Here is a 72,089-nt window from a genome sequence, read left to right on the forward strand (position 1 = left end):
AATCCTTAATGGAATTCTGTGGTAAAGAGATCACAGATGCGATGTTGAATGAGAAGACTCTCTCTACCTTCCCCGTCTCTGCATTGATGGTTGCTAAGAACTATCGAATCGATGTAAATGCAAGACGGATCACAAGGTTTCATGAGCTCATTGGAGCTATGAATGTCGTTGAAAAGATGACAATATCCTTGTGAAGAACTATAATTCGAGATCCGTGGAAACAGAGCATATTTCGGAATCCAATTATAGTCGCACCTCTAAGTGAGGGTGCTAAGAGCGAAACCCTAATCTTAGGTATACTTCTGGACATTCTGATCCATATAATTGCTCTACTTGGGAAGGTAACCGCCAAAATAGACGAACACGGAATCGAAGAGCTAAACGTGAAAAGAGAGAGCGAGGCAACGCCTCTGGCCATGTTGATGGCGCCACCAACACTAAGAGCCATCTAAATGACACTTTCAAAGCGCCTCAATCAATGGAGTTCGAGCAAAGAGATGTATGTTCTCGATGTGGAGTGTCTGATCATTGGGCACACATTTGTAGAGCTCGTGAAGAACTTGTCACTGCCTACAAAGCATATTGTGAAGCAAGAGAAGCTCACTATGTGGAACAAGAAGATCAAAAAGATGATCTAGAGTGAAGGGTTGAAGACTACAAATCTGGCTGGGATCAATAGATCGCCAATTCTATTTAAGTATTTATTTTTCCAAGAGATGTAATAGGCAATTGCCATATACTTTGTAGTAAATGCCAATGGTTTAGTCCTTCTTCAAAGTAGGCTCACCCAAAGTAAGTGTGATGTCTAGGAAGGTTCTGAGATTAGTGGTACTTAAGCGAGCCTTGCTCCACCGACATCTCTCTACTCACCTGGTCACATTTATTTTGGAATTACCGAAAGAAGTTAGACGACTACCATTGTTTTGCATTAGCTAGCATTTGGATTAGATTCTCCTAATGGTTAAGAGACAATGATGTACTCTGTTGGCTTATGAATAAAATTTCGAGTTCTTTTCATTATGACTCCATTTTGATTCTGAGCATATGACTTTGTGACTACGATGGCTGGGCCATCAGTATTAATTCAAGGACATGGAATAGCCCAAGTTCCACTTGCCAAATGGCACCTTGATTACAGCTGTCACAGAAACTCTCTACGCTCTTAGGGCAAATCATACCCTATGAATAGCCAACGAATTCCATGCGAAAATGCATGTAGAGAACGGAAATGAGTTCCTTTGCAATACCTTTAATGATTGCGAACAAAGATGCATCTTAGAGAAGTTTATGTGTCTCTCTGGTGGACTCTATGTCACTATTCGAGCTATTATCCAATAAAAGTTATGAGAGAAGATCTCTTAGATTTAGACACATATTGGCTTTGTCACGACAGGATAGATCATCCTAGTCATGATATGATGATCCGTCTACAAAGACTTCACACTGACATCTTTTCTCTCGAGCGAAATGAAGCATGAATCCAAAGTTGATTCCTAGACTAAGTGTGACCGACGCTGTTGCCTAGGGCACCGCCTCCGTCCACCATCAGCCTAGGGCTGGCGTAGTTCCTATCCATGACACCATGGATGGCGTCCATCATGGTGATGGCGCCCCAGGTGATACTGCAATCACCAACTTGCTTCAAATAGCGTTTTAGACGCTCAGGCCCAACCAAAATCCTCATTGGTTGCTTCTAAAGCCTCTCGCTCGTTTTTACAAAGCCCGTTCCTTAGGGAACTTAGGACTGAGACCGTCCTCTGCAAAGGTTATGAAAATACTTATTATGTTCTTACATAGAATCCTTAGGGATTCTGTGGACTAGTTCACCCAACTTGCGGACGTTTAAATATCTCATGATGTTGGTTGACACGCAAACACACTGGTCACGTGTTGTGCCATTATCCACTTGAAATGCTGCTTATGCTACACTCCTAGCACATATCATATGACAACGGGCTCACTCCCCAGATCATCCTATTCAGTCAATTGGATTTGACTGTGCTAGAGTGTTTACATCGAAGACTTTCGATGGTTATTGCATTAGGACTAATGTTGGACATTATATTCCCATGAACACACCCAATTGGTCTCGCGGAAATGACTACGATGGTAGTCCGAACATTGGTAATGCGCACCAATCTTCTTACATCCGCTTGGGGTGATGCAATATCGCATGCAGCTATGCTAATTCGTCTACGACCTACCGCCATTCAATGTACCTTTGCGGTACAGCTAGTGACTGGGTACATGTATTTTGTACTTACGCACATTTGAGTGAGCCATTTATGTGCCCATTGCGCCGCCACATCGCACTATGATAGGTCTTTACAGACGAATGGGCCACTCAGTTGGATTTGAGACTCCAACAATCGTCTGCCACTTAATGCCCTTGCAAGGCGATCTCATTACCGCTAGATTTGCGGGTTGTCACTTTGATGAAACAGTCTTCCTGTCGTTAGGGGGAGATCAGAACACGGATGTTCAGCAGGAACGACAGAAATTGTCGTAGCCTGTCCCCACTATGTCTCATCTCGATCCCTATTAAAGTGACGAGATCACACAAATATGCTGCAAACATACCTGCAAGGAAGGACGTCCCTACGAGAGGACGTAGCGCCACCCTACACGGAGGTAGGCATGGCGCCAACGCCAAAGAGAGTGGCACTCTGGCGTTACAGGTCATGGCCCCAGCCAGGATGTGTGGGAAGCCCGTGGGTTCGAAGGATACCATGGCACAAACCAATCCTTGGATCATCAGCACTCAAAATCCGTCTCATGAGTATCTTTCGGGTTATGGTTATAGTTGGGGGATGCCTCAACGTCAGAACCTATTCCTGAGAATATAGAGCTCTATGGAACTTACACTAGTTGTGAGCCCCGGAAAAATATGTCGAGCCTAGCGGAGATCGTACGAGAAATTATTCAACGATCCCGATAAATGTCAAGATGCTCGAGGAAATTTTCAGAAATTTTCATAAAGTGAAATCCTCAATCTAGGAGTTGGATAATAGAGTACACGACACGACGAGTTCGTAGAAATTTTCGGAGGATTTTTCGGATACCCGAGCTATTTATAACGATTTTCCGAAGTTTAGGAATTATGGAAATTCATTTTAAATAAAAAGAAAAACTCTGGCGTGATCTGGACCATTAAAAGTCCACCGCTTGATCATGGCCATCCATTGATTAATGGACAAATCTATATAGGCCTTAGATCAGCGGAAGACCCAGGAGAATTCGAGAGAGAAAGAGAGCTTGCTCTCTGACCCGGACACAGCGCGAACCAGCCAGCGACCGACCGGAGTGACGCCGTCCGGCCACCGATCGACGACTCAAGACCACCGACCTCTTCCTCCTTTCGTCGCCGTCACGCCTGTGGTCTTCGATTACCCATGCACCGGACGGGGAGGGAGAAACGTCAGTGAGAAGGTCTGAGTCTCTCCGGCGAGTTCTGCAATTTCCGGCCACCGTCGGAGCTGCAAGTGGTATGAAAAACTATCCCCTCGTCATGCTCTACACGTTTGTGTACATAGTTTACGAATTGGATTAAGTTTTGATGTTTTTCGTTCTTGGGTGACTTCGGCTCCGTCGAAATTCTTCGACGCCGGTAGCTTTTCCTGCATTGTTGGGCTTTGTTTCTCGCTCGACTGCACTTAGAGACCAAAGATCATAAAGGTTGCTGGGCTGTGGACATCAAACTCATCAGTTCATCACCATTCCAGTCTCGGCAGTGAGTTCTGGGGACTGAGTTTGGATCGATTGAAGTTGATTTCTGATTTTCCAAGGTATAATCCCGACCTTGAATCAGAGCTTTGTTCTTGTTGTGTTGATCAGAAGCTATTGAAATGAGTTTGGTTTAGCTCAGTTGAAATGGGAGCTCCTCTGGTTATCGATTTGGTCAGTTTGTCCTAATCTGAGTGTTTGGAGTTTATTTTTGAATTAGGAAGTAAGTCTGACTAAGTTGTGGAATCTGTTACTGCTTTTGCAATTGTGGATTGAGTTTTGTTGTGATTAAGGAAATGGCTGTGAAGAGTGATCAAATGTGGTCTTGGGTGTCCTTAGTATTTTGGGCACACCTTAATTGAGAATGGAATAAGGTTGGTTGGGTGTCCATAGTAATTTCGATTACTATGTGACGAAATTGTTAAAGGATACTCGAATTTAATTGTTCATGAAGTTGGGAATTTATTATAACATTGGTTTGCATAAGCATTTTGTATAAATGTTAGTGAGTAAAGAAAAGAAATGTGTATGTATTGGGTGGCCTTAGTAATCGGGTGCCCTTAATAAATATTTTTGGTCGATGTCGTAATTTTAAGTAATTGTTCGGTAATTTGAGTTAATTATCGAACTAGTCTCGATTGGTCAAACGTGGTCAAATTGGTCAACTCCTGGTCAAACCAGGAAAAATTGGTTGGACGATTTGTTAATCGTCGAGATTTCCTATAATTGTTCAATGTGATATTAACGGTTGAAATGTCGGAATCTAGGACTCCAGTTACCCGAGGAACAGAAGGTTCGCAACTCTCGGAGTACGTGAGAGAACGCATTGGAACCCAGGTAGGGATTCAGGACTCTCCTCGGTTTGTGAGTTTCTTTTATATTTTATTAATGTGATGCATGATAAGTGGTATGGGTTGGTTATGTAAAATGCAATGCATACTAACCAATCCGTGAGAAAATATGTGATGGCTTGAGAGCGAAGGGTGGCTCTGACTTCCTTGGGTTCGATCCCCTTAACCTCCGGAGGGTTAGTTACGCCGGTCGTCCGGGTATTCCGATCGTAATAATGGGCCCGGTACGTGTGTGTAGCTAGGTAGTGGACGCTCTCGCTACGCTTACCTGGTGATAAATTAATTTGAGGTAAGGTCGAGTAGTGGGTCTATGGGACCGGCCATCAGGTAATACTAGGTTTTGGCGCCGTGTTTATTTAAACATCATGCATCGGTTTTCAAGTTGAAAAACATTAAAGTTTGTCGTTCTTTTAAATATTTGGTTTAAATATGTTTTCATACTGGGCAGCCCAAATATTTGTTTATTGGTTTTGAGTCTATTTGAGGTAGAGTTCCTGTTGAGCAGCGAGGACGAAAGCTCACCCCCTACAACAGTATGGATGCAGGTACTGTGCACTGGTGACGGGACAATGGCGGACGGAGCTGGGTGTGCAGAACAAGTTTGGTAAACCACCTTCTGGGCTTTATTCTGATTTCCAGTTCTCGAACTCCGTGTTTCGGAACTTGTGGTTAGTTAGCATCGTGTCAAAGTGAGTTGAATTCTATTTCATTGAAATTCATACCTCGTGTGATCCTTATCCAAGTACTGGATGAGTGAAATAGATTTCAGCAACTCAAGTTTTTCACCTCAAAAATATCGATAGCTTCCGCTGTGTGTGTTGCAAAAAGTTTTCTAACAAAATGCCTAGCGGTCCTCTAGAATGTGAATCGAGCGTTCGGTTTATATTTTAGAGCCCCGCGGCACTGTGACGTGCCCAAGCTGGTGAGGTGCGGTTTGGGGGCGTTACACTAGTGTACATGAGACGTGGGATAGAAACTCCATCATAATTGATGATGTAGTCACGCACTTCGTTGCACATGAGTTTGTTGAGTCCGTTGATATCGAACCACACTCCGTTGATGAATGAATGCCAACGTAGAGAGATTTAGCCTAAATGGAAAGATGCGATCCAGGTTAAGATGGATTCTCTAACGAAGAGGAAGGTTTTCGAGCTAGAGATGTCAACACCTCCTAACATAAAACCTGTTGACTAATGAGTCTTCGTTAGAAAGCGTAGTGAGAAAAAGAGATGGTAATCTCGCCTTATGGGGCAAGGCTTCTCATAAAACGCCCTGAAATCGACTACGATGAGACAGATTCTCTCGTATTAGATGTCATTGCACTCCACTACCCTATCAGTTTGGTAGTTTCCGAATAACTGAACATGCAGCTTACACTATGCCAATAACCTTATCAGACGACAGACAATGACTGTCGTCTGATATGCAAAAAATCTGTCGTCTAGTAAGCTGATATCTGATTGACGTTCAGACGACGGTTAAAGCCCGACGTTAGAAATTGACTCAGACGACAGACACCTAAAAAAAATCTGTCGTCTGAATGTGCTTAAATATGTACAAATTGTAAGTATATGTGGTTAGATATGAAATAGAACGACAGTCAAATGTTGTTATTGTCAAACTCTAGCAACAGACTTTACAAATAATCTATTGTCTGTTTTAATGCGAGACGACAATAAAATGTCGTCTGAATGTGTAGAATTTCCATGTTTCTTTACCAAATCTGTTGTGTGAACTTTATTGAAACAACATCCACTATTAGTTATCTATTGTCTCTATTGTTGTAAAAGGACATTTAAATGTCCTTTGAATGTGTAGATGCTTGAAGTATCTTTGATCTTTCTGTTGTGTGTACTTGTTTCAAACCATAGTTGTTGGTAACTTTCTATTGTTTGATATTATTTAAAAAGACATATAACTTCCAATGTATTATCATATATCCCAATGATGAAAGTCATACTCAAACCATGAAATACAGTTTGTTCACAGCAGCATAAACTAATCTACCCTCATTGATAAAAGTTTCAACACGTTGCTCCGACCTCCTCAAAAGGTCCTTCATGAAGAGTGTACTTGTCCCATGAGAAATCAGCAGTGTATCTATTGCGCAATGGTCAAAGACTTCACTACTTGTTTTCTGCTTGCCTTCTGCAGACTACGTATCGTCTCTACTTCCTAACCATTTCTGCCCTGATAGATCTCTGCTTCCTAAGTGAGGACTACTTTTCTGTGACAACATCAACCAACATTAGTTTAGTTACCATTGGGCTAAACACATGAAATATAAGTCAAACTTTTATAGTCAAATTGCTTGATTAACAGTATCAAGCAGAAAACTCATTTGCAAAACTCAATCGAGATGCAAATGTATAGTTGACTATACTTCATGAATAGAGGTAACAAAAAAATGAACAGGGAAAGGTAGTAGTGAGTATATACCTCAGTCCCTACTTTTCTCTTCTCTTCCAACTCGGCCTTGTTTCCAATCAAGAACATTATTAAAGTTGGATTTGCTAATATCAAATGAGAAGTAAAATAAACTTGAGTGACTTAGTAGTCTTTAAGAATATTAGTTACTCAAGTTATATCAATCCAAAAAGTGGTCACTCCAAAACTTTTCAAATGTACCTTGTCTTTGCAATTCAAAAACCCACTTCTTAGCTCGCTAAAAACAAATGACTCCTGCAGCCAAAAACAATATGCATCGAACTGATTACACTTAAAAAGTGCATAACTCATATTACAAATCACCAAAGAGTCTCATATCATTTGACAGATAAAGTCTAAGCAACTCATATTGCAGATCATTAATGACATAGTCTTCGATCATTTGATATATAAAATTTTAAGGCTTACAATGAGCACACAAGTGGCTCATTCTGCTTTCAAAAGTTATATATCAAAGATGCTATAGTCTTTGCTTCAAGAGTATCAAAAACAGAAAAACTTCAAGTCGATTACATATAATCTGCAGATACTTATAATGGAACCATTGCAAAGACTGTATAATGTTGAAACTTGAAAGTCTAATGTTCCGTGAAATTACAAACACGAACTTGCAAAAACCAGCAACACATAAGGACATCTGAACCTAAATTGGAGAGTTGAATGATTACCATGCTTGTGATATCATAGACCAACAGCTGCAGTTGCACCGCGGTAATACATGGGAGCCAGGCGATGGTAACGTTCCTGACCTGCAGTGTCCCATATAATAGAGTGAATCAACCAACATATATTCCTCTTGCTATAAAACAAGTAGACTACTATGGACCACAGGAATTTATTACTACTACATCAATTTATCATTACAACATGTAACTGCTCCTACATGCTTCAAATGAAAATGTTCAAGACCTTTTTTTGTTAGTCATATTTGAATTAATGATCATGTCACTACAACAAATAAACCACATAGCGAGCATGAATCTAGTAAGCACCAGTGCAGCAAAATCTGTACTAAACCAAAATAAACTAATAACATTAATAATTTACCACAACAGAGCATCCGAGGAAGAGTCATCATGGGGGCAATTGTCCACTAAGTACACAGAATCATTTGATTGTACTGCTGAGAAGATAAAAATAAATTGTTTCATATCCAGATAAGCATACATATACACTATGCTCGAAAGTAATCTTGAGAACCAAGACTTACAATTACCAACCCCAGCCTTTGTTGATAATGCCTCTTTGTCCAATAATTTTCAGAGCTTGAAGAATAATATTGGTCATCTTCTCTAGTTCTTGAAGAGGCTGATACAAGGCACAATAAAAGAAAGAAAAATGGCTGGGGTTGAAAGTAGTGTGAGGACTAGATACGTACTAGCTTCAAACAAAAAGCTGATGGAGTTGAAAGTAGATAACATAAAACCATCCTTATCCCAAAGCCACCAAGCCTCATTGCAAAGTTATATTGAATAGATATACAGCAAGCTGAGTTCTACGATACACAATACACAACAGACACCCTTAGTTAAAAATCACAACAAAGACCTGAGCTATTAAGGAATTGAAAGCAAACGGTAATGCACAATTAAAATTCAAACTACATTAAATAATAATGCATCTGAATGTCTGCAGACTATAGGACACCTTTATGGATAAAACAATGTACATAAAGTCATTAAAGGAAAAAACTGACAAGTATAAAATGGAGAAATTAATCAAACCTGGAAGTGGGGAAGAATTCTATGCTCCTTATAGTAGGAACCCATCCTTCCACCTGTAGCAGAAACCAGACTGTATTATGGAGAATATATAACAGTAACGTCAAAAAGTAACTAATAATATGAATAATAAAAAGGAGTATTATCATACATATATTTCATGTAGAAAGGGACAACCTGTCCTTCCAATCCAAGTTAAATATCATCAGTAATCTAGAAGATCTGAGCAACATTGATTTTGAAAGTACAACACAAAAGATTAGTGATAATGTATGTAGAGCCCTAGAAGCTTGAGTAGTAAATTTATAAGGAAGAAATAATAGATATTATGGGGCTTCTGGCCTTGGGAAATACCATATCGTGATTAAACTGACTCTTATTTTTCTCACTTTCACTCATTCAATTACAGCCACAGCAGACCCTAGTAATACTCCAACTTACACTGCCTCTTGAGAAAAGAATTATTAATTCCAAGACTCCACGGGTTACTTTAGATTAAGCCTATAGCCAAAATGCTTTCAAACTAATGAGAAGACCAAGATCTCAGCTTTCAACCAAGCTTTCAACCAAATAAAAATATTAACTACATCAAATAACAACAGAATTATTTCAAAGTTAAAGTGGTTCCACTTGATTATTGGATATTCAGAAGATTAACAACATAAAAAGTGGTTCAAAAGGATCTGCTTTTGAGAATAAGAAAAGGAGGCATCTACCAAGCTAGTAGGGTTGTAGTTGTAGAGTCACAGTGGCAATCAGAATATCAGTATGCTGACCATATGTAACCTTGACAAAAGAATTACAGATCGAAAAGAACAATAACCAATAAAAAGAAATACTAGATGCACTTGAATTGCAAATGCCCAATAAAAAGAGTTTATATCAGCACACAAGACTATCCAAAATAAAGGGAATCATGCCAATCAATACCAAATAGTGATTGCAGCAGGATACAAATATACACATATCAGACCTTGCAAACAACAAGCATGAAACTGAAACTTAACAAAGATAGTTAAGCAAAACAAAGTTTAGATAGGTAATGACCCAAAAAGTGCAAATGCAAATGGAAATAAAATGCTAACTAACCTATCATCTCCTTCTTCGATTCACGAACACCCCGCAATTCGAATCCAGGGGGTTGGTTAAGCTCCTTCACCGATTTCAAAGACGAATCGTACCTTCGAAAAGAAAATTTGAACATAACCCAGACAAAAGATAACCTTGTATCCCCAATTCGAATATAACCCAGCAAACACAAATCAAATTTGAATAGATATTTCAATTAAAACCCTAAAACCCAATCCAAAAGAAACTCTAAATAAATTGATTAACAGTGAATCGAAGGCCTTACCCAACAATAGTGAAACAATACGGATTGAAAGCGTTGAAATCTTCTCAACACCAACAAGAACTCGTGAGAGGGATTGAGATGGTTTGGCTGTATGGTTTGAAAAAGTGATTGAGATGGGTTCTATGTTTGTCGAAGAGAGATGGGGGAGATTGAGTTTTCAGTTTTGATTGGAGGAGAGTTTAATGGGGGAGATCTGCCAAGAAATTTGTGTTGAGCTGGGTTCTTTTGTGCCTAAGGGAGAGCAAGATAGATAGGGTTTCTCAGATGTGGAAGAGAAAATTTTTCAAAGGGTTAAATTTGTCGGGGAGAGAGAAATAGCTTTAAAATTTGGCATATATCCCTTCATGTTGTGCCAAAAAAACAAACAGCTATGACAAAATTTTTTTTTATCTCCTTTGACGAGACGACAGATAAATGTCGTCTGAACAAAAAAAAAAAAAACAGATACAACACGAACCGAAATCAAATTTATCTCCTTTGATTAGACGACATATAACTGTTGTGTGAAGACAAACCTAATTCTCAAAGCTAACTTACCATGGTATGTTGCTATATTCAGACGACAGTTTTTACACTGTCTGTCGTTAAAATATATCAGACGACAGAAACCAACCTGTCTGTAGTCTGATCTCTGTCGTCTGATGAGGTTATTGGCATAGTGTTACAAATGTGGTCACTACGTATCTCTATAGGGATCTAGATACAGAATATACATGAAGGTTCATGGTGAACTTCATTTTCCCAAGTCAAGTGGCTCTAGACCACGGAGCGCGTTTACAAAGAGGTTGAAACGTTCGCTAAAATAACTACTTGATTGGGAAGGGATATGCCCATGCGTTTCCATAACAAGTTTCGGATTCCATCGCAGTTCATGTTGGACATGATCTTCATTAGAAGCCCTTAAAGAGTTAAGGGAAACCGCTGAACACTTCAAATCCGAGTTTGAGATGAAGGATTATGGGAGAACACGATTATGTCTCAGTTTGGAACTTGAGCATCGTGTCGATAGATGCTTAGGCATTTTGACAAGGTCAAACCTTCAAGCACCCCCATGATCGTCCTTAGTCTTGATCCTGAAAAGGATCCTCTTCGTCTGAAGGATGATGATGAAGATGTGCTAGAGGCAGAAGTGCCTTACTTGAGTATAATAGGCGCATTATTGTACTTAGTTCAATGCACAGGACCTGACATCTCGTTTGCAGTGAACTTGTTAGCTAAGGTGTAGCTCTGCGCCAACGCGACGCCATTTTGATTGGTGTAAAAGATATCTTTCAGTACTTGAGGTGTACGATTGATATGAGTTTGTTCTATCCCTACAGAGAGAAGATGGATTCTGACCCATCACACACCAGAAATGCCGCCAACGCTGGCCTGCGTTCTCTATCCCCATCCCAAAACGATATAAGTGTTTTGGAAGGTTTTGCTGATGCTGGGTACCTCTCTGACCCACACAAAGGTCGCTCCCAAATTGGTTAAGTGTTCACCATGGGAAAAGACCGTGATATCTTGGAGGCCTACAGAACAGACTGTAGTCGCTATATCTTCGAACCATGCAGAGATTATTGCTCTTCACGAAGTGGTTCGTGAATGTTTGTGGATTGGATCCATAATCACGCATGTTTGAACAATTGTGGTTTGAAGTCTACCACAAGATGAGCCTACGAGCATTTAGGATAATGTTGTTCGTTTTGAACAAATGAAGCTTGGCTACATCAAAAGCGACAACACCAAGCATAATCAGCAACAACAGACTCTCCTCAAATACCAAAGTGAACTAGGTTCGATACGAGGATAATGCGGCAGACTTGTTTACTAAGTCTTTGCCCAAATCCACGTTCGAGAAACATGTGGCAAGAATTGGCTTGCGGAAATTATCTGAACTCCCATGATCGTAGTCATCAGGGGGAGACGCAGACATGTTCACCTCGAAACGTGAAGGGTGTGTTGTGCTCTTTTTCCCTTTCGACCGAGGTTATTTTTGTCCCACTGGGTTTTTGTTACTCGGCAAGGTTTTTAACGAGGCAACGAGAGAAGCACCGCGTTTGGGCAACACAAGGGGGAGTGTTCAAGTAAAACCCTAGTTTGTGTTTGGCCCAAACTCTAGGTTACTTGCTCTAGTGGTAATAGGGTTAAATTAGAAGGATTTAGATTCCTATTCAATGTACGATTACTTTTCTTGTATGATTGAGATTCTATGCATTGTCATCCTCTATATAAAGAGGCCCCTATAATCAATGAGAATATACAGCAAATTCCTCTCAATTCTCGTTTCCCTAAAACAAACTTTAAATATTATTTTTGCTCCATGAGTTCAAGCCACCTCGACCTAGTTCTATAATTGTTCTTTTCTCTTTAATAAACTCATTAATTACTTAAATACATTATTTTTTTTATTTTAATAATTAAAAAAAATATAACAGCATTACTTACATAAAGTTCTTTTCTTTTTCTTTAGAAACCTACATTATTTCAATAAAACTTTGGTTCCTTTTAAAAAAATAAAAAACAAAACTTTAGTCATATTAGCATTTTAGTTTGATAGAATATAGTTGAGTATGCAGATAGAGACCTAAACGAATACCAATAAGGGTAAATTTTTTAGCATAGCCATTTCATCCAGCAATTATCACATCTAGCAGTCAAAATTAGCAAATTGCTTTTCCCTCCCACATTGTTGGTCTCGTAATATACATGTTTGTATATTATTAAAGAAAACGTTTGACCACACTAGTAGGCATGTAGAGATTTCGTGCTATTTGAAACATTGATCAAGAGAAACAAAAGATTCTTTCTAAAACCGAACTACGTGGAGGAGATATAATTTAATCTATTCAACTGTTAGATATTCTCAGGAAGAGAAGAAAATCATTTACCTATTTTCGTCATTGTTGGGGTCTCGATCCACGTGGTCAAACCTATATTCTAAATAGCAATCAAACTACAATGCTCATAACCACTCCCTCTAACTTCTTTTCTTAATCTGTCAGTGCTCACATCCTCACGGGGATGAGCTATGTCACCACATGTAAAAAATTCAAGGCATTAATCTCCCCTCGATTCGACTCCTCTTAGGGAAGTATAAGCATATATAGGGTTGACTGCTTTGACAGATGTCAAAATGACGGCGGACCGGGTCAATTTTTTATACAGTACCTATTACTACACGATAGATACATAGGTAATGTTAAATTTATAAATTTTCATTTTTATAATGTTTGGATTCCACAAAATTCTTATATGCCTGCTAATGTGGTTTAACTTGTTTATTGGTTATATGAAAAAACGGTAAAACCAACAACGTGGAGCAGATATAATTTGGACAATTCCACCGTTGGATATTATCATGACAAGAATAAAAGACTATGGTAAAATATTTACCCATTTTAGTCATCATTTGAGCCTCGATCCACGTGATCAACCATAATCCCTAAATTCACATCAAACTAAAATGCTCGTAACCACTCTTTCACAACTTCTTTTTTCGAGAAATCAGCACTCATACTCTCATGGGGATGAACTATGTCAACCTATAAAAAGTAAGAGATTTTGGACATGATTTAGCTCTTGTCAGGGTCTTAGGGAAGTATAATCGTTTATAGGGTTGATCGCTTTAGTGATTTTGAAACGACAACAAACCGGGTTAATTTGAAATTTATCAATTTTTAATTTCCTTTTCTTTTTTTTTTTGGATTGCATAAAATATGAAAAAATATGTTGGTTTTTCTTTTTCAGTCACATCTACATCTGAAAAATCAATTCATCGCGATTTTGTTTCTCCTATGAAAATATTATTGCAAAGATGAGTTTCTGTGATCTCTGAAAAGTCCATCTTCACTATTGAAATCAAGGGAATTGAATATGAATACTTTAAAAAAAAATTACAAATTTTGATATAAATGTAAGTAATGTATAATTTTGACAGTTAAACAAAATAAATGGCACTTCTTTTATAAAAAAAGATTAAGCATTTTAATATAATGTAAGCAATGTGTAGTTCTTCTGGAAAAAAAAAAAAAAAAAAAGCAAATGTGTAGTTTATTATAATTTTTTTTTTTTAAATTTGTTAAATTAAAAAAGAAACAGTTAAACAAAATACATGACACTTCTTTTAGCTAAAAAATAAAATAAATTACACTTTGACAAAAAGCAACTACGTGGCTCAAACCTAGAACAACCACCGCAACAACTACGCGGCCTCATGTGGTTGATACTAAATTCACTCACCACATTATAAACGATAGTCCATTGACTGATATCATAACAAGCCGGAAAAAATCATATCCGATAAAATCAGAAAGACAGGGTCCTTCATCCTCCAAACCCTTGTATGTAGCTCTCAAATCTCACCATGGAATCCACAATGTAGCTCCCAAAATGATAGATTCAATCTTGTCCATCTATTTCTCCCGTAGCAATATGCACAACGTGAAAAAAAATTGGCCTCAATCAAGGTAGTCGGTTCCTAATTTTATCTTTACCAAAATACCTTGTCACTAAAACAACTTTAAAAAATTCGATATTTGAGCTATTGTGACCATACACTCATATGAGTAGTGTTGAAATCTAATCATTCTTTTAAAAATTTTCATTATATGTATATTCATCACACTACGAGAAATTTGACACAATTTTAAATTCATAAATGAAAAAATATTTTTGAGAACCAAAATAAATAAATTCTCATTTTACGAGGCATTTTACCAAAAAGTTCAATATGCTTTAGAACAAAAACCAATTAAAACTTCTACACAAAGGCTTTTAGAACAAAAACCACTTCTGCTAACAAGGAAACTTCTTACAACAAAATTCAAACAGATGGAAACACAGCTGATTTTCTCCTAGCTCGATCAATTTACGGTTTCCGTACCAATTTCTTGACTGAGACTTGAGGAATCTATTCTTAAGATAGTCTCATAGCACGATTCTGATGTTCATTTAGCAGCCACAGTGAGAAAGAAGATAATGAGGACCACAACCTTTCCAGCAAGAATAAATGCTAAACAATCATCAATTCAGGCTACAGCAATTCAATTCATCAACCCATCAATGAAACTTTGACAAAGAACAGAGCAAAAAGGATACACTTCCTTCAAAGCCCCTTTGCCTAAAACCTCTATATACTGCAAAGTGAAAATCACCAAAAACACAATATCAGCACAAATCAACTCATATACATCAACCCAAATCAGTACTTGATGAAAAGATTAAGACTTGCAAGAGTAGAACAGCTAAATCAAATAAAAAACCGAAACCATACTGTACAATCGAAATTACGCAATAATTGAATTAAAGCCAGAGATTAAGTTCGAACAACTGACCCGTCCGTAACGACCAGTGAGATCAACCCTAGTGAACTCAGATTCGGCATCGTCCGCTTCCTGATCCGACGGAAAATCTTGAGGCATTGATTCTTGCAAAGCCTTTTGCTTTCGATCACTATCGGATCCGGATCGAATCCAAAACCCTCAAATTCAATTTGGGTGGGAACCAATTGTGATTTGTGAAGAGAACCCGCCAAAAATGGAAACGCAGTAGAGTCGGCGAAGTGCTTTGGAGTTCTGGGTTTTGAGAGAGTGAGGAAGACGGTCGAGATGCCCAGCGCCCAGACCACCTACTGATTGTGGTAAATTTGGCTTTTACTGCACTACGATTTTTTTGGTCTGCGTTTGACTATTGTTCACCTATTGGTAAATTATAATTCCAACATTGTAAAGGTTATGGGTTCGATTCTCATTTACATATGTAAGGTGGGGTGGGCTAAGAGTTTTTTTTTTTTTTTTTTTAAAAAACGACCATCTAACGTTAGTATTCAACTGTTAGCACACGTGACTGTGCAGACCCGACGGTGCATGGAATCCTCTCCGCGCGCATCACTCGGATCTCTCTTTTTCTTCCTTGTTTCTTTTCTGACCCATCTTTCCTCCATCTTCTCTCTTATCAGCTTTATCGTACCGGGAGCTTCTTGACTAATTCCATTTTGTTCAGCACCTTCCTTGTTGGTCCCATCTCAAAAATGGAGATAAAGCTCCTCACATTCTTGTAAACTATTATATATGTAATACACTGTATCTGATGCACTTTCCAGCTGGGAGTCATTATAATTGAAAGGAGTTCTATAGTGTACACTTAACAAGAAAACGATGACGATCGCGTGAGTCTGACAGAAACGACGATGACGATCACGCGAGTCTGACAGAAGACAACTATATGACGAACACTCCGGCCGGTCTCATGACCATCGGCGCCCATCCAAAGGAGACAACAATGTCGTTTAAGCCATGAAAGTGGAGAAGAACGTGGAGGAGGAGTGGAGGAGGAGAGGGAGAGGGAGAGGCTGCCAGTTCTGGTTGTGAGGGTAGGACAAAGAGATAATGGCATATTGTAATTTGATAAATGAGTTGAGCCTAAAATTGATATTTTTCCCTTAAATGGCTCAGATGAGAATTCAAATAAGTTGGTACGGTAAGTGAGAGTGTTTTAGATAGAATTTGGGCATTGGGTTAAGGCTCCAAAAGTTTAATTAAAAATATTAAATAACTAATAATCTATAGAGATTTTGTTAGCCAAAATTGAAAAAAGAAAAATACTAAAATTGTTCAAGGAAAACCTAATTTGTGTTTAGCCCAAATTCTAGGTTACTTGACCTAGTGGTAATAGGATTTAATTAGAAGGATCTAGAATCCTAATCAATGTAGAATTACTTTCCTTGTATGATTGAGATTCTATGCATTGTAATCCTCTATATAAAGAGGCCCCTATTATCAATGAGAATACACAGAAAATTTCTCCCAAATTCAGTTTCTCTACAACACGTTATCAGCACGAGCCCTAACCCTGAAACCCTAAATTCGTAGCCTTCAAATCCCAGAAACCTCAGCCGCCAAACTCGAAGATCTCAACCCCAGGAGTCCGAAACCGGCGGCCCCATCCCCAGAACAGGCCGGAAAACCACCGAACCGGCCACCGGAAGAAGCAAAAAGTTCCCCTGCCCGGTTCAAAGCCTTCCTCAACACCTCCTGCAGCCATACTTGACCTCCTGCAGCATCTCCACCACAGAAACCCGGAACCGGAAAAACCTCCACCGGAACCGGCCAAGAATCATCCGAACCGGCCACCAAAAAAGGTTAAAACCGAACCGGCAGAGAGAAAAGAAAAAAAAAACAAAAAAAAGGGAAGAAGCCCAAGCCGAGCCGCCGAGCCGCCGAGCCGCCAAGCCGCATCGTTCTGCCACGTCAGCACCATGCAGGCATCCAGTCAGCACAAGTTAGCCAGCCACGTCAGCCACCTGTGCCACGTCAGCAGGCCGATCAACCTGAGTCAACGCCAGTCAACCCTCCGGTCAACCACCGCCTGCCACTTTTCCGGCCACTTTCCGGCCAACTTCCGGCGACTTTTCCGGTCATTTTTCCTGCGATTTTTCCGGCCACTTTCCTGCAACTTTCCGGTCAGCTACAGTAACTCCGGCAGCTACAGTAATTTTCCGGCGACGACTTTTCCGACCATCTTTTAAGGTAAACTTTTCTAAAAGTTCCCGCTTTTGAAGTTTTTTTTTATTATTTCTTCTTCTTTTCTCGGGGACTTCCAAAATCCCTTCTCCTACCCCCCTTTCTCTACATAGGGGAGACCAAAAGCCGAACTGTGGGGGTTCGTGCTCACTCCAAGCTTGGAGCTTATAGAGTCCTCCAAACTTAGAGTTTGTTGAGAAGAAAACGATCGACCACATACATCGTTGTTTCGATCTAATCCAAAACCCCTCTTGGAATCGGATTTTCTTAGAAGCGACTACGCTCAGAAAATCCCTAATTTCTTGGAAGCGACTACGCTCAGAAATTTAATAGTTTTTCGTGGTAGCCTTTCCACTCCGAAACTAACCCTAATCTTGTGTTGTTTTTCAGGATGAGTTACCTGAACAAGTTGAACTTTGTTCCACTCGAGACAACTGGCGCAGGATACCATAGGTGGGTCCGAGATGTGCGCCAACATCTTAAGGCTGATGGACTTCTGGAAACCATCCAAGAGCCTAGTCAGAACGTGCTCTCCATTGAGCAAGCTACTGCTTTTGAAGCAAAACAAGCTAAAGCCATAATTCTCATGACAAGGCACATGAATGACGCGCTCCAAAATGAATACCTCAACGAGGAAGACCCAAGAAAACTATGGGTAGAACTTGAGCAGCGATTTGGCAACGTTCGTGACTCCCTGCTTCCTGATTTAGAAGTGCGATGGCATAGCCTCCGCTTTTGTGATTTCAAGTCTGTGCTTGATTATAACTCGGAAGCTCTTCGTATCAAGTCTCTAATGGAGTATTGTGGCCATGCCATAACTGATACGATGTTGATCGAGAAGACTCTCTCTACCTTCCCTGTCTCTGCACTGATGATTTCAAAGAATTATCGGATTGATGTAAATGCAGGACGTATCACAAGGTTTCATGAGCTCATTGGCGCCATGAACGTAGCTGAAAAGCACAATAATATCCTTGTGAAGAACTATAATACTAGACCCGTGGGAACTAAGCCTATTCCGGAGTCTAACTATAGTCGCGCCCCCAATGGAGGACGCAAGGAGCGAAACCCTAAGAGTAGGGACAATTCTGGACATTCTGGTCCATATGTTCGCCTAAAGAGGAAGGAAATCGCCAAGAGAGGCGTGCACGGAACCGTGGAGGTCAACGTGTGAAGAGAGAGAGAGGCGGAGCCTCCGACCATGGTGGTAACGCCACCAAGAGCATAGGTCGTCCAAATCGCGCCCCAATGGCGCCTCGATCAAGGGAGCCTGACCATAATGATGTTTGTTTTCGATGTGGATCAACTGAACATTGGGCCAAAACATGTACCGCACCCCAGAATGTTGCAAACGCATACAAGACGTATCGTGAAGCAAGGGAAGCGAATTACATGGCACAAGAAGATCAAGATGGCGATCTAGATCTAAGGGTGGAAGACTACAAGGATCAAGACCAAGAAATTGGCGATTTTGATTAAGTCTTTTTATTTTCCAAGAGATGTAGGCGATTGCCATATTATTTTTTATTGGATTAGATTTTCTTTGATCATAGAAACAATGATGTACTCCGTTGGCTTATGAATAAAATTTCGAGTGCTTTTCATTATGACTCAATTTTGATTATGAGCATATGACTTTGTGACTACGATGGCTAGGCCATCAATATTAATTCAAGGACATGGAATAGCCCAAGTTCCACTTGCCAAATGGCACCTCGATTATAGTTGTCACAGAAACTCTCTACGCTCTTAGGGCACATAGTACCCTATGAATAGCCAACGAATTCCATGCGAAAATGCATGTAGAGAACGGAAATGAGTTCCTTTGCATTACCTCTAATGATTGCGAACAAAGACGCATCTTAGAGAAGTTTATGTGTCTCTCTAAGTGGACTTTATGTCACTATTCGAGCTATTAAATCCAATAAAGTCATGAGAGAAGATCTCTTAGATTTGGACACATATTGGCTTTGTCACGACAGGATAGATCATCCTAGTCATGATATGATGATCCGTCTACAAAAAGACTTCACACGGACATCTTTTCTCTCGAGCGAAATGAAGCATGAATCAAAAGTTGATTCTCAGACTAAGTGTGACCGATGCTGATGCCTAGGGCACCGCCTCCGTCCACCACTAGCCTAGGGCTGGCGTAGTCTCTATACATGACTCCATGGATGGTGTCCATCATGGTGATGGCGCCCTAGGTGATGCTGCAATCACCAACTTACTTCAAAATAGCGTTTCAGACGCTCAGGCCTAACCAAAATTCTCATTGGTTGCTTCTAAAGCCTCTCGCTCGTTTTACTAAGCCCGTTCCTTAGGGAAATTAGGACTGAGACCGTCCTATGCAAAGGATATGACAATACTCATTATGTTCTTACAAAGAATCAGTAGGGATTTTGTGGATTGATTCAACCAACTTGCGGACGCTTAAATATTTCATGATGTTGGTTGACACGCAAACACGCTGGTCACGTGTTATGCCATTGTCCACCTATAAATGCTGCTTATGCTCCACTCGTAGCACATATCATACGGCAATGGGCTCACTCCCCAAATCATCCTATTCAGTCAATTGGATTTGACTATGCTAGAGAGTTTACATCGAAAGAATTTCGATGGATATTGCAATGGGCTTGATATTGGACATCACATTCCCATGTTCACACCCAATTGGTCTCGCGGAAACGACTACGATGGTAGTCCGAACATTGGTAATGCACACCAATCTTCTTACATCCGCTTGGGGTGGTGCGATATCGCATGCAGCTATGCTAATTCGTCTACGACCTACCGCCACTCAATGTACCTCTGCGTTACAGCTAGTGACTGGGTACAAGTATTTTGTACTTACGCACATTTGAGTGAGCCATTTATGTGCCAATTGCGCCGCCACAGCGCTCTATGATGGGTCCTTACAGACGAATGGGCAACTACGTTGGACTTGAACTTCCAACAATCGTCCGCCACTTAAATGCCCTTGCTAGGCGATCTCCTTACCGCTAGATTTACGGATGTCACTTTGATGAGACAGTCTTCCCGTCGTTAGGGGGAGATAAGAACACACAGATGTTCAACAGGAACGACAAGATTTGTCGTGGTCTGTCCCCACTATGTCTCATCTTGATCCCTATTAAAGTGATGAGATCACACAAATATGCTGCAAACATTCCTGCAAGGATGGACGTCCCTACGAGAGGACGTTGCGCCACCCTACACGGAGGTAGGCATGGCGCCAATGCCAAAGAGAGTGGCACTCTGGCGTTACAGGCCATGGCCCCAGCTAGGATGCGTGGAGAGGCCCGTGGGTTCGAAGGATACTTTGGCACATTCCAATCCTTTGATCATCAAGACTCAAAATCCGTCTCATGAGAATCTTCCGGGTTATGGTTATCGTTGGGGGACGCCTCAACGTCAAAACCTATTCCTGAGAATATAGAGCTCTATGAAACTTACACTAGTGTACATGAGACGTGGGATAGAAACTCCATCATAATTGATGATATAGTTGCGTATTTCGTTGCGCATGAGTTTGTGGAGTAAGATGATATCGAACCACGCTCCGTTGATGAATGAATGCCAACGTAGAGAGTTTTGGCCTAAATGGAAAGATGCGATCCAGGTTAAGATGGATTCTCTAACGAAGAGGAAGGTTTTCGAACTAGAGATGCCAACACCTGCTAACATAAAACCTGTTGGCTAATGGGTCTTCGTTAGAAAGCGTAGTGAGAAAAAGAGATGGCAATCTCGCCTTATGGCCCAAGGCTTCTCACAAAACGCCCTGGAATCGACTACGATGAGACATATTCTCTCGTAATGGATGTCATTGCACTCCACTACCCTGTCAGTTTGGTAGTATCCGAATAACTGAACATGCAGCTTACAAATGTGGTCACTACGTATCTTTATAGGGATCTAGATACGGAATATACATGAAGGTTCATGGCGAACTTCATTTACCCAAGTCAAGTGGCTCTAGACCATGGAGCGCGTTTACAAAGAGATTGAAACGCTCACTAAAATGACTACTTGATTGGGAAGGGATATGCCCACGCGTTTCTATAACAAGTTTTGGATTCTATCGCGGTTCATGTTGGACATGATCTTCATTAGAAGCCCTTAAAGAGTTAAGGGAAACCGCTGAACACTTGAAATCCGAGTTTGAGATGAAGGATTTTGGAAGAACACGATTATGTCTCGGTTTGGAACTTGAGCATCGTGTCGATAGATGCTTAGGCATTTTGACAAGGTCAAGCCTTCAAGCCCCCCATGATCGTCCGTAGTCTTGATCCTGAAAAGGATCCTCTTCGTCAAAAGGATGATGACGAAGATGTGCTAGAGGCAGAAGTGCCTTACTTAGTAAAATAGGCGCATTATTGTACTCATCTCAATGCACAAGACCGGACATCTCATATGTTGTGAACTTGTTAGCTAGATATAGCTCTGCGCCAATGCGACGCCATTGGATTGGTGTAAAAGATATCTTTCGATACTTGAGATGTATGAATGATATGGGCTTGTTCTATCCCTATAAAGAAATGATGGATTCGGACCCATCACACACCAGAAACGCCGCCAACGCTGGCCTGTGTTCTCTATCCCCATCCCAAAACGACATGTGTTTTGGAAGGTTTTGCTGATGTTGGGTATCTCTCTGACCCACACAATGGTCATTCCCAATCCGGTTAAGTGTTCACCATGGGAAAAGACCGTGATATCTTGGAAGTCTACAGAACAGACCGTAGTCGCTATATATTCGAACAATGCAGAGATCATTGCTCTTCATGAAGTGGTTCGTGAATGAATATGGATTGGATTCATAATTTCGCATGTTCGAACAATTGTGGTTTGAAGTCTACCACAGATGAGCCTACGAGCATTTAGGATAATGCTACTTGTTTTGAACAAATGAGGCAAGGCTACATCAAAAGCGACAACACCAAGCATAATCAGCAACAACAGACACTCCTCGAGATCAAAGTGAACTAGGTTCGATCTGAGGACAGTGAGGCAGACTTGTTTACTAAGTCATTGCCCAATTCCACATTCGAGAAACATGTGGCAAGAATTGGCTTGCAGAAATTATCTGAACTCCCATGATCGTAGTCATCAGGGGGAGGTGCAGACATCAGGGGGAGATGTCTACATGTTCGTCTCGAATCGTGAAGGGTGTGTTGTGCTCTTTTTCCCCTTCGACCGAGGTTATTTTTTGTCTCACTGGGTTTTTGTTACTCGGCAAGGTTTTTAACGAGGCAACGAGAGAAGCACCGCGTTTGGGCAACACAAGGGGGAGTGTTCAAGGAAAACCTAATTTGTGTTTAGCCCAAACTCTAGGTTACTTGACCTAGTGGTAATAGCCTAGTGGTAATAGGATTTAATTAGAAGGATCTAGAATCCTAATCAATGTAGAATTACTTTCCTTGTATGATTGAGATTCTATGCATTGTAATCCTCTATATAAAGAGGCCCCTATTATTAATGAGAATACACAGAAAATTTCTCCCAAATTCAGTTTCTCTACAACAAAAATAACTTTGAAATATAAAAATACATTCACTTTCTCTACAGTAACTACTCATTATGTGCAGTTATCTATAGGGAGCAAATCATTCAGATAACTACTATATACTATCATATAACTTTCTTCATTTTATTTTTATTTTTTAATAATTTTTGCAATTTTTTTTTAAACTACATGCAGAGCATACTAGCATAGTGTGATTTAAAAGCAGTTGACACATACTAAAACATAGTTTGTTAAATTTAAATAGCGGTTTTAAATTCTAAAAGGAACATGATGTTTAGTATTTTGGGTATGGCTTCAGTTTATACGTCACTAATATTAGTACTGTGTTAATCACAAGTCTCATTGCTGTACGTGAAGCGCCCTTTTCTGCTTTACGTACTCTTCCTCTTTATATCCCATTTCATTCTTTTCCCTTTCTCACGATCCATTGTCTCCTCCATTTGCTATTCGATCTGCGATCTTCATCTCAAATTCAAGCATCATTGTTGCTGCACTAGAATTGCATCGGAATGGAACTAAATCAAAAGGTAAATTTACATCATTTCATTCATAACATATATAGTCAGGAATTTAAGTTTTTTTTTTTTTTTTTCTTTATGCTAATAATGCTCCGCTGGTTTATATGCTTGCTGAATAGTTAGTCCTTCTCTTATTCAATCAATTCGAGACTCAAATTTGGAAGCTTGTCGTTGAATTTGAATTGATGTCATATGTAGTTTATCTTGAATGTTAGAAACATTTGATCTCACTATTTCTATTACTGGCTCAATTTACAATTTGATCAGGGGTTAATGACCAACAGCAAAATTCCTAACAGAAATTAAGGCATGGCACACAATTATTCTCATGAATTGGTGAAATGAATAGAATGGATTTAAAACTTAAAAGCAAATAAAGATTAGCAATTTGCATGATTCCCATGATGGCCTCTTTCCCATTCTTAGTCAAGCAAATGAAGAACGTGCTATCTTTTCTAAAAGCAAAGAGGTATTGTTTTGTTGGAAATTTAAGAATGTCCAATGATACTTCTCGTTTGAAGAAAGGTATTCTGTTGTTGGAAATTTAACAACTGTTAGTCATCTGAGCGTGCCTTCCTTCTGACCAATTGCCATTTTGCAGTCGATGCTACCAATGGCTACCAGCACGAAAGCCGATGAATTCCGACCAAGAAAAAGGAAAGCCCATGAAGCAGAGGCTTCATCGGACACGTCCTCCTCAAATCATTGGATTTATGAAGTTTTCTTGAGCTTCAGGGGTGAAGACACGCGCAACAACTTCACGGGCCATCTCTACCTGGCCTTAAAGGAGGCTGGAATCAATGCTTTTATTGACGACAATGAACTGAAGAGGGGAGAGATTATAGATGAGGAACTGGTGCGGGCAATCCAAGGGTCCAAAATCTGTGTCATCGTCTTCTCAAGGAGGTATGCAGATTCCAGTTGGTGTCTTGAGGAGCTAGTGAAGATCATGGAGTGTAGAAGAACACTGGGGCAACTAGTCTTTCCACTATTCTATGATATTGATCCTTCAGATGTCCGGAAACAGAGTGGTAGTTTTGCAGAGGCATTTGATCAAAAACATGGAGACAAAGATGAAAATAAGGTCAAGAGGTGGAGAGCTGCTCTTACCGAAGCTACAAATTTGTCTGGCTGGGATCTTAGAACTAAAGCTGATGGGTAATATTTACTAATTGATCTACCTGTTTAAGTATATTGGTATTTGAGAGAGATTGATGAGAGAAGTGTATTTCATTATAGAGAATAGGAGCCCTATATATAGGGATTACAAAGTGCATAATCTAATGTTACAAGGAATACCAATCCGTGTAGGATTGGGAAATCTAGAACCTTCTCTCCTATTCCTATTCCTAGTTTGATAAGGCACACTAAACTTGATTTTCCTTCAACACTCCCCCTTGTGCCGCTCAAACTTGGTAGTGACGCTTCATCCGTTGCCTCGTTAAAAACCTTGCCAGGTAACAAAAACCCTGTGGGACAAAAATAATCCTGGTCGAAGGACAAAAAGAGCACAACACGTCCTTCACTCTTCGAGATCGAACATGTAGACATCATAACTCCCCCTGATGTCGATATCTCCCCCTGATTGCTACAATCGTGGGAGTTCGGATAACATTCTCAATCCGATGCTCTTCACATGTTTCTCGAAGGTGGATTTAGGTAACGACTTAGTGAATAAGTCCGCTACATTATCCTCTGATCGGATTTGATTCACTTCAATCTTTAGAAGTGATTGTTGTTGCTGATTATAAAAGAACTTAGGCGATATATGCTTGGTGTTGTCGCCCTTGATGAAACCTAACTTCATTTGTTCAATACAAGCTGCATTATCCTCATAAATGCATGTAGGGTCATCTGTGGTAGACTTCAAACCACAACTTCCTTGAATGTGTCGAATTACAGACCTTAACCATACACATTCACGTACAGCTTCATGTAGAGCAATAATCTCTGCATGATTTGAGGAAGTAGCAACAAGGGTCTGTTTCGTAGACCTCCAAGATATCGCAGTGCTTCCCATGGTAAAGACATAACCTGTTTGGGAGCGACCTTTGTGAGGGTCAGAGAGGTACCCTGCATCAGCAAAGCCCATCAAGACATCATTGTCGTTTTGATGGAGGGAGATAGGAGGACGCCGGCCACCATGAGCGGCGGCGGCGCCGGCGCCGGCAACATGGCCGGCGGCCATTCCATGGACGGGGGCGTTTTGCCTTTTTGGGTCCGATCCCAATTTTCCGTCATTCCTTTTCTCTCTGTAGGGATAGAATAGGCCCATATCAATCGTACCTCTTAGGTATCGAAAGATGGTCTTTACACCAATCCAATGGCGGCGTGTTGGCGCAGAGCTGTGTCGAGCTAACAAGTTCACTGCGAATGAGATATCCGGTCTTGTGCATTGAGCTAAGTACAATAATGCGCCTATTGCACTTAAATAGGGCACTTCGGCCTCTAGGGGTTCTTCGTCCTCATCCCTTGGACGAAACGGATCTTTTCCGGGCTCAAGACTACGGCCGATCATGGGAGTACTTGCAGGCTTTGCTTTATCTTCATTAAAGCGCCTTAGAATTTTCTGAGTATATGCAGACTGATGGATCAAGATTCCATCACTACGGTGCTCGAGTTCTAAACCGAGACAAAACCGTGTTTTCCCAAGATCTTTCATCTCAAATTCGGATTTCAAGTAATTAGCAGTTTCCTTTAACTCATCTAGAGTTCCAATTAGGTTCATGTCATCGACATAAACTGCTACGATTGCAAATCCGGAACTTGTTCTTTTAATGAACACGCATGGGCATATTTCATTGTTAATATATCCCTTCCCAATCAAGTAGTCACTTAGACGGTTATACCACATCCGTCCGGATTGTTTTAATCCATATAGTGAGCGTTTTAATCTTATTGAAAACGCGCTCCGTGGTTTAGAGCCACTTGATTTGGGTAATTGAAGTCCATCTGGAACCTTCATATATATCTCTGAATCTAGATCCCCATAGAGATATGCTGTAACCACATCCATAAGCTGCATGTCAAGTTTTTCGGAAACTACCAAACTGACAAGGTAGCGGAACGTTATAACGTCCATTACGGGAGAATATGTCTCCTCGTAGTCGATTCCAGGGCGTTGTGAGAAACCTTGCGCCACAAGGCGGGCTTTATATCTTACCACCTCATTTTTCTCATTACGCTTTCTAACAAAGACCCATTTATGGCCAACAGGCTTTACACTTGGGGGTGTCTGCGTTACAGGCCCAAATACCTGTCTCTTTGTTAGTGAATCCAATTCAACCTGGATCGCATCTTTCCATTTAGGCCAATCTGCTCTTCGTTGACATTCTTCAACAGAGCGAGGTTCGATATCATCATATTCTATAATCCCTTTCGCAATATGATATGCAAATGCATCATCAATCGCCATAGAATTTCTATCCATCATCTCATGTACACTAGTGTAATTTATGGAGATCTCTCTATTCTCTGGAGTTGGTTCTGACATTGGAGCGTCCCCAATGATGTCTCTTGGACATAACCATAATCCGGAATATTCTCATGAGATGGATTATTTATATCGATGATTAATGGATTATTTTGTGCCAAACTCGCTTTCTTTCTTGGGCGAGAATCCATCGAACCTATGGGCCTCCCGCGCTTCTTGGCGGGAGCCGTGGGCCTAGCCACAACGTCACCATCATTGAGAGATGGGACGTTGGCGCCATGCTCATGCATTCTTGAGTTGGCGTCATGTCCTCTACTTTTAGGGACATCAATCCTTGCAGGCACGTTTGCAGCAGGGATGTGTGATCTCGTCACTTTAGCGATCTCAGAAAACGCATCAGGCATCGAATCTGCTACGTTCTGAAGATCGAGAATTCTCCGCACTTCAATTTCTGACTGTGCGGTTCGGGGATCAAGATGAGACATAGTGGGGACAGACCACGACAATTCCTGTCGTTCCTGTTGAACATTGATGTTCTTATCTCCCCTAACGACGGGAAGACTGTCTCATCGAAGTGACAATCCGCAAATCTAGCGGTAAAGAGATCGCCTGTCAAAGGTTCTACGTAGCGGATAATCGTTGGAGAATCATATCCAACATAAAGGCCTAATCGTCTTTGAGGACCCATTTTGGTGCGCTGTGGCGGCGCAATAGGCACATAGACTGCACACCCGAATATGCGTAAGTGTGAGACATCAGGCTCATACCCAGTAACCATCTGGGACGCAGAGAAGGGTTGAGTGGCAGTGGGCCTCAGACGAATAAGCACAGCTGCATGCAATATTGCATAGCCCCAAGCAGAAATAGGGAGATTGGTGCGCATCACCAATGCTCGAGCAACCATTTGAAGTCGTTTAATGGTGGCTTCTGCGAGACCATTTTGGGTATGAACATGAGGAACAGGATGTTCAACATCAATCCCAATGGACATGCAATAATCATCAAAAGTCTTTGATGTAAACTCCCCAGCATTGTCTAATCTTATAGACTTAATGGGATGATCAGGGTGGTGAGCCCGTAACTTAATTATTTGTGCTAGGAGTTTAGCAAATGCAGCGTTCCTTGTGGACAATAGCATGACATGTGACCAGCGTGTCGATGCATCAACCAACACCATAAAATATCTAAATGGTCCGCATGGTGGTTGAATAGGTCCACAAATATCACCTTGAATTCTTTGCAAGAATGGTATATTTTCCTTGGTGTCCTTTGCATAGGATGGTCTTGATCCTAACTTTGCTAAAGAGCAGGCTTTGCAGAACGAATGATGGGCTTTAGAAACAACCAATGAGGATTTTGGTTGAGCCACAAAGTCACAAGTGACTTTAGAAGTAAAAGTTGGAGACAAAGGACCCTTGGTGGCGTCAATGCCACCCTGAGGCCGCAGGGGGAAGGCGGCGCCGGCCAAGGATGGCCGGATTTGGGGGTGAACGGCGCCGTGAGGCGCAGGGGCTCCTTCGGTGTCCAAAAACCGAGTTTTACTTCTTTTCGTTCTGAAAAAGGGATGTCCGTGTGAAGTCTTTAATATACGGATCATCATGTCACGACCTGGGTGTCCCAAACGGTCGTGCCAAAGCCTATACGTGTCGGAATCCCATAAATCATCTCTCATGACATGGTTGGATTCAATGACTCGAATAGTGGTGGCATACAACCCACTAGAGCGACACATAAGTTTCTCTAATACTCGTTTATGTCCGTAGTCATTAGAGGTGATGCAAAGGAACTCTTGTCCATTCTCACAATGTGTTTCCACATGAAAACCATTGGCTCTTATATCTTTGAAGCTCAATAGGGTTCTTCCTGCCCTAGGAGCATAAAGAGCTTCGGTGACATTCAAAGTAGTGCCATTAGGCAACATAAATTGAGCTGGTCCTCGACCATGAATCAATTGAGATGGTCCAGCCATCGTAGTCACAGAAGATCGAGTAGGCGCCATCCATAGGAATAGCTGCCTGTTTCGAAGGATGGTATGTGTAGTGGCACTATCCACGAGGCATTCGAGCTCTCCGGGAAACATACTGAAAAATAATAAAGTTCGAATTTAGAATATGTCCAAGACATTTGAATAAAATAAGTCGATACTTTATTAATGATAGCCAATGATTACATCAAAGTTTCTTGACTAAAATCTAATCCAATATAAAATCAAATAGTAGACAAATCGTAGTCACTTAATCCGTTCGGTAATTTCAATTTTGTTGTGACCAGGTAAGGTAAGGTGAGATTTTGGTGGAGCGTTGCTCACTTTTAAAACCGTTCTCTCAGATCAAACCTTGCCTAGACATCACAAGTACTCTTGAGTACGCCTAGAGGGAAAAAGTTAATACAATAAGTCATGTTATTGACTTAAGGCATAATTGCCATTACATGATTCTTGGAAAAAATAAAGGACTATACTAATCAAAATCTGCAGCATCCGTGTGCAATTCTTTGTCAGATTTGAAGTCCGCTATGGTGAGATTGACGTTGACATCATCACCATCTTCTTCTATATTTTCGGCAAAGTTGGCTTCATGCTCTCTGAAGTCTCTAAATGCCTTGTAATGCGCAGCCAATTGTTTGCTTGCGTTGCATTGTTTGAACCAGTGCTCACTAGATCCACATCGATGACACATGTCATTGTGATTTCCTCCCTTTAATTGAGGTGCATTGTTTGCACTTGGGTGGCGTCCCCCATAGGAGTTGGCGCCATTCCCACGGCCCTGGGTGGTTCCTCCATGTCCTGGAGCCCCACGGCCTCCTCTCCCACGTTGCCATGTATTGCCACGTGATCGTCCTTCATTCTGACGAGTACCTTCCTTTGTAGGGCGGTTATATGGACCAGAACGTCCGTTGTGTCCCTTATTCTTAGGGTTCCGCTCCTTGCGCCCTCCTTTGGGTGCATTATTATAATTCGCCTCTTGAACGCTCTTAGTTCCGATAGGCCTTGAATTATAATTCTTCACGAGGATATTATCATGCTTTTCAGCTACAGACATAATAGTAATGAGCTGATGAAATCTCGTGATCCGTCTAGTATCGAACTCCGTTCGATATTGCTTTGAGAGCAAAATTGCTGAGACGGGGAAGGTGGAGAGAGTTTTCTCAATTAGTTCTTGCTCTGTGACGGGTTGTCCACAGAACCCCAACATGGTTTTGAGGCGTAGAACTTCTGAATTGTATTCAGCTACAGACTTGAAGTCGGCGAATCGTAGATTGCCCCATTGAACTTTCAAGTCAGGGAGGAGGGTATCCTTGATATTACCAAATCGCTCTTCTAGCGCGACCCATAATTCTCTAGCATCCTTGATTGCCATGTACTCCAGTCGGAGTGATTTATCCATGTGGCGCCTCATCAAGATGAGGGCGGTGGCATTGTTCGTAGCCGTACGCTCAAATATGAGAGTAGGATTAGGAGCTTGAATTAAGGGTAGGATCCCTTTTGAAGTGAGATGGTGCTCAACATCCGTGGCCCAACTATGATATTCCGAGCCAGTTGAGGTAAGTGCAGGAAAGTCAAGTTTCGACATCCTGAAATAAGAAGAAGAAATATATTAGTTTCGGAGTTTAAAACTTCCACGACAACTAAATATTAAGATTTCCGAGCTATGCTACCAAGAAATCGATTTCCAAGAAAATTGGATTAGACCGAAACAATGATGTTTATAAGGTCATAAATCGATGCTTGCGGACGCTCTTAGTCCGAAGTCTTACGAACGCTCTTAGTTCGTTAATTGCGTGAATCCCCACGATTCCGCATTGAATCGAACCCACGTTCTATGAAAGGTGGGATGAAGAAGAAGGGAGGTTTTGAAGTCCCCGAGAAAAAGAAAGAATTTCAAATCAGGAACTTTAAAGCTTACTCTTTGGATACTTACTTGTTGGTTTTGGATCACGCGCGTGTCGATGCAGGCGTGATGGAGCGAAGTAATCTAAGTAGAGGCGTGCAGCTGATGCGGGGCAGCAGGGGCTGCGGAGGTAGTAGTGGTGCAGGAGTAGCGGAGGCAAACTGCAGGGGCAGCAGCAGTGGTGCAGGGCTGCAGGTGCACGGGTGCGTAGGCGGGGCAGCAGCGTGCGCAGGTGTGCGCGGGGCAGCAGGGACGCTGCAGGGGCAGCGTGGGGTGGACGCACGGGCGCGGGGCTGCAAGGCAGCGAACTGAGCGCGGGGGCGCGCTGGCAGGTAGGCAGGCCGAGAGGGCTGCAGTAGTAGGCGGGCTAGCAAGGGACTAGGTGCTGCAGGGGCTTGCGGCAGATTTCGGTGGGAAGAACTTTTCAGGGTTTTTGGTTTTCTGTTTTTGTGGCTAGAGTCGTGCTGATAACGTGTTTAAGTATATTGGTATTTGAGAGAGATTGATGAGAGAAGTGTATTTCATTATAGAGAATAGGAGCCCTATATATAGGGATTACAAAGTGCATAATCTAATGTTACAAGGAATACCAATCCGTGTAGGATTGGGAAATCTAGAACCTTCTCTCCTATTCCTATTCCTAGTTTGATAAGGCACACTAAACTTGATTTTCCTTCAACACTACCTTAATTGCTATCTATTATCCGTAACTTATATTAATAAAATCTCATTTGCTGAAGTCACAGATTTCATTACTTGGTTGCTCAACCCTTATGTAGTAGAGGTTATTACCATAGAACAAGATGACACATTAGATCAAAGATCATTTTTTTTGCATTCTTTCAACAAAAATATCTCCTAGATATGCACGAGTGTGCGCACAACCTTTTTGAAGATTTTGATTCCTTGATTTCTGAGTTCTAAGTTGCAATTTTGTTGAAATGTTATTCTTTAGGAGCAACAACTGTGTATAGAATATTTGTAGTACGTATCAATTCAATTTGATCTTCTAATTGGATGATGAGTCTAATTCTGCTGTGCTGACCTATTGTTATTGCCAGGCATGAAGCGAACTTTATACGGATGATTATTCAGGAGATCTCTAAATTTCTTAATAATACAGACTTAAAGGTAGCGGAAAATGAAACTGGAATAGACTCTCGTATGCAAGATATTATTCCTCTTTTAGGTGTTGGAACAGCACATGATGTTCGCATTGTTGGAATTTGCGGTATGGGGGGGATCGGAAAAACAACAGTTGCAAAGGCTCTTTACAACAAATTTCGTCAAAGCTTTGAAGCTTCAAGTTTCCTTCCTGATGTCAGGGAAACGATGCACAACAACGGCATGGTTAGTTTGCAAGAAAGCCTTCTTTCCGATATCTCTAAAACAAGCATGACCGAGGTACGTCATGTTGACAGAGGGATCAATGTGATAAAAAATAGACTCGGATGCAGAAGGGTATTTGTCGTAATTGATGATGTCGACCAAGTGGAGCAATTGAATGCATTAGCAATAGACCGTGACTCATTTTGTCTGGGAAGCAGAGTGCTTATAACGACAAGAGACGAACATTTGCTAAAGCAACTTGGAGTGGATTTTATATATCAAGCTCGAGTGATGGACAGAGAAGAAGCTCTCAAACTCTTTAGTTTGCATGCCTTTAAAACTCATTGTCCCCTAATGAAGAATATCTTAAACTCTCAAGAAGGGTTGTTGATTGCTGTGGAGGTTTGCCACTAGCTCTTAAAGTTCTAGGTTCTTTTCTAGTTCAAAGAAGCACAAAATTTTGGGAAAGTGAAATCAAGAAATTGCAAACAGTTCCTCCACTCGAAGTTCAAGAAAAACTCAAAATAAGTTTTGATGGGCTAAATGATGATACAGAGAGGGACATATTCCTTGATTTATCATGTTTCCATATTGGGAAGAAGATGGACTGGGTCAAACAAATATTGGATAGTTGTGACCTTTTTCCAGATTCAGGAATTGAGGTCCTCATTCAACGTTGCCTTGTAACTGTTAGTAAGGAAAACAAGCTGATGATGCATGATTTGCTTCGCGACATGGGTAGAGCAATTGTCCGTGAAAAATGCCGTGACAACCCTGGAAAATGGAGTAGAGTGTGGCGCCGGGAAGATGCAATAGAGGTATTGAGTGACGAATCTGTGAGTACCTTCGTCTACCAAACTTCATGTTCAGTAATTGAATATACTACAAGAGTAGCATATGCATCCGTCATCAAATTAGTATGCCCCATATGTGTTTGAACTCATAAATAAAAAATAAAATAAAAATTCATAAGTAATTCATCAACTCTGATAGTCTGATTCACTGATTGTATGATTCAATACTTTCGAATGCAAAATGTATTTTGAGTAAGTTTTTCTTTTACTACAGGCATGCAAAACAGTTTCATGTTGTAAACAAGATCATGTGCATTAAGAACTTACAGTTCTGGTAATACCATGTAATGCAGTTAGTTTCTTTTTCCACATCACCTTGGTATTGTGCTGTGCATTTAATAAGGTTTAAGGCTCCAATGACACAGAATCAATAAATACTCGCTGCTTGGCACAGTAAGTAAGTAATCCGTAACTCGATAGTGTAAGTCGATCATGTATCTCTCTTGTAGTTTAGGCCTGCCTGCATTCATGAATCCACTTATGCGTAGGAAGTTAGAAATTCTTTTCATGACATGCAGATAACCCTCTCGATGTCTTTTGTTCACAGGGATCTGATGAAATTCAAGGACTCACTCTAGACATGGGGAGCATAAAATCAGAGAAAAGGCCTGAATTAAGGACAGAAGCATTTGCAAAAATGAAGAGACTGAGATTTCTCGAACTCAGTTGTGTTGAGCTCACTGGAGGCTGCAAATATCTCCCCAACAAGTTAAGATGGCTCCACTGGTCTGAATTCCCTCTAGAGTTCATACCAAAAGACTTTAGTCTAGGAGAAGTAGTTGCTATCTACCTGCCATATAACAAACTCAGATACGTTTGGGAAGATTCTTGGGTATATTACTACTCTAACCAATTTATTACTTCTTTCCTTGGTTTTGTTCACAATATCACACTCTCTTTATTTCTTTTCTTTTGGGATTTTGATCTTTGTTTTTGTTTTAACTTTGTCTAACAGGTCCTTGCGAAATTGAAGATTCTTGATCTCAGTCATTCCAGGTTCTTAAAACGATCACCTGACTTTTCAACTATCCCAAATCTCGAGAAATTATTCCTAACAGATTGTGGGAAATTGGCAACGGTTCACCAGTCCATTGGAGGACTTAAAAGGCTTTCTTTGGTTAATCTTGAGGGCTGCAAAATTCTTGAGGAGCTTCCAAGGAGTTTCTATAAGTTACAATCTATAGTAACTCTTGTTCTTGATGGCTGTGAAAGCTTTGAGAAATTGGATGAGGAAATAGGGGACATGACATCGTTGTCTACTTTGAGTGCAAATGGCACAGCCATAACAGAACTGCCGTCTTCCATTGTGAGATTAACGAACCTGAGATATTTATCTCTACTATATTGGGAGCCCATTACACGTAATTTCCGTAATCTCATATTGCCTCCTTCCGTTCAAGGCTTAAGCTCTTTAGTTGATCTATATATCAATTGCTGCTATATAACTAATGTTCCCAAGGATCTTGGAACTCTATCTTCCTTGGAAAGATTATCTATAACTAATGTTCCAACTAATTTGCAAAGCCTGCCAAGCCTCAGTGGCCTCTCCCAGCTTGTATGCCTACGCTTGCTTGATTGCAATCTTACCGATGAATCGATAAAGGTTATGGATCTTGGGAGTCTTTCCTCTTTGAAATCGTTACATCTAGATGATAACAGTTTCAGTAGCCTTCCAAGCCTCCGCAGCCTTTCTAAGCTTGTCAATATAGATTTGAGAAGTTGTACAAACCTTGTTGCAATCCCAGATTTACCAACAAGTCTGACGAAGCTCTGCGCCTCCGACTGCACTGCATTGGAAATAATGCCGGACTTTTCAGATATGTCCAATCTGAGACAGATGTTTCTAGACGGATGTGCCAAACTCGTTGAGGTTCCAGGCTTGGATGAATCTTTGAAAAGCTCCATGAGGCTGCTTGTAATGGAAGGGTGCATCAATATCACTGCTACCTTCAAGGAGAAAATTCTACAGGTCTCTCTCTCTCTCTCTCTCTCTCTCTCTCTCTCTCATTCTCATCTTGCTTCTTGTATGGTATAGGGATGGAATTTCATTGGTCCGAGTGACGTCATGGTTCTGGGACCTGATCCTAGTGACATCATCGGTCTGGGACCTGGTGGCATATTTCTCCCTCCGACTGACATTCCTGAGTGGTTCCCGTGGGTCAATGATGGTGGCAGAATAAATTTTCAAGTGCCTGAAGTTAGGGGGAGTAATGTAATAGCCATCACTCTCTGCTTCACTTGTTTAAAAAATGATATTCTTGACACAGAATTTCCAAGTAGTGGCGTTTGGGTTACAAACCATACCAAGCTCACTACATTTTACATTGCGCCAGTGCAATCAAGCCTTGGAGACTGTCTCCATTTCGAGTGTCTTTGGCTGGGACATTTACCCAGCTATAAGTTCAATTTGGAAGGAGGCGACTTTGTTGAAATTTTGATAACAACCGCACTTCCATTTCTCGGAGTAGTGAAAAAATCAGGGGTCAGTCTAGTATGCGACACCAAACAGCCAGAGTTCAGGGTTGATACTGACTGGGTAGATAAGATGTGTTTTTCTCGTCCATATACTGGAGGCAATAATAATATGGAATAGACCCCTTGCTGGTTATGTCGATGATGTAGTCACCTGATGAGGAGTTGAGGACCAACCTCCGACAAAGATTGAGGCATGAGGAAGCCATTTTGAGGTCTTAGATCATGGTTCTTGAAGGTATTTGGGGAGCAGTTTGGGCAACTATCTCACCCCATTGACTACGCCATTCATCATGATGTTGGTCATTACTCATTAGTTTCTGTACATGGTAGGCCGTAGGAGTGCAACTGAACATCGTAGGCACACATTAATAGATTCTACAGTGTTTACTGATTGATTGGCCCTTATCAATTTGTCTTGGTTATAACTTATAATGCAGGAAGTCATTTCTTTTGATATGTGTCTGTTCTGCTTCATGCATTAATCTTTCGATCTTCTTTTTGCAAGTAGTAGCATGTTTGAGTAAGGCACAAATCGGCTATATGTTTGGTGGAGTATCCATTTTGCTGAGTTATGGAAACGATAAATTCCTGCTGTTCTTTATGTATTGATACATTTCCATTCTGCATCAGTTAGTACTACTTTGCAAATGGGAACATAAAAATATGCATTACTAGGAGTTCAGAATTTTTGGATATTGTGGGTTCATGTGAAGGATTTATTAAATGTCATAATTAAATTTTAGCATTTCTGAATGTCGTCAATACTATCATTAGTTAACATATGTATCGATCAAAGATCAAAGTTAAAAGTTGGAACAGTTTTATGCTTTCGATTGCTAGTTGGTAATGTCCTACAGGACTGTAAGTATGATTGGTAACTTGGTATTGTTCTCTTATGATGCTATGAAAGAGTCACTAACAGATATAATAGTTTGGAAGGGCCAAACACCCTTCCAATAAAACAATCCTCGGAAACAATGTCTATCTATAGCTAATTCTTTCAAGTATTGTTTGACGAATGGAAGATTTTGAGCAGAAAAGTACTAGTTGTAATCATCAAAGGCAATCCATTGTACAACCTCTTACTACGTCTATGATGTTTCGTTGAGAGAGAATCCAAACTTGTAATTCATTGCGTTACAATCAGAATTAATCCTCCCTTTAAGCTGTTATTGCTGATATCTATAATCTTGCTGCCTCAATCAGAGGAATTCCCTTAGAAATACTGTTACTGAGGGCGATTCACTCTACTTTCAAGTGCCTCAAATTAGTGGCTCTAATGCAATAGGATTGACCGTGCGGTGCTTGTTCTCCAAGTATAGGCAAGTCGAAAGAGATGAACTTGATGTTATTTTAATCTGTAACCAAGGCACACTAGTTTTGGCTAGTTTGTATTGTCTACCTTCAGAATAAGTTCCCATATCAACTATCTTTGGCAGCATTTACCAATAACAAGTTCAATCTCGAAAAATCGCAAACAATTCGGCTAGCAAGAATATCTATGCTGAGGAAAACACTTGAAAATAAGAATTCAATGTGTTTGGAATTCTTCAATTATTTACCCTCAAAGAATAGGGTTTATAAAGTGATACAAGAGTAATCCTAAAAGGAAACGATCTCCTACAATTATACAGAGAGACGAAATCTATATGTACAAGGAAAGTAAATATTTACAGAATATTCTACACTCCCCCTCAAGTTGGTGCATAGATGTCGATCATGCCCAACTTGCCAATTGAGTTGTCAAACACTTTCCTTGACACTCCTTTCGTAAGAACATTTGCTAGTTGATCTTCTGTATACACAAAAGGAAAACGAATAATCTTTCTGTCCAGATTTTCCTTAATGAAATGTCGATCTACTTCCACATGCTTAGTCCGATCATGCTGAACCGGGTTGTGAGCAATCTCAATAGCAAACGTATTATCACAATGCAGGTCCATAGGTTTCTTGAGTTTAAAACCCAAATCTTTCAGCACATTACGAACCCACAACATCTCACAAACACCACGTGCCATACCTCGAAACTCAGCTTCAGCACTTGACCTAGCAACAACCTTTTGTTTCTTGCTACGCCAAGTCACCAAGTTTCCTCCAACAAACGTAAAATATCCAGATGTGGACCGTCTGTCTGTCTTATCACCAGCCCAGTCTGCATCCGTGTACCCTACAACATCCAACTCACCCTTTTTTTCAAACAACAAACCTCTTCCAGGTGCCATCTTAAGGTATCTCAAAATACGATATACTGCATCCATATGCTCTTCACTAGGACAATGCATAAACTGACTAACCACACTCACATCATAAGCAATATCAGGCCTAGTATGAGAAAGATAAATAAGTCTCCCTACTAGACGTTGGTACCTCCCTTTATCAGTTGGAACTTGATCCGGAAAGATAGCAAGGTTGTGATTCATCTCGATCGGTGTCTCAATAGGATTACAATCAAGCATCCTGGTTTCAGCTAACAAGTCAAGCACATACTTACATTGGGACAATGAAATCCCTTTCTTAGACCTTGCAACCTCGATTCCAAGAAAATACTTTAATTGCCCAAGATCCTTCATCTCGAACTCCTTAGAAAGATACTTTTGTAGAGCCTCCATCTCTTTGAAGTCGTCCCCTGTGACAATCATATCATCAACATATACAATCAGAGCGGTAATCTTACCCTGACGACGTTTGATGAACAAAGTGTGACCCGAGTTGCTTTGTTTATATCCAAACGTCCTCATAGATTTGGAGAATTTTCCAAACCAAGCTCTCGGAGACTGCTTCAAACCATAAAGAGACTTTTTCAACTTACAAACCTTGCCAGTACCATAAGGCAAATTTTTAACTCCTGGCGGCATGTCCATATACACTTCTTCCTCCAAGTTACCATTGAGGAATGCATTCTTCACTTCAAACTGATGTAGAGGCCAATCTTTAGTTGCTGCAAGTGAAATCAAGATTCGAACAGTATTGATCTTTGCTACAGGGGCAAATGTCTCCTCATAATCAATTCCATAGCGCTGAGTGTAACCTATGGCGACTAATCTGGCCTTGTACCTGTCAATACTCCCATCAGCTTTGAGTTTTACTGTAAACACCCATCGGCTTCCAACAGTCTTCTTTCCAGCAGGCATCGTCACAATATCCCAAGTCAAGTTTTTCTGCAAAGCCTCTAGTTCTTCATTCATCGCTTGAATCCACTTAGGATCTGCCAAAGCATCCTGTACACTACTAGGAATAGATACAGTGGATAATTGATCAACAATAAGTGCATGTGACCCAGACAACCTATGGTTAGACATATAATTAGCTATAGGATACTTAGCTTTGGTTTTGATGTCTGGTTCATATTGTTTCTTAGGAATACCCTTAGTAGCCCTCTGTGATCTCCTAGACTCAATATTACCTATCCCAGATGATTTGTTTGAAATTAAAGGTACCTGAGAAGGAACACTTGCAGCGGATTCTTTAGTTGACGATGTAGAGAGGGGGAAGAATTCTGGTAAACGAGGGTTCTGAATATTCTGTTCAGAATGCATTAATGCATTATTGTTACCCTCAAATTGTGTGTCAATCTCCTGGCGCATAGCTTCTCTGTTTGACAAATCAAGACCACTTTGGAGCTGTATAGTGACATGTTGCCGTGTTGCATCTGACAAATCATGAAGTTGACTTGGAGCATCAGCATTAATTAGCTTGTCACGTGGTTGGCTGAATCCAACTGACCGGCTGGAGCCAAGCCGTCGGCTTGGAGAGCTTGGAGAGCCAAAAAGCTGCCCATCCGAGGGCCCCACTGGTCCACCGACTTTTCTACCTTCCATCAGACCACCTTCTTTACTTGATGACTCCGCAGTCAAGCCACCATCTCCATCGGAGGGTCCCACGCCTATGGGTCCAGCGCCCAATTCTCCAATTTCTTCTTCGTTTCCTGCCTCTCCCAATTCTTTTTCGTTTCCTGCCTCAACATCAATTGCGTTTTCAACTAATATTTGCCCAACGCCAGATTTAGATGTTTGCCCAATTTAGACTCCAAGGCCTCTAAATCTTCGAATTCTTCAAATTCAAATTCTTCGCAATTTCCTTCATGGTTTCTCTCCCCCTGAAGGGAAGACTTGGAAACTCCCCCTGGATAATAAGGCTCAGATTCGCGAAACGTAACATCAAGAGAAACATACATAGTGCCAGTAAGGGGATCATAACAACGATAACCCTTTTGAAATTCCACATAACCAACAAACATACACTTACGGGCACGAGGATCAAGCTTGCTGCGTTGAGGCTTGGGAATGTGAACATAGGTTACGCACCCAAACACGCGAGGTTCAAGATTTGGTAGCGACGGAAGTGACAGAAGTTTCTGAAGTGTCTGCTGAGGATTTTGAAATTCAATTACCCGAGAAGGAGTATGATTAATGAGGTAGGCGGCGGACTTCACAGCTTCTCCCCAATATTCACGAGGTACATGCATGCCAAACAAAGAAGCACGGACAACTTCAAGTAACTGTCGATTCTTTCTTTCTGCCAATCCATTCTGTTGAGGAGTATAAGGGTTTGATGTCGAATTCCATGACATTGCATAAACTCCTGCATAGGGCCATTGACATATTCACCACCATTGTCAGACTGGAAAATACGAATAGACTGTTGGTATTGCGTGGACACCATTTTATGAAAATCTTGGAACATACATCACTCTTGTTCTTTAACAGAGATACCCAAGTCATACGAGTACAATCATCAATAAAAGTCACACAATACCGAGCTCCAAAAAGAGAAGGGATCTTGGCAGGACCCCAGACATCTGAATGAATCTTCATAAATGGAATGAGGCTTTTATTAAGACTAGGTGAATACGAAATTCTATGACTTTTAGCCAATTCACATACATCACAACGAAAATCAGAATCACTAACAACCGAAAACAAATGAGGTTGTAGTTTCTTAAGATAACTAAAAGATAGATGACCCAAATGACGATGCCATAGCCACACTGTTTCCTTAGCATTCTCTACTCCATTGACCTGATTCACTTGTCCTAACAACTGTTGTTCTCCACTCTCTGTCAGATCCAAGTAGTAGAGTTTCCCCCTTCTAACACCATAACCAAGAATCCGCCCAGTCAGAATGTCCTGAAACACACAGAAAGAGGGATAAAAGGTCACAATACATGCTAGTGCTAGAATAATTTGGCCAACAGATAGGAGATTATATGCCAATGAGGAAACAACCAACACAGAATCAAGGGCCAATGTAGTAGACAGGATCATTAGTTATATGATCATTAGTCATACCAGCAGTAGAAACAATATTTTGAGAGGAGGGTTTTAGCTTTTCTAAGAGACTAGGATCATTAGTCATATGGTCAGATGCACCTGTATCAATTATCCAAGAACTATTCATAGATACCTTACCCTTCATACCTGACTGTGCTACATTGGCGGAGGCAGTAGATGGCTGCGTTTCCTTTGTAGTAGCCACATCAGCTTTTCCAAGGTTCTTCCGCGGTTTCTTAGTGAAATCCCACCAATCAGGGTAGCCAATCACTTCATAACACCGTTGCTTGCTATGTCCCAAATCTCTACAAACTGGACACTTTGTATTTGCATATGGATTTGTTTTACCTGGAGGCGATGTTGTGAGGGAGTTGAAAAACCTGAGGAGGGTCCCTGTTTACGTTGGACAGCCAAGGCATAGGATTCAGAGGCGTGTCCCATTGCCTACCTCTCAGAATGCACCTTCCGAACATATGCATAACTTTGCTCCAAGTCAAATTTTGGGTCTTTTCGCAGAATCTCACCACGGACTTGATCATACTCTGAATCGAGTCCACTAAGGAACATGTGAACTCGCATACGTGCCATGGCAGTGGTCTCTTGAACAACTGCAGCCACTATGTTATTCTGAGAAGCCATACGCTGATCAATTTCCTGAAACATTCCCACCAATTCATTGTAGTAGGTAGGAAGAGTCCGGCCATTCTGTTTTGCTCCAAAGCACTTCTTATTTAGTTCAAAAATCCTTGTTTCATTAGAATCATCATAAAAGGTCTTCTCAACAGCTTCCCACACATCTTTGGCTGTTGGAAGTCGGATATACCGATTCATGAGTGATGGCTCCATGGAATCAATTAGCCAACTCTTCACTTTTTCATTCTCAGTGGTCCAAACTTCAAATTCAGCAGAATCTACATTCAGTGCAACTCTAGCTCCAGTGAGGTAGCCGACTTTTCCGCGTGCTCCAATCCTCATCTTCATAAGAGGTGCCCATATGGTGTAATTGGATTCATTCAGGGCAATGCCAGTTGGAAACGCTGAGTTGTCTTGAGTGGTGGTATGATAATGATTAATAATAGGGGACATGTTGTGGAGTGCAAGGGTGGCAGCGTCGTCCTCCATTTAGTAGAAATAGGGACCTGTTAAAAAAAAAGAGAAAACAAACAGAACTGTAGAAGACTAGCTGGAGCAGTGCAGCCGGCTTGACGGCTTGGGCTGCAGAGCAGGTTGGGCGGCAGAGCTTGTCGGCTGCAGCAGGTCCTGTCGGTTTACCAGCTAACCACGTGATGCTTGTCAGCAAGGTTGTAAGCTTGTCGACAAGTTTTGTAGGGTTACTGTGCTACGGCTTTCAAGACTGACCGTGGCAGTTGGAGAGAATTAATTCGTTCAGGTAGTTCGTAAGGTTCTTCGAAATTCGGATTTCGGGTTTCAGAGGAATACAGTGCAGGTATTCAGCCTGCTTTGATACCAACTTGAAAATAAGAATTCAATGTGTTTGGAATTCTTCAATTATTTACCCTCAAAGAATAGGGTTTATAAAGTGATACAAGAGTAATCCTAAAAGGAAACGATCTCCTACAATTATACAGAGAGACGAAATCTATATGTACAAGGAAAGTAAATATTTACAGAATATTCTACAAAAACAAAGGGTGTCAATTGTTCATATCTTACAAATGTGATAGTGACAGGATGAGGATATGTACCTCAAGAGTGATAAAACCACAAAGAGCCTAAAAATGTGTTATAGCAAGTGCCATCTCAGGCTTGTGATTATCGTCTTGTATTCTTGTAAGCACTTGGCATAAACTTGTGCAAAACCTTGGCCAAATCCTTATCCGGATGTGCCAGTATCGACAATGCCTTTCTCTCAGAAAGCACCTAATTCCCAAACAAGCACGAAACCATTACAATACTTGATTTAAATATATTGATGATTCTGATGCATAAACTGAATTAGGACAGTAATGGTAACAGTACCTTAAAGAAGAAAGGGATGTCAGAGCCCTTTTGGACGACTTTATGACCAAGCAGCTTATTGGAGTTGGCTGAAACCCAGTCTTTGAGGGACATAGACATGCCATTGAGATCCTGAATTCCTGATGAATCAAGAATGAGGGTCCAGAATCATGGTTTCCCATCCACAACTCAACATAAGGCTTTTCCCACTTCAAAGCCAGAATTGGAGGTATAGAGCCTGGCCACATCAGAGTCCGGGCCTTTCTTCCCCAATCATAGTTTTGAACAGAGTAGCTCTGCCTCTGAACACTCCTCTACCTCGGCTTCATGGATTTGTGGATCAATGACTTCTTCATTGATCAATTTGGGCAATCTGTTATTGACTGGCTAAGCAATTAGCAAGTGAGAAACAGAACAAGACCAGTGTTATATATTGGAATGGAGATGAATTGTAGATGAAAGGTTGTGATTATCACTCAAAGTGAAAGAGAATGAGATGCTTGTGAGCATAAGCACATATCCCTCTCTCTCTCTCTCTCTTCTATTAACATCTGCTTCAGTTCCATTGAATTCTGATTTGGTTGAGCAATGTATATAGAACTAATGATCACTCAAGTGCCCAGTTCCACTTTACTTGTATGTCATCCACTTGCTCATAGTTTTATTGAGAAGTGAGGTTTGGATTGCTATGGGTTGTAGTTATTCGGGAATAAGTTTGTGCTTTTATACTATGGTAGTAATGGTACGTATATATGCAATTCTACTCTGAAGTCTGAACTATTCTTGATTATGATGAAATAATTTCCATTCTAAAGAAACTTTCAGGACACGTTTACTTACTTGGAAGGAAAGGGAATGATTACGGGGTAAAAACATTCCTGCGTTTACTAACACATAAAGGAATCAGAATGGATGTAGGTCCCACCTCCTTATCAGGAATCGATTCCTGAATACTCAGGAATTCGATTACGAAGGGGGGAGATGGGTTTAGGAATCACTCCGGAATCAATACCGATTCCTTTCTTCTCCCATTCCACTTGTCTCCGATTCATGATTATTTTCCATTCCAAGTAAGTAAACGTGCCATCAGGTTAAACCTAGTGAGGGTTTGCTCATATGCTTGATTTTGCGAAGATGATATCTTGGTTTCATAGCTCACGATTCAGCACCTAGCACTTGCGGTCTAGACTATCTCTGGCTGGGTCATACACCAAATAATGAGTTCAATTTGGAAGCGGACAGCCTAAGTTGAGGTTTTCGTACAAGTTGGATCTACTTTTTTCAATGTGTCGCCCGTGGAGGTGAAGAAAATAGGGTTCAATCTGGTATGGAGTGACAAACAGGAAGATTTAAGGGGATTTGATGATGAGCAGCATAGTCCGTGTTCTCTCCAATATAGTTCTTCACCAACATACAGCAGGATGCTTAGTTAGGACAATCAAATTGATTCATTGTGACAATATGTACTGTATCTGCCAAATAATGTGCGTACATAAATAATCAAATCATGTGAAATATCTTTTTTTTTTTTTTTTGTGAGGTTTGGACGACAATAGTAACCACACACACACCCTCATGCAGTGTATCCCAGTGTAGCCGGACTAATCACTGCACCGCAGACGCACGAACCTTTGGTGTTTAATCAACCTAGGTCCCTCAAATCTGCTGGCCATGGGGTGGAGCTAGGATTCGAACGCTAGACATGGGGGTTCCAGACTAGGTCGCTCGACCAACACACCACACCACGTGGTTCATGTGAAATATCTTGGTTTAGCTGCATTTGATCAGGGGTGTATAGTTACATACTTACATAGGGCGTTATGTTCAGGAAGCCTTGATGGGCAATAGCCCAACCTGTGCTGTAGTCCATGAGGTTTTCTATTTGCTCTTAATGCATAATTTTAATTAGCCTAAGCTAACCTAGCTCTCTATTAATAAAGTGAGGTCTAGCTAACAGTACTTTTGGTGTCTTTTTGGATCTTACAAAGTTACAATATTGTCTCTCATGAGAAAATTTTAGGTAGGCAGGAGTGCCATCTGATTGATACGCCCAATCAATTAAGTTTCTTCGATTTTTAATTATATTTTGAAATTACCTATATTTAATTAAAATAAAATCTATAAAATACCTCCCCGTATAGACACTGATTGGTTAAATATATTGCTACGTGGCATGTCTGCCTTACTTAAATATCTTTCGTCTCTCATATCATAGGCTATAGAGAGCTAATGACGAGTGGCACCTTGTTCATAATGCTGCTGTGCATTTCCTTGCTTAATTAAAGCATGTAGCATCAAACGGGACGCTGCCATGTGTCAAAGTAATAATTTGGTTTTAAACCAATCAATTAAATCAACGCACACTTGCTTGATTAAATCAAAGCCCTATTGTTTTTGTTTCTGAAAATCAGACAGAGATTCCTTCGCGAAAATGGCGGAAGTTTCAATTTGAGAAGTTTTGGGTTTCTGAACCACTCATTCAAGCTTCATGGCATCCAGAATCATCATCAAGTACTGGTGTTGTTAATGTCTTTCTGGTTGTGCTTCTGCTCTGTGTTTTGATAGTCAAATCTGCTTTCCTGTATTAACTTGGAATAGGCCCTTCTTTTCTTTTATCTGTGTTATTGGCAAAACACCTCGTTTTACTTATTTGCTAAACGCATCGTTTTAGGTTTCCCTCGTGATGGAATATTGTGTAATTCACGTGATGGCGTTCACCTGTGTCAGTGTGACACGTATCCACATGGTGACGTTTCCAGCTATATGAGCTGCACCATAATAACGAATTCACCAAGCTGGATAATACTCATTTCAATTTCCCTTATTTTCTCTCTTTCAATTTATTTTGCTCTCTTGAATCCCAGTAGTTGTTGCCAAAACCCTAACAATCTGGTATCAGAGATTCAGAGCCCTCGATCTGAGGGCATGGTGAGGCTCAAGGGGGGTGGAAGAGCTCCTCCAGTGAGCCCACTCCGGTGGAATTTGATCTTCAGGTCCTCCGGGATGAAATGGCAGTTAAGTTCAGCACTATATAAGACACAGTGGCTACCCTACGCTCTGAAGTCCTCGATGAAATTAGGTTGATGAGGTCTGAGACTAGGCATTTATAACTCCAGCAGAGTCAGCCTCAACTGAGTGTTGGGTCCATGCAGGTCCCTCTTGGCTCCACAACCTCTAGCTCTACGGTGTCATCAACCTCATCTGCTATGGCTACAGCTGCTTCCTTGTAGCTTGAAGGAGGAGGTAGCACATCTAAACCTAATTCTACTACTTCTCCTTTAAGCTTGACTGAAAATGATGTGATATTTGGATTCTCTAGTAAGGCTTACTCTAAAATGATAAATTCTACTAGTATTGTGCAAACAACTAGTGCTATTCCTTATGGATCTGCTACTATTGGTAGCCAAAATTATAAGGATGCGTTTAACACCAGATCTAGCAGTACTAAATCTCAAGCACAGCATCAATTTTTCCAGCACAACAAATTTGGGTCACACCCTTTCAATTACTTCACTGGACCTTTTCATACAGCCACACATGGATTAAACCCACACTCATATGGGTTTGCCCCAACTTCCCATTACAGATACACTGATCCCTTTGTCATGAGCTACTCAAGACCATATCAATACACACCAATCAATTTCACCCCATATATACAACCCACCGTGCCATTTGCAATTCTTGCTTATTTAAACACACAGGCTGTCTCTTCAACAACCCCATCATAAGCATACTTTACTCACACTACTAGCCAGAGTCATCTACATCCTCACATGTATTCTTAAATGACTAGCTCAGCACCAGATTATGTCTACTCACATCCTTACCAATCCCAGTCTTACAACAACCATCAGAACCATTATTTTTCTCCAAACGATCCCAATATGAGACAGATGAGATTGGAATTTTGCACATTCAGTGGTGGTGACCTTGTTGAATGGCTCAATAAGGCAGAGCGCGCAGTTTTTTGAATCTTACCAAATTCCTGAGGAGAAGAAACTAGCCATTGCAACTATGCATCTCACTGATAAAGCATCAGATAGGTGATAAATGTTTAGACATGAGTTTCCACCTACATGGCTTGGGCTAGCTGACTTGCTAATGAGGGAGTTTAGTAGCCACAATGTGCTAGACTACCAAGCTGCCCTAGCTAGGATGTCACAAAATGGCAGTGTTGAACAATATATGGAGCAGTTCAAAAGGCTTTCAAGAAGAGCCCCATGTTTCTCACTGCAAGTTATGTTATCTTGTTTCTTTGGAGGACTCAAGAGTGAGATCAGGGCAGATGTGAAAGCATAAAAGTCTAAATCACTGTACGAAGCTTGTGAGTTGGCAAAGATCTATGAGGAGAAGAAGGCCAGCCAAAGAAATCACAGCAGGTCTACTCCTAATAGCAGGACATTCTCAGTTGCTCATACCATCCAATTTAGCAAGCCATCTGCTTCTAGAGCAGGGACTCAACCAGGGAGACTGCAAACTAGCCTAACCAAGCCTATAAATTTGAATAATCCTATAGCACACAACACATGCAATGCAAGTCATGGGAACATGAGGCTCTCTCCAGCTGAGTACCAAGAGAGACAAGCCAGGAATCAGTGTTTTCTACTACGAGGAGTTGTTTAGGCCTGGCCATAACTATAAAAAAAGGCCAACTCATGGTCATTGAAGTTGTACAAGATGAAACTGATCATCCTGAGTTAGCTGACACTAAGATAGGAGAAGAAGTCCCCCATGAGAGTGAAGTCCAAGAAGCTGAAGTCCAACTACAAGTAATTGGAGAACAAGACAGCTCAGACACAATGCAACTAAAGGGAGTTTTTAACAAGAAGCAAGTACATGTATTGATAGATGCTAGAGCATCACACAACTTCATACACCCATCTTTGCTCAAGAAATCTCAAACATAATCATTGACATCAAACCCCTGAAAGTGAGATTGGCCAGTGGTGCTTTGATGCAGACAAATGGGCAGGTAAGGGTGGATTTGCAACTCTAGCAATTCACATTTTCTACTGACTTTTATGTTTTACCAATTTCAGGTTGTGAGATGGTTTTAGGGGCTGCTTGGCTTAAAAAATTGGGAGACATCACTTGGAATTTTGAAATAATGAAAATGCAATTCCACTATAATCATGACAAGTATATTCTACAAGGTGAAACTAAGTCCCACGCTTCTGTGATTAGCTGCAAGTCTATGACTAGGCTTCTCAAAAAAGAGAAAGAAGTAGTGAAGGTTCAGCTAAATCCTATCACCACAGAGAATGAGCCAAGCAAAGTACACCCTAAGATTCAGCAACTGCTCCACCGATATAGTGAAGTTTTTCAGCCTTCCACAACTCTACCACCAACTAGGGAACAAGATCACATAATTGAGCTGTTGCCAAGCACCACTGCCATCAATGTTAGGCCTTACAGGTAGCCTCATTTTCAAAAGTCAGAAATAGAAAAAATTATGTAGGAAATATTGGAAAATGGGATAATTAGACCAAGTGTTTCACCATTCTCTTCACCTGTATTGTTGGTAAAAAAGAAAGATGGGACTTGGAGAATGTGTATTGATTATAGATCCTTGAATTCAGCCACTGTCAAGGATAGGTATCCAATCACTGTGGTTGATGAGCTAATAGATGAGGTGAATGGTGCAACCATGTACACTAAACTGGATTTGAGGTCTGGATACCATCAAATTAGAATGGTAGAAAGGGATATTAGCAAAACTGCTTTTAGAACACATTTAGGGCCTTATGAGTTCCTAGTAATGCCCTTTGGCATGACTAATGCCCCATCTACCTTTCAATTAATCATGAATGACATCTTGAGAAACTATCTGAGAAAATATGTTTTGGTAATTTTTGATGACATTCTTATTTATAATGCATCACTAGATAAGCATTTGATACATTTACAGCAGGTCTTTGAAAAGCTGCAACAGAATTCATTGAAAGTCAAAGACAGCAAGTGCTCCTCTAGGGTTCAACAGGTGGAATACCTTGGTCATGCATAAGTGCAAAGGGAGTAGTTGTAGACCCTTCAAAAATTGAATGCATCAGGAATTGGCCAAAATCTAAGACCTTGAAGGGACTAAGAGTGTAACGTCCTGTATCTCAATTTACCTGTTTTCTAGTCATTTGGACGGTAAACGACAATTAATTTCATTTTTTACTTTGTTTCGGTACTTTTAGTGGCCCTAAAAGTTGACTTTTTGTTCGGGTCAAAATTTGAGAAAATTTCTTTCATGAAAGTCATAGAGGACGTTAAACCGAGCACGTGCATATGTGGTACGTAAAAATTGGAGTTCGTATGCAAAAGTTATAAGCGAAATACGAAAGTTACTGTAGATGGTAAGTAGTATAAATTCAAATTTTTTATTGTGGCCGGGTAACTCTCTCTCTCTCCTCCCCCGCGCTCTCTCTCTTTTCCCCGAGCTCTCTCTCTCTCCTCTGCAACTTCGGCTCTCTCTCCACTCCGGCCACCAAACGACACCCAACCGGCACCGTTCGACTCGTCTCCACCTCCAGGTCACGCCCACGGTGGTATTTCACGGCATCATGGCTGGAAAATGAAGAACCAACACCGAGAAGATTACAGTTACTGTAGCATAAGTGGTCAATGCCGGTTTCTCTCGATTTCGACCACCACAAGCAACAAAACTAGGTTTTTGGAAGCGCCTTGAATCGTACTTCATGCTCTCCAAACCTCTTGCAGCGATTCGAAGCGTGGAGGAAGAAAGCATAATTGGAAAATTTCACTGTACAATCGGGTTGCTTAATTGTTCGACCACTTCGAGGTATTTTCTGACTTTGTCACGGTTGAGAAAGTTGTTAGGCTTGTTGAGTAGGTGTTGCTGCCAAAATTTGGTGGCCAGCGGTGCGTGGGGCCCACGTACCACCACTGTGGGTGGCGCGTAGAGGCGCGTAATGCAAGTTTCTGGCTTCAATTTTTAGCTAGTTAAATCCTATATTTTTGTAGAGGTTGAATATGTGATTTTGGTGAATTTTGGAGAAGTTGATATCGATTGTGAATTTCCGAAGTTTGGAGTTTCGGAGGTCAATTTATGGGAATCCAACCTTTGGATTTCCCTTGTTTCCGCTATGAAATACTTTAATTGACGGATTGATATTAGTGGTGGAGTTTGGCTTGAATCAGAAAAGAAATGGAGATATTGGTTTACGAGGGGTTTTCGGGTTTCGTTTTAGAATCGTATTTATTTGTCGAATTGTTGTTTACGAAATATAATTTTGTATAGGACGAGGTACCGACCCATCACTTGACGAAGATCCTTACGCTTGGGTACCATGTTAGCCGTATCGTAGACCTTTGATTTTAATGATACATGCAAAGTATTTTCTGAATTATTGATTTACTCATTTATCGTTTCAATTATCGAGCATATATTTTGATCTCGGATTATAAATTGATTTCTAAAATGAATTGGTTTTGAATTTATTTTGATGTATTGATTGATTTTCCATCATGACTTTCGGATATGAATTTATTATGCTCGGATTTGAATTTATGATTTATGTTGATTTTTTGACGAATTATTTTCCGAGGTGATTTCTGGAATTGCATATTATATTTTCATTCGCCGATTTTGAGTTTTCTGAAAGGTGTTTGAAAATGAGATTTTCGAGGGAATTATACTCATCTATTATTTCTTGCTTATTTGTTGTTGGTATTGAGAAGATACTTTTGGTGTGTGGGACACGTCGATGATATATTTGGTTTACTGTGAGAATTTGGGGAAGCTTTATGGATTTTGGTTTGCAAATATTTTTCTTATGTCGTACTTCGGGTGATTATTTGTCATACTAGCATTGAGTCCGCCTTTGTGGCGACGTGTATGGGATCACAGAAGCCCGTCCGCCTTTGTGGCGCTGGTTACTGCCTTTGTGACAATAATACTGAAGCCTAGTATCCTAATCGCCACACATAGTGGCGTAAGGGTATATACGGGAGTATGGGAGTACTTTAGCCTGGGAGGCTATCACCCGAGCCTAGGAGGCTCACTCGTATGGCTATCATCTTCCCCTACTTATTATATTATTTTTGACTAGCGGGGCTGGTCCGATTTCCCATAACCAGCAGGGCTGGCTTGTCTTTACTAGGTTCTTGATTTTAAAGATAAATATTTTACCATAGTTGCATGCATCGAGTTTTTTTAAAAGAATAAATATGGGAAAGCATGAAGTCCCTTTCTTTATAATTACTTATTTTTATCCACTCATGCTAACGTTTTTATGTACTTTCCCCATGAGCCCTTCGGTTTCATTTGCCCAGTCTGCAGAGTAGCTGGTTCGGCATAGTAGGATTCAGGGCATAGCATCTGCTGCTGTTATTTTCATATTGTAGGTTAATCGCTGAACCTACTTGTATTATGAATTCTTTTTCTCTTTTAGATTGCTCTGATAACATGTGGGACAAATGTTGTAAAGTTTGGGAGTTACCCTTGTATAATTGGATTGTGTTGTATTGTTCAGATTTTAGTTGTTAATTGTGGAGTTGTTGTGATTTGGGGAGCAGGGCGGCTCCAGAAGAATAAGGATGGCTTATTAGAAGTGTAAATGTGTTTCTACAAGTTTTGGGTAGTCAATTTTAGGGGTGACTCTGCCGAATTTTTGGTAGAGTTATTCCTAAAGTGGGCCCCACAAGCCCACCTCAGATTTCAGGGGGCGGGTCCTGTCAGAGAGGTTTCCTAGGTTTAGCTAGATACTACAAAAAATATGTTAAACACTTTGGGGGCATTGCTAAACCCTTAACAGACATGCTCAAGAAGGATAACTTTAGATGGAGTTCTGAGTCTGAAGTTGCATTTGAACTACTCAAAGAGGCCCCAGTGTCTACTCCTGTATTAGCTATACCACATTTTGCTAAAGAATTTGTGGTGGAGTGTGATGCCTCAGATAAGGGCATTGGAGCTGTTTTATCTCAGGAAGGCCACCCCATTGCCTTTTTTTAGCAAAGCATTGGGACCAAGACATTCTGTTATGTCAGTCTATGGTAAAGAAATGTTGGCTGTGGTATTTGCAGTTCAACATTGGAGACCTTATTTGTTGGGCCAGCGTTTCAAGATATACACTGATCACATGACCATTGAACACTTTTTGAAGCAAAAAAGTACCACTTCATCAGTTACTTAAACTCATGGGGTATGACTATTCAATCTAATATAAGGCATGTAAGAATAATATGGCACTAGATGCCCTTTCAAGGAAGTTGGAACTATATGTCATTACTCGAGTTTCTTAACCAGTACATCAGTATGTGGTGGAAATGCAACAAGCATGCTCTCAAGATACTGAGGCCTTAAAGATAATTTTGAAGCTTCAGCAAAATGCAGGATCTGAAAAAAATTACAGTGTCAGGAACTCTCAATTACTCTACAAAGATAGGGTTTATGTGCCAAGAATCAATGACTAGAGACAGAAAATAATCTCTTAATTTCATTGAGTGCTAAGAGGCCATGCAGGGAGGGCTAGGACTTACAAAAGAATTAATAGAACTTTTGTCTTGCCAAGAATGTTGACTGATATCAAACAGTTTATTGTAGCTTGCCATACTTGTCAGATCCACCGCTATGAAACAGTGAAACCCCCTGGTTTACTTCAACCAAATTCAATACTTGATATGGTTTGGACAGACATCTCAATGGACTTTATTGATGGCTACCAAATTCAGTAGGTAAAATAGTCATTTGGGTAGTGGTTGACAGGTTAACAAAATTTGCTCACTTTATACCATTGTCACATCCTTAGTCAGCAACCTCAGTGGCAAAATTGTTTGTGAAAGAAATATTCAGACTCCATGGGATGCCACAACATATCATATTAGATAGGGATCCAATTTTCCTTAGGTTGTTCTGGAAGTCCTTCTTTGAATTGCAGGGTACCAAGTTGGATAAGTCTTCTGCATACCACCCCCAAACAGATGGGCAAATGTACTGAAAACCTCAACAGAACCTTGGAACAATATCTAAGGTGTGTGGTGGGGGAGAAACCTAACACCTGGGTACAGGTCTTAGAACAATGATTTTTCAAACATCGTGCTTCTAATTCCTTTGATTTGGTTTGTCTTTTAGTGAAATGGCTTCTAAATCTTTAAATGCGTTGTTCTAGTGGGATTCAAGCCCTAAGTGGTTTACATTCATTTAAAATAATTTGATCACTTTATTTCAAGTTTGAGCTATTGAACAGTGATTTTCCAAACTTCTTGGTTCTAATTGCTTTGATTTGGTTTCTCTTTTAGTGAAATGACTTCTAAATCTTTAAATACGTTGTTCTAGTGAGTTTCAAAGCCCAAAACCTCACACTGGGTACAGATCTTACCTTGGGCTGAGTGATGGTACAATTCAGCTTATCATTCTGCTATTCAAATTACTAGGGTTGGCATTTTGGGTAGAATGGGTCGAACTGGCCAAGTTTCGAACCGGTCAAAACAGAGTTGGGGCGAAATCTCGACAAACCGATAATTCGGCTCAGCTGAGCCATACCGATGGCTCATCCTCGACTCGGCTATGATATGAGATATTGCATACCGTCGGTATACCGTACCAACCGTATACAATACCTCATACCAAATAATTATACAAAATATATAAAACCTTGGAAGAGGTGAAGTTCAAAACCCCTACCTCTTTCACAACAGCTCAACTCCCCACCACTGGAGCACGAGCTGTTTCAATATAATACGTACAAACTTTATATTTATTCGTTCTTAGGTGATAGATTAAACACAAAATAGAATCCTCTCTCTCTCTCTCTCTCTCTCTCTCTCTCTCTCTCTCTCTCTCTCTCTCTCTCTCTCTCTCTCTCTCTCTCGTCTCTTCTGGTCTTCGACCTTTCTTCTTCTTCTTCTTCTACGTTTATCTCTGCTTCATCTATTCTTCTTACCATCCTTTTTTTCTTCTTTTTTCTTCCTCCCCAACCCCCATCAAATCAACACAGATCATCATTAGATCAACATCAGATGATTCAGATCTTCTAATGACAGCATATTCCCTCATCAAATCAACACCATCAGATCATCCTCATCTCCAACATCAGTGAATCTCTACGGGCAAATCCACTAGTTAGTATACCAACTATGTCAGATCGGTGGCGGTTTGAAAATCCTAATACCGACAGAGGTCGGTTTGGCTACGGTTTGGGGAAAAATGGATCGGTTTAATACCGAATCCAGCCCTACAAATGACCCCATTTCAAGTCTTGTATGGTTACAACCCTCCATCAGTCGTACCTTACTTACCAGGTTCCACTGCCTTGGCTCAAGTGGATCAACAACTCAGGGATAGGGATACATTGCTAGCTACCCTAAAAAGAAATCTTCAACTTGCACAGTCCAGGATGAAGAATTTCTATGTCAAAAAGCACACTGAAAGTGAGTTCAATGTAGGGGATTTTGTCTATCTCAAATTGTAGCCATACAAACAGCATTCTACGAACAAGAGTGCATTTCATAAGTTGTCACAAAAGTATTATGGCCCATTTGAAGTTCTAGAAAGGATTGGAAAGGTTGCATACAAGCTCAAACTGCCAACGTACCATTGCTAAAATCCATAATGTTTTTCATGTTTCCCTCTTAAAGAAAAGGATTGGCAACACTGCTGTTGTGGCACCACAATTACCCGACATTAGAGCAAGTCCACCGGTTCTCTTTTGACCGGGCTCCAGCAAGGAAAACTAATGTGGTGACCGAGCAAGGGGAAAATCATCCCTCCACCGGTGTAGTTTTGCCCAGCCAAGGTTTGGCTTTCCTTGACCGAGGCCAAGAAAAAAGGTAAAGCCCTAACTAAAATTATGACTAGTCGAAGGAGACGCCAGCTCGGCCAAAGCCGGACGTGGCCGACGTCAGCGATAGACAAGCAGAGAGAGACGCGGAGGAGAGGACGCGTGGAGGTGACGCACGAATGAGGTTTAGCCGGAGGACGATTTGCTCCGCCTGGGGTTGCTTCGATCTCGGCCTGGGGGCAGCGTCTGGGCGGGCTGACGCCACGGAGCGGCCGGACGAGGTGAGGTGACCTCGGGGGAGCCAGGTCCGTGGACGGAGGACGCCGGAGGAGGGAGAAAAAGGCGAGTCGGGTCGGACGAAACCCACCAGGTCTGGGGGCGCGTGAGAGAGAGAGAACCGGAGGGGGAAATGAAAAAAAAAGGAAAAATTTCGTCCTGAATTTTTTTTTTGCTATTTATAGCAAATTTTCAGATTTTAAAAATTCATAATAAATTCATACGAACTATGAATATTGCGTTCCATATATGAACGAGATCGTATCGACGAGCTCTACAACTTTCATGAAGGAAGTTTTCCCAAATTCCAAACGTATAAAAAGTCAATTTTCACGACCCCCTAAATAACGTTTGTTTCGAAAATAAAAATCGATTAGAAACCGAATTTCTCGTACAACAACTAAATAACGTTGTATTGTACTTATTTCTAGTTTTTCATTTATATAAGAAAAAAATCGATGAACAGTGAAAAATGAACAGTCTTGACTGGTCAAGAAAAAAAACGGGTACGTGGAAACTCATGTCCAGTGGCAGTGAACAGTTACTTGACTGGTCGACGCCTTGACTTTTCGACCTTAACATTTCTTGACTACAGGTGAACTTGCTCTTACAGACCTTAACAATCCCAAGTGGGAACCAGCTGTCATCTTGCAGAGAAGGATTTATAACAAGAAAGGTGCAGCTGCAACTCAATGGCTAGTACAGTGCCAAGGTACTTCTCCAGAGGAAGCAACTTGGGAAGATGCAGCAAAAATGATACTGAGGTATCCCACTTTTGATCCAGATGTGCCTTTGAATGATGGTGAACCTGTGGATGGGAACCAACATGCACACCGGTCAGTCCCAGGGACAGTGCCACAGAACTTGAGGACAAGTTCTGTTTGAAGGAGGGTATACTGTTATGATAGTCAAACCTGCTTTTCTGTATTGACCCGGAATATGGCCTTCTTTTCTTTTATGTGTTATCGTCAAAACGCCCCGTTTTACTTAGCAAATAAACGCATCGTTTTAGGTTTCCCTCGTGTGATTGGAATATTGTGTAATTCACGTGATGGCGTTCAGCTGTGTCAGTGTGACACGTGTCCACCATGTTCACGTTTCCAGCTATATGAGCTGCTCCATTGTAACGAGTTCACCAAGCTGGATAATACTAATTTCAATTTCCCTTATTTTCTCTCTTTCAGTTTATTTTGCTCTCTTGAATCCCAGTAGTTGGGGCCAAAACCCTAACACTCTGCAAAATTGGAATCATCAATCAGTTGGTAATATTTTTCATCAGACAAGGAAAGCGAGGCAAGATATATCGGAGATTCATATATGGTAGAAGGTCATTATCCTATTCAGTTGTCAAACTTCGTCAATTGGATGAATTGTTAGTGAAGGAAGAGGTTTTATGGCAACAGAGATCTCGAGTAGATTGGCTCAAATTTGGGGATAGGAACCCTCGATTATTCTTCCATGAAAGATGTAGATCTCGGAATCGAATGAATGCAAAATTCCTCGACTGATGGATGTCAACGCTGTCTGGCAAACTGACTCGACGGTAATTGGTGATACGTTCTCCAACTATTTTTCTGCCTTATTCTCTTCTTCTGGAGGAACGTATTTTAGAGTATATTGAGCCTTGTGTTTCTGTTGAGATGAATAATGAATTGTTGGTCGCCTGTCTTCTTTGTTGTTAATTTCTCCCCTTTCTTTTTTGAGAATGATCTTAAGAATAATGCGAGGAACAAACAAGAGTGATTACAGTCATCAGGTATGTCATGTGCCCCCTTCAACTCTTAATATGTTTTCATTTTGGGAAATTTTCTCCTCTGTTGCCGTGACTCAAATTCTAGTTTCTATTGGGATCATTGTCAATTTTGTCATCATGATTTTATTAACTAATCGGTAGACCCAAATTTCTGAGCACTTCCTTTACTAATCTTCAATCCAAACTAAACACCTTGACTTTCTTGTGATCTCAGCAAACACTTGGATGTAAAAATCAATAAATTAGACATTGCATAATCCTGTAGTTCGTTCATTGCACATTGGTTGGTACAGTGTGTTGAAATTTTCAGCTAGACCCACTTAAGCTTGTACATTATATGTTTACTGCAGAACAATGATACTAGTAGCATACACCAGAATTTGACTTTGTTCAGAAATGAGATTTCTGTCAAGCTTCCTTTTCCGCTTTACTCTTTTCACTCTTTTCCCTTTCTGAGATTTCCATTTACTGTTGGATCCGCCATCTTCATCTCAAATTCAAGCTTCATTGTTGCTGCAGTAGAATTGGGGACCGGAAAAGAACTAAATCTAGAGGTAAATTTTCATCATTTCAATCATAACAATTAACAAATATAGTCAGGAATTCAATTTTTTTTCTTTATGCAAATATATGCTCTGCTTATTTACATGGTTGCAGAATAGTTAGTCTTTCTCTTATTCAATCAATTCAAGACTCAAATTTGGAGGCTTGTTTTTGAATTTGAATTGATGTCATGTGTAGTTTGTCTTGAATGTCAGAAACATTTGATCTTACTATTTCTATTAATGCATGGGTCGGTGTCCTCATAGTCAATTTACAATTTCATCAGGGGTTAATGACCAAAAGCTAGCAAAAGTCAATAGAAATAAAGGATTGGCACACGAATATTCTCCTGAATTGGTGAATGAATGGAATGATTTAAAACTTAAAAGCAAATTAAGATAAGCAATTAGCATGCATGATCCCCATTTGACTAAAGATGAGCAATTAGTCAAGCAAATGATGGAAGTGCTATGTTTTCTAAGGGCACAGAGGTGTTCTTTTGTTGGAAATTTAAGAATAATCGATGTTACTTCTGCATTGAAGAAAGGTAGAAGATAAAGACAAAGGCATTCATTCCATGGAAAATCAAGTTCGGAAATTTCTTCTGTATTTTATTAAGCTCAGTGCTGGAGACTGGAGTGTGTTTAATATTTCTCAACCATTTTTGCTACAAATCTAATGAGCCTGCCTTTATTAGGTGGAATTACCAAAAGGAAATGAAAAAAGAAAAACAACTGTGAGTCATCTGAGCCTCCTTTCCTTCTGACCAATTTTCATTTTGCAGTCCATGCTAGCAATGGCTACCAGCAGGAAAGCCGCCAAATCCCGACCAAGAAAAATGAAAGCCGATGAAGCCTCCTCGTCATCTGACTCATCCTCCTCAAATCATTGGATTTATGAGGTTTTTTTGAGCTTCAGGGGTGAAGACACGCGCAACAACTTCACGGGCCATCTCTACCTGGCCTTAAAAGGAGGCTGGAATCAATGCTTTCAATGACGACAATGAACTGAAGAGGGGAGAGATTATAGATGAGGAACTGGTGCAGGCAATCAAAGGGTCCAAAATCTGTGTCATCGTCTTCTCAAGGAGGTATGCAGATTCCTGTTGGTGTCTTGAGGAGCTAGTGTAGATCATGGAGTGTAGAAGAACACTGGGATAACTAGTCTTTCCAGTATTCTATGGTTCCTTCAGATGTCCGGAAAGAGAGGGGTAGTTTTGCAGAGGCGTTTGATTAGAAACATGGAGACAAAGATGAAGATAAGGTCAAGAGGTGGAGAGCTGCTCTTACTGAAGCTGCAAATTTGTCTGGCTGGGATCTTAGAACCAAAGCTGATGGGTAATATTTACTAATTGATCTACCTTAATTGCTATCTATTATCCATAATTTATATTAATAAAATCTCATTTGCCGGAGTCACAGCTTTCATTGCTTGGTTTGCTCAACCCTTATGTAGTAGAGGTTATTACCATAGAACGAGATGACACTTTGGATCAAGGATCATTTTTTGTTTTTTGCATTCTTTCAACAAAAATATCTCCTAGTTTTGAACAACCTTTTTATTTGAAGATTATGATTCTGATTTCTGAATTCGAAGTTGCAATTTTGTTGAAATGTTATTCTTTAGGAGCAATAACTGTAATCATATAGAATATTTGTAGTGCGTATCAATTCAATCTGATCTTCTAGTAGGATGATGAGTCTAGTTCTGCTGTGCTGACTTATTGTTATTGCCAGGCATGAAGGGAACTTTATACGGATGATTATTCAGGAGATCTCTAAATTTCTTAATAATACAGACTTAAAGGTAGTGGAAAATGAAACTGGAATAGACTCGTATGCAAGATATTATTTCTCTTTTAGGTGTTGGAACAGCACATGATGTTTGCATTGTTGGAATTTGTGGTATGGGGGGGATCGGAAAAACAACAGTTGCAAAGGCTCTTTACAACAAATTTCATCAAAGCTTTGAAGCTTCAAGTTTCCTTCCTGATGTCGGGGAAACTATGCAAAACAATGGTATGGTTAGTTTGCAAGAAAGCCTTCTTTCTGATATCTCTAAAACAAGCATGACCGAGGTAAGTCATGTTGACAGAGGGATCAGTGTGATAAGCAATAGACTCAGATGCAGAAGGGTATTCGTCGTAATTGATGATGTCAACCAAGTGGAGCAATTGAAGGCATTAGCAATAGACCGTGACTCATTTGTTCTGGGAAGCAGAGTGCTGATAACAACAAGAGATGAACATTTGCTAAAGCAACTTCCAGTGGATTCTATATATCAAGTTCAGGTGATGGATGAAGAAGAATCTATCAAACTCTTTAGTTTGCATGCCTTTAAAACTTATTGGCCCCCTAATGAAGAATATCTTAAACTCTCAAGAAGGGTTGTTGATTGCTGCGGAGGTTTGCCACTAGCTTTCAAAGTTCTGAGTTCTTTTTTAGTTCAAAGAAGCACAAAATTTTGGGTGAGTGAAATCAAGAAATTGCAAACAATTCCTCCACTCGAAGTTCAAGAAAAGCTCAAAATAAGTTTTGATGGGCTAAATGATGATACAGAGAGGGTCATATTCCTTGATATATCATGTTTCCATATCGGGAAGGAGATGGACCTTGTCAAACAAATATTGGATAGTTGTGACCTTTTTCCAGATTCAGGAATTGAAGCCCTCATTCAACGTTGCCTTGTAACTTTTAATAAGAAAAACAAGCTGATGATGCATGATTTGCTTCGCGACATGGGTAGAGCAATTGTCGGTGAAAAATGCCGTGACAGCTCTGGAAAATGGAGCAGGGTGTGGCGCTCGGAAGATTCAGTAGAGGTATTGAGGGACGAATCTGTGAGTACCTTCCTGATCAAACTTCATGTTAATTTATTGCATATACTACAAGAGTAGCATATGCATCTGTCATCAAATTAGTATACCCATATGTGTTTGAACTCGTAAATCCGAAATAAAAAAATTTCATTTGCGTTTCTGATTCACTGATTGTATGATTCAATACCTTTGAATGCAAAATGTATTTTGAGTAAGTTTTTCTTTCACTACTGGCATGCAAAACATTCTAGCGCTGAGTTTTATGTTGTAAACAAGATGATGTGCATTAAGGAAGTACAGTTCCTGGTAATACCCGAAATGTGTATGTAGTGCAGTCAGTTTCTTTTTCCACATCATCTTAGTATTGTGCTATTGCATTTAATAAGGTTTAAGGCTCCAATGTCACAGAATCAATAAATACTCGCTGGTTGGCGCAATATATAAGCAGTCCGTAACGCGAAACTGTAAGTCAATCATGTACCTCTCTTGTAGTTTAGGCCTGCCCGCATTCATGAATCCGCTTATGTGTAGGAAGTTATAAATTCTTTCCACATGCAGATAATACTCTCGATGCCTTTTGTTTACAGGGATCTGATGAAATTCAAGGACTCACTATAGACATGTGGAGCCTAAATTTAGAGAAAAGGGCTGAATTAAGGACAAGCATTTGCTAAAATGAAGAGACTCAGATTTCTCAAACTCAGTCGTGTAGAGCTCACTGGAGGCTATATCTACCGGCAAGGTAGCAATCTCAGATACGTTTGGGAAGATTCTGGGGTATATTATTTACTCAACCAAGTTATTACTTCTTTCCTAGGTTTTGTTCACAACATCACGCTCTCTTAATTTCTTTTCTTTTGGGATTATGATCTTTGTTTTTGTTTTAACCTTGTCTAACAGGTCCTTGCGAAATTAAAGATTCTTGATCTCAGTTATTCCTATTCCTTAAAACAATCACCAGACTTTTCAACTATTCCAAATCTCAAGGAGTTAGTCCTCGAAAGCTATTGGCAATTGGCAGAGGTTCACCAGTCCATTGGAGGACTGAAAAGGCTTTCTTTGGTTAATTTCAGGGGCTGTAAAATTCTTGAGGAGCTTCCAAGAAGTTTCTATAATTTAAAATCTATAGTAACTCTTGTTCTTGATGGCTGTAAAAGATTTGAGAAATTGGATCAGGAAATAGGGGACATGACATCGTTGTCTACTTTGCGTGCAAATTGCACAGCACTACCGTCTTCCATTGTGAGATTAAAGAACCTGAAATGTTTATCTCTACTACGTTGGTCTTCCTTCAGAGAAATTATGAGGATTACCTCGAAATCTCTCTTGTCGACACCTAATTTCCCTAATCTCAATTTGCCTCCTTCAGTCCAAGGCTTAAGCTCTTTAGTTGATCTATCTATCAATGGCTGCATTATAACTAATGTTACTAAGGATCTTGGAAGTCTATCTTCCTTGGAAAGCTTAGATATAAGACACTGTTACTTGCAGAACCTGCCAAGCCTCAGTGGCCTCTCCCAGCTTGTATACCTACGCTTGCTTGATTGCAATCTTACAGATGAATTGATAAAGGTTATGGATCTTGGGAGTCTATCTTCTTTGAAATTGTTGCGTCTAGATGATAACAGTTTCAGTAACCTTACAAGCCTCCGCAGCCTTTCTAAGCTTGTCAATCTAAGTTTGAGAAGTTGTAAAAACCTTGTTGCAATCCCAGATTTACCAACAAGTCTGAAGAACCTCTGTTCCTCCAACTGCACTGCATTGGAAATAATGCCCGACTTTTCAGACATGTCCCATATGAGACAGATGTTTCTAAAATATAAACAGATGTGCCAATCTCGTTGAGGTTCCAGGCTTGGATTAAACTATGAAAAGCTCCATGAGGCTGCTTGTAATGGAAGGGTGCATCAAAATCACTGCTACTTTCAAGGAGAAAATTCTACAGGTAGGTCGGTCCGTCTGTCAGTCTCTCTCTCTCTCTCACACTAATTTAAATATCATATTTTTATTTTCATTTTGAATGGAAAGATGAGACCGGTGACAGGTCGTCTTTCAAATAAAAAACCATGAATAGGTTTTCTGTTGAAAAAACACTTGCCCTTAAACAAGTTTTCCAATAATGAAACTATATTAAAGGAAGCATATATACAACGGATCCTGTTTGCTCCTGTATATTGAAACTTGCATTTCAGTATGAAAAGATATTAGACAACTATAAATAGAATCCGTACATAGTTATTTAGAGAGACCAGAATAAGCAACAGATTTAAATTGAGAGCATTTAGTCAAATTACGTATGTCTTGCATAAGAGAGAGTTTGCATATAATGTTGTTTCGTTGATTCCTGTGGATCATAGTTATCCTTTCGAAAGAGAAAAGAATGATGTTGCATCTTGGGATGCCAGCATGGTTAAGTTATGAGCATCCATGTGAGGCATAAATCTTTAGGACATGGTGTCCAATACAAGCCTCAACTTTGTCTTATTTGCATTTATTTGTGCATTTGATTCTGCATTTATGTTAATAGTAAAGCTCTCAGAATTTTCAATTAGCAATTAGATTTCTAACAGACGCATGCTTATACAAAATCTTGGTGTACATGGTACAGGGATGGAATTTCATAGGACCTGGTGGCATATATTTCCCAAGGAATGATATTCTGAAGTGGTTGACGTGGGCCAATGATGGTGCCACAGTCAATTTTCAAGTACCTCAAATTAGCAACTGTAATGTAATAGCGTTGACTGTCTGCTTCACTCTTCTGGACAACGGTGTAGATCAAGGTCGTCTTTTTCCTGATACCTTAGGGCTATGGGTTACAAATCATACCAAGCGCACTAGCTTCTTCAACCATTCAGAGAATTATTTTGAAGAATCTTCCAGGTTATGCGAGTATCTTTGGCTAGGACATATTTCACACAATAAGTTCAATTCCGAAGGCGGTGACTTGGTTGAAGTGTTTGTAAGAGTTCAATCCGAGTATGTTAAGGTGGAGAAAACAGGGGTCAGTCTTGTATGGGATACCAAACAGGCTGATTTTAGAGTTGCTACTCACAGGGAAGATTGGATATTTTATTCTTGTAAATTTGCATGTTAGAGACAATTATATAATGGAACGCAGGCCTTGCTGATAATATATTGAGAACTCATCTTACGAGAATCGACCTCTGACAAGATTCAGGCATGACCAGAAGCCATGTATGAACCGAAGAGACCCATTTGATTTGGATTTGATCAGGGGTTTTTCATGTAATGCAATAGGTCATTCCTTCTGATATATGTATGAAAGAGATCTTAGCAAAGACTTATTATGCATAAAAATAAATAAATTAGAAACTGCTCGGTTCTTAAGTCAATTATTGCACACTGGCTAGGTGGATTATGTTTAATTTTTAGCCAGACCCATTCTAATTCTAATCATGTGTTTTTGTATTAATTGAAGGAATGGTAGTTTGTGTTTGTATGCTTTCATACATCAGAATTTGATTTGACCTGAACTGAATACAGGGATAACTTGATTCCGAAGGTATCTCATTGAGATGGTTATAGAACTAATTAACATCATTAGTTTCAACAAAGAGTTAAATAAGACGAGATATAGAGAATGAATTTACTGAGATATCATTACACCCATTCTATGGTGTATATAAACAGATTACAATCGTACTACAATGTACTACTACTATTGTGTACTACTGTACTACACAACATATACAAGGTAAGTAGTTACAACAATATATTCCCTTGTTAGTCTATTCCTAATAGGGAACTATGACTCACACTAACACTCCCCCTCAAGTTGGCGCATATACATCAACCATGCCCAACTTGCTAAGTGTATCATAAAACGCCTTACTGGAAACTCCTTTGGTAAGTACATCTGCAAATTGCTCTTTAGTTGGAACAAAAGGAAAACTAATAATTTTGGCATCTAGCTTCTCCTTTATAAAGTGACGATCAACCTCCACATGCTTAGTATGATCATGCTGTACCGGATTTTGTGATATGTCAATGGCTGCCTTGTTGTCACAATACAACTGCATGGTACACTTGAGTTTGAAACCCAAATCACGTAACAAATTTCTCAGCCACAACAATTCACACACTCCGTGAGCCATACCCCTATACTCAGCCTCAGCACTAGATCGTGCCACAACTTTCTGTTTCTTACTCTTCCATGTAACCAAATTACCTCCCACAAAGGTAAAGTAACCCGATGTTGATCTCCTGTCTGTGATGTTTCCAGCCCAATCTGCATCTGTGAAGCCACAAACCTCAAGAATGTTGCTGTGTTTAGAAAACAGTACTCCCCTTCCTGGAGCTGACTTTAAGTACTTCAAAATTAGCATAACAGCATCCATATGACTCTCACTCGGGTTATGCATGAATTGACTCATCACACTCACTGCATATGCAACATCTGGTCTAGTATGAGCCAAATAAATCAGGCGCCGAACCAATCTCTGATAGCGAGCTCGATCAGCAGGTACCTGATCTGGATACTCAGCTAAACAATGGTTCTGCTCAATAGGAGTATCAACAGGTCTGCAATCCAACAAACCTGTCTCTGTCAGCAAGTCAAGAACGTACTTCCTCTGGCACAGATAGATTCCTTCTTTCCCCCTGGCTACCTCAATTCCTAAGAAATACTTAAGTTCACCCAAGTCCTTCATCTCAAACTCAGAGGCTAACTGTCTCTGCATTCTATCTATCTCAACAGTATCATTGCCAGTGATTACCATATCATCCACATAAATAATTAGAGCTGTTACCTTCCCTTGTTGATGCTTAAGGAACAAGGTATGGTTTGAGTTGCTCTGTCTGTAACCAACCTTCCCCATGAACTGTGAAAATCTTCCAAACCAAGCACGAGGTGACTGTTTAAGACCATACAGAGATTTTCTCAATCTGCATACAAAATCACCAGGAGAAGCAACTACATACCCAGGTAGAAGGCTCATGTACACTTCCTCAGCTAACTCTCCATGAAGAAATGCATTCTTGACATCAAACTGTCGGAGTGGCCAGTTTAAACTAGCAGCGACTGAGAGCAGAACCCGAATAGTGTTCATATTGGCAACAGGAGCAAGTGTTTCATCGTAGTCAATACCATACGTCTGAGTAAACCCCTTTGCTACAAGGCGTGCTTTGTACCGATTCACTGATCCATCTGCATTATGCTTCACGGTAAACACCCAACGACAACCTACAGCCTTCTTGCCTTGTGGTGGAGGCACAAGTTTCCAAGTATTGCTCTTCTGCAACGCCTCCATCTCTTCCTCCATTGCCTTCCTCCACTTTGGATCCCTCAATGCATCCTGCACTTTGTTAGGTACTGATACAGCAGATATTTGATTCACAAAAGATTCATATGACTTAGACAACCTCCTAGTGGACATATAATTGGCTACTGGGTATTTTGATTTGGCAGTAAGGGTAGGTTCATATCTTTTGGCTAATTGACCCCGAGTGGTCCTATTTGGTAACACATATTGCCCAACATTAGACTCATTACTACTAGTAATAGTGGGTGGACATACCTCAAATGAGTGATCTTCAGTACCAGGAAGCTGTGGGTCAGGGGTAGAAGCACTGGTAGGAGGGACAGTTGTGTCTTCAACATCATTTTCAGCCATAGAGACTGGTGCTTGGATGTTTGGAGTTGTATCTGCAACATCATTTTCCGCCATAGTGATAAGAGCATATTTATGCGATGTTATTGGCGTTAATCTCCATACTTTCTTTGTTAGTTTAGTGTATTTTCTGGTTATTTACTTTGTTTATTTGTTTTATAGGTGTCTTGGAGTCAAGAAGAAGAAAAGAAGTAAAAGAGGGATTGAAAAGCAAAATCGGGAAATATGCCTGTGCAGATCAGTTAACTTCGACAGAGCACTGAGACCAGCTCAGAACGATCCAGAGATGATCTTTATATTGATGGAAAGCCTCGGATGTCTAGTTTCCAAATATTTTTACGGCTCATCAATATCATTTTTCTAAAGGAAGTTATGGCCGATTTAGTACAAAGAGGTCAGGCTGCGCGTGAATCTGAGGTTGGACGGGAATTTAGGTTTCGAGGCCCAAATCAAACCAAGAAGCCCGAGAACGAGTTTCTGCTTCATATTCCGACTTATGATGGACAAATGGCATGATGTGAATGGTTGGAATGAGTCATCAAGCTCAAACGCCAATAGGAAAACTCCACCTAAGCACGTGAACCCTAAATTCTTTTAGGTTTTGGATTTCCTAACCTTTAAGCATATAAAAGGAGATCAATCTGCAGCAGCTGGCTCTCTTCTTCTTCCTCCCCTTCTTTAGTTAGTTTTATTTCTTCTATGTTTAGATAGTTTTTATTAGTTAGGGGGCTGCTTGAAGCCCCTAGACATGAACTACAAGATGATTTGATTTTTGATGTTATTTTCTGTTAATCCAAGATGAGACTTTTGTTTTCTACTTTTCCATTGATGAATTCTTGCTTGTATGCTTTGAGTGCACGCTTATATGCATGTTAGGGTTCTAATGCTTTGATTGTTTGATGCCTGTGTCAATAGTTGGACTCCTCAAACCTTCTAGAGAAGCAATTGTTAGTTTTCACTATCAAGTAAACTAAGTCCTAGGTTTAGCAAGGTGCTAAGTTTATTGCGATGCCTAGTGATGTCTCAAACTCTTTTAGACCTTAATGATCTCTGCATGTTTAATCTAATAAGTGTACCTTTAGGTTGCATTGTTAGGGAATAGTCTAGGTGTAGAGCACTTCCTGCCTAGCGTACGAAGTAAGAAAGGGTAATAGGTTGTGTTCAAGCGTACCGAGCCAACCTGAGCATCTTCAATTAGATTAATTGAATTAGGATTGAACAAATTGTCTTGTGTGTGATTGTTGGGGGTGGATGCATCTTCCCTAGCTAGCTTTATTCTCTTGATATCAACCAATCCCAAATCTGTTTCAGTTTCGTTTTTCTTTCTGTTCTCTGTCTTTATGTATTTTATTTTTATAGTAAACGATATCCAAAAATCACCAAATTTTGTATGCTGGACACCTGTGTGTCTAGTACATCCCTGTAAATTTTTGTAATTTTCTGAGTAGTTTAAATTAGGTTTTTAATTAGATTTTCGACTGCTGTTCGCTAGGAACAGTGGTCACTTTTGTGACATTGTTTTGAGTAGTTATAACCTTAGTCCTCTGCGGGAAAGACCCTTGTTTACCCTTGCTACAATTGACAATCTTAAGTGTGAATAAGGAAAATCAATAGCTTATAAATTTAGCTATCAATTTTTGGCGCCGTGTCGCCGGGGACTATTGTGTTCTAATTACTTGTGTTCTTGGTTTCTATTTTGTTTGTTTGTGTATGTATTACTAACTTTATTTTTATTTTCTTTGTTTCAGATGTGGCATCAAGCTTATGAGGCATGTTCCATATGCTCCATGGTCGGGCATTCAGCGGAGACATGTCCAAACGTGCAATATCAAAGTGACTTTCATCAAAGTAGCATGTTTGGAGGATATCAAGCAAACCAAGGGCATTGGAATGATCATTATGCCCCTGCATACAATCCGGCATGGGAATATCCTCCACACTCTGAGTGGAATGGCTACTCAAATATCCAACAAGGATCCTTTAATGATGTTGAAGCTTCTTCGTTATCATACCATGATTATCAATCACCAACACCTCAAGGTGAATCTCTTGAAGAATTAGTTGCTTCTATGACTAAAAATGTTTCTTCCTTTTTGCAGATTGTGGATTCTTATATCCAAGACATGAAAACTTATGAGGAAAACATGGAAATTTATGACCAAAGTTTTAATGAATCTGCTAAGAACATTGGGCAACATGTGGAGACAATTTTGGCATGCTTGAATCAAGAGTCAAAGGAGCAAGAACCAAGTCAAGAAACTTCCACGAATGAGGATGATGATTGGCCGGCAGTTGATGAGATTTTAGAGACCATGGTACCGCAAGAGCACCCTCCTACACTTATGACAACTCTATGGGAGCCCCCTACAGCTACAACCTTACTTCAACCTCATGATGCACCACTTGAATTAATATTTGATGAGGATGAAGGCTTGGATTTGGATGAGCCCCATGAAGAGAAACTCAAGGTCGTGACTTGTGAGGATTATGCAGTACGATACACAACCGAGCTTGAAGCTTGTGCATATAGTGATGATGAGGATTCTTTCAATGAGGAACTTCAAATTGAGTTTAATGACAATGTATTCCACATGCCGGAAGCAATCACAATACATCATGAGGTTCAAGAAAATTACAAGGATGACATAGGTGATTGCTTAGAGAAGGAGACCATCAAAGCTCCTATGTTTGGGCCTCTCCTTCCAGCACATGGAAGACCACCTAATTCTTCCTTCCCACATTCAAGTGCTCCACCTGCTCCCTCCATCCAAGCACCATTTGATTTCTTTGAACATGTGAAGATGGTGATAAATGAATATCCAAACTCCGATAAGGCGATTCTTCTAACCATGCTTGGTGGATTTAAGAAGCACAGGAGACAATGGAAGAAGAGAAAGAAAAAGAAGAGCATCAAATCATATCTTTCCATTGCTCCTAAGGTACCCAAGTTGCTGTCAAGAGACCATGAAACTTCACTGAAGAGAGTCAAGCATTTGATGGAACCAAGACCTAAACCTCCAGATTACTCTTGATGAAGAGTTGCTTTGTCAGGCTGAAGACGTTAAACCAAGCGCTCGTTGGGAGGCAACCCAAACTTTTTGGTTTTTTAATCTTATTCTTTTTAGTTCATTATAATGTGTTTTGTGAGTGTGCAGGGGTACCCATTAAGAAAGGCGAGGAAGACTACTTTCCTGCTAAAAAATAGTCTGCCGGCTGTGCAGTCAGTCAACTTTGGATGGCTGCCGTTTTGAGCTCCGATAGAACCAGCAGATGTACCATATATGCATAGAAAGATCTCTGAGTCTAGTTTTTTTTATGTTTTTACAGAACTGGATTCGGAGTTCTTATGCGTTCCCAGTTCCACTTTGAGTACAGTAAGGTCAGTCCAACAAAACAGGAACTTGCGCAGTTGGGTCATATAAAAGGCAAAACAGGGAATACTTTCGGGGGTCCAATGAGGACAAACCTTATATGCACTTAAATCTTGAGATGTCTACTTCAAAATTTATCTAGAGCATCATCTCCATTGGAGCACCGTAACCCTTCAGGATTGAGGTTGGCATGGGTAAAGGTCCTTTTCTCAGCTTTTCTGTGCAAAATTCTGTTTTTCTTCTAACTTCGCAGGGCTGCCATTTTCAATCTATTTGGAGTTAGGAGACGTGCCACATATGCACGGACAGCTTGTAACACCAATTTTCAGCTCCCAGTAGCAGCTCATCCATCAGGCTGTCCCTTCAGAAGTTATAAGGGCTGGAAGTTGGCCTCATGACGCAAAATTGCAAAGTTGGAAAGTGCAATTTTCCTTCCTTCTCTCCTTTTCACCCCATCATCACTTCTTTTGGAGTCCATATAGCACGGAGCTTACATTTTGGAAGTCAAGGCCTTGTGCCTTGAAGATGGTGTCTAATTTCGGTCTTCTCCAAAGGTCGTGAGCAATGGGAGGTCTACAAGGGGAAGCTTTTCTATAACCTTTCTTATCTTTTCACTTGCCCTCTTCTGTATTTTCTTTCTCTATGCTTTCCTTGTACATTGCGTGTTATATTGCCATACATTGAGGACAATGTCTAATTTAAGTGTGGGGGAGGGAAATACAAATTTGTCAATTTGCTTTTGAGTCGTTCTTTGTTTAAAAAAAAAAAAAAAAACAAAGATTAAAAAAAAAAAAGAGTCTAGTTTTAGGTTTTATTTCTCAATGAGTCTTAGGAGTCTTCCAACTCTATGATGAGCATGAACTTTCGGATTTATATTTTGGTCACAAAAGGATTGCAGGCATGTGTTAGATTCTTGATTTCAAATAATTGTTAATAGATTTTGATGATTATTGTGCTTGATTTATATACATTGATGGTTGGATTAATGTAACACTTGAGAATTGATGGATGCATGCTATGATAGGTTAAACTTGATTTAAACCTTTGTGAGCTTTTGAGCCTGTATATGTGCTATTTCTTTTCTGAGTGCTTAGTATAGAATCATCTTATTTTCTTGACGAGGATTTTGCATGATTTCATCTTTTATTCATCTTGGTTGAGACTCGGATTCGACTTGCATATTTTATAAGGACAAATGCTAGAACTTGCCCCAAAGCCTCTTGAAGCGTATGGTTGAATTGCATGATGGATGGGAAGGGATAAAGGCACTAGGATTACCACCATAGCCAAATTAACCTGTGTCCCTTTTATGCATACAAGATGTGCAATCCCCTAGTTAACCCCCTTGTGCCTACATTAAGCCTTTTTGTTTCATCACCACAAATTCCTTAACCCTAAGCTTAGTATAGATTTATCCTTACCCTATTCTAAGGAATTAGTGGAGCAAATATTTTTAGAGATATATGTATGTTCAAGGTACTTTTGTAAGCAAGTGTGGGGGTAAGACTTGTCCATAAAAAAAAAAAATATATATATATATATATATATATATGTTGCCGAAAAGAAAAAAAAGCATACGGCAAAAGGAAAAAAAAATTAGTGTGCATGGATTTTAGTCCCCCTTTGTGAATAAGGAGGTTGCTTTGTATTGAAGGCCTGTTCAAGAAAATTTGGTCTTTGTCCTATTTCACAAGTGTTAAAAGAAAGGTTAGAATGAAGCAAAGGCCCAAAAAGATGACATCTGGCCTTGGAAAAAAAAAAAATTATTTGCTTCATTTTCAAAGATTGATAACCTTGAAGAGTTTCAAGATTCTTTTATCTCTTATGTTCTTCTAGTGCTCCACTAGGTTCTTTAGGATCTTTGAATTTCCTATCCTTTCTTTCTTCTAACCTTAACCCTTGGCCCCATTACAACCCTGAATAAAGACCTTGTTGATCTTTGAAGTTGTGCATTCGATTTGTGGAGACTTGTGTGGAGGGGTGAGCATATGGTGTCACTGGCCTTTCGTCCGAGTTTTGGCATTCCAATCATGGGATCATATGTAAAAAAAAATTTCAGAAAAAAGCCTTTCTTTCTTGTTATCATATGTGAGCTATTTGTTTGTCTTATTATATCATTCCTCTCACATATAACTTGAGTGAAATATATGCTTATACATCAAGTCAGAAAATCATGAGTGAAAAGAAATTGAGAGCATCTTTGTGAGAAATTGAGTTGACGCTTGTTTGACACATGAATAAGTTGGTTCTCCTTTGTTGCACTAGTTTGATTGCTCATGTATTATAACTTAGCACTATGGTTATCAAAATAAATTAGCTTTTAAGTGAGGTTATGAATTCTGACATGTGGTTGTGTGAATTTTGTTGACCATACTTGTGGGCATTATAAGTTCTCTGAGATGTTTGGAAGATATTAGGTCCGTGTGTTTTGTTCTAGTTAGTTCTTTTTTTTGCTAGGGACTAGCAAAGTCTAAGTGTGGGGGTATTTGATAAGAGCATATTTATGCGATGTTATTAGCGTTAATCTCCATACTTTCTTTGTTAGTTTAGTGTATTTTCTGGTTATTTACTTTGTTTATTTGTTTTATAGGTGTCTTGGAGTCAAGAAGAAGAAAAGAAGTAAAAGAGGGATTGAAAAGCAAAATCGGGAAATCTGCCTGTGCAGATCAGTTAATTTCGACAGAGCACTGAGACCAGCTCAGAACGATCCAGAGAATGATCTTTATATTGATGGAAAGCCTCGGATGTCTAGTTTCCAAATATTTTTACGGCTCATCAATATCATTTTTCTAAAGGAAGTTATGGCCGATTTAGTATAAAGAGGTCAGGCTGCGCGTGAATCTGAGGTTGGACGGGAATTTAGGTTTCGAGGCCCAAATCAAACCAAGAAGCCCGAGAACGAGTTTCTGCTTCATATTCCGACTTATGATGGACAAATGGCATGATGTGAATGGTTGGAATGAGTCATCAAGCTCAAACGCCAATAGGAAAACTCCACCTAAGCACGTGAACCCTAAATTCTTTTAGGTTTTGGATTTCCTAACCTTTAAGCATATAAAAGGAGATCAATCTGCAACAGCTGGCTCTCTTCTTCTTCCTCCCCTTC

The 72,089-nt window shown here is 40.3% G+C and overlaps 2 protein-coding genes, 2 long non-coding RNA genes and 1 pseudogene across 14 annotated transcripts; 3 read left to right on the forward strand and 2 right to left on the reverse strand.

Annotated features, from left to right (window-relative positions):
* Nucleotides 1-6,453: 6,453 nt before the first annotated feature.
* LOC112175188 lies at nucleotides 6,454-8,273 on the reverse strand. 2 transcript variants are annotated; one of them, XR_002926338.2, is made up of 6 exons: nucleotides 8,233-8,273; nucleotides 8,070-8,145; nucleotides 7,691-7,771; nucleotides 7,203-7,256; nucleotides 7,014-7,087; nucleotides 6,454-6,801 (listed from the first exon to the last, which is right to left on the reverse strand). It is a non-coding gene; the product is annotated as an uncharacterized LOC112175188 (long non-coding RNA). The 2 variants fall into 2 exon arrangements; XR_005802621.1 differs by having other exon boundaries at nucleotides 8,070-8,142; nucleotides 8,233-8,270.
* Nucleotides 8,274-8,336: 63 nt separating this feature from the next.
* On the reverse strand, nucleotides 8,337-10,427 carry LOC112180360. 4 transcript variants are annotated; one of them, XR_005804144.1, is made up of 4 exons: nucleotides 9,833-10,427; nucleotides 8,895-9,244; nucleotides 8,747-8,799; nucleotides 8,337-8,517 (listed from the first exon to the last, which is right to left on the reverse strand). It is a non-coding gene; the product is annotated as an uncharacterized LOC112180360 (long non-coding RNA). The 4 variants fall into 4 exon arrangements; XR_005804143.1 differs by having other exon boundaries at nucleotides 8,747-8,816; XR_005804142.1 differs by lacking the exon at nucleotides 8,895-9,244.
* Nucleotides 10,428-23,550: 13,123 nt separating this feature from the next.
* On the forward strand, nucleotides 23,551-35,850 carry LOC112177685 (annotated as a pseudogene).
* Nucleotides 35,851-56,011: 20,161 nt separating this feature from the next.
* Nucleotides 56,012-61,254, forward strand: LOC112178849 (disease resistance protein RUN1). Of its 7 annotated transcripts, none has more exons than XM_024317101.2 (6): nucleotides 56,012-57,172; nucleotides 57,946-58,498; nucleotides 58,898-58,967; nucleotides 59,093-60,000; nucleotides 60,567-60,756; nucleotides 60,880-61,254. In XM_024317101.2, the coding sequence occupies exons 4-5, from the start codon at nucleotides 59,167-59,169 to the stop codon at nucleotides 60,651-60,653; spliced, it is 921 nt and encodes a 306-aa protein (XP_024172869.1). In that variant the 5' UTR covers nucleotides 56,012-57,172; nucleotides 57,946-58,498; nucleotides 58,898-58,967; nucleotides 59,093-59,166; the 3' UTR covers nucleotides 60,654-60,756; nucleotides 60,880-61,254. The 7 variants fall into 7 exon arrangements, 6 of the variants coding, with proteins under 6 accessions (XP_024172869.1, XP_024172863.1, XP_024172864.1 ...); XM_024317095.2 differs by having other exon boundaries at nucleotides 56,012-56,621; nucleotides 56,969-57,172; nucleotides 58,898-60,000; XM_024317096.2 differs by having other exon boundaries at nucleotides 56,012-56,621; nucleotides 57,121-57,172; nucleotides 58,898-60,000.
* Nucleotides 61,255-61,451: 197 nt separating this feature from the next.
* Nucleotides 61,452-63,316, forward strand: LOC112178850. Its single transcript, XM_024317102.2, has 2 exons — nucleotides 61,452-61,924; nucleotides 62,588-63,316. The coding sequence occupies exons 1-2, from the start codon at nucleotides 61,847-61,849 to the stop codon at nucleotides 63,074-63,076; spliced, it is 567 nt and encodes a 188-aa protein (XP_024172870.1). The 5' UTR covers nucleotides 61,452-61,846; the 3' UTR covers nucleotides 63,077-63,316.
* Nucleotides 63,317-72,089: the final 8,773 nt, after the last annotated feature.

Source organism: Rosa chinensis, chromosome 7 (assembly GCF_002994745.2).
Source record: "Rosa chinensis cultivar Old Blush chromosome 7, RchiOBHm-V2, whole genome shotgun sequence".
Classification (NCBI taxonomy): domain Eukaryota; kingdom Viridiplantae; phylum Streptophyta; class Magnoliopsida; order Rosales; family Rosaceae; genus Rosa; species Rosa chinensis.

What these genes read in the sequence shown, in the direction of transcription:
- LOC112178849 (XM_024317095.2), top strand. Translation starts at nt 58,999, where the DNA reads ATGCAAGATATTATTTCTCTTTTAGGTGTTGGAACAGCACATGATGTT. An exon ending in AGGTATTGAGGGACGAATCT is followed by an intron (nt 60,001 to 60,566) that starts GTGAGTACCTTC and finishes TTTTGTTTACAG; the next exon opens with GGATCTGATGAAATTCAAGG.
- LOC112178850 (XM_024317102.2), top strand. Translation starts at nt 61,847, where the DNA reads ATGAAAAGCTCCATGAGGCTGCTTGTAATGGAAGGGTGCATCAAAATC. An exon ending in TCAAGGAGAAAATTCTACAG is followed by an intron (nt 61,925 to 62,587) that starts GTAGGTCGGTCC and finishes TACATGGTACAG; the next exon opens with GGATGGAATTTCATAGGACC.